At 34.0% G+C, this 72089-nt stretch overlaps 2 protein-coding genes and 1 non-coding gene across 3 annotated transcripts; 2 read left to right on the forward strand and 1 right to left on the reverse strand.

The window, feature by feature from the left end:
- Positions 1-695: 695 nt before the first annotated feature.
- On the forward strand, positions 696-802 carry LOC139856311 (small nucleolar RNA R71). The gene has a single exon (XR_011761801.1). It is a non-coding gene; the product is annotated as a small nucleolar RNA R71 (small nucleolar RNA).
- Positions 803-7838: 7036 nt separating this feature from the next.
- Positions 7839-14411, forward strand: LOC139851805 (nodulin homeobox-like). Its single transcript, XM_071840979.1, has 18 exons — positions 7839-8036; positions 8232-8289; positions 8966-9091; positions 9188-9346; positions 9482-9565; positions 9655-9771; positions 9855-10064; positions 10199-10318; positions 10441-10536; positions 10645-10800; positions 10919-11195; positions 11322-11444; positions 11526-11595; positions 12136-12217; positions 12766-13044; positions 13126-13278; positions 13356-13390; positions 13732-14411. The coding sequence occupies exons 2-18, from the start codon at positions 8248-8250 to the stop codon at positions 14204-14206; spliced, it is 2604 nt and encodes an 867-aa protein (XP_071697080.1). The 5' UTR covers positions 7839-8036; positions 8232-8247; the 3' UTR covers positions 14207-14411.
- Positions 14412-14755: 344 nt separating this feature from the next.
- On the reverse strand, positions 14756-20666 carry LOC139856123 (serine/threonine-protein phosphatase BSL1-like). The gene is made up of 21 exons (XM_071845359.1): positions 20459-20666; positions 20030-20090; positions 19863-19941; positions 19705-19784; positions 19533-19627; positions 19303-19402; positions 19118-19187; positions 18739-18840; positions 18528-18609; positions 18274-18441; positions 18019-18184; positions 17597-17765; positions 17335-17505; positions 16901-17139; positions 16597-16681; positions 16433-16531; positions 16157-16356; positions 15993-16068; positions 15529-15664; positions 15313-15449; positions 14756-14839 (listed from the first exon to the last, which is right to left on the reverse strand). The coding sequence occupies exons 1-21, from the start codon at positions 20664-20666 to the stop codon at positions 14756-14758; spliced, it is 2607 nt and encodes an 868-aa protein (XP_071701460.1).
- Positions 20667-72089: the final 51423 nt, after the last annotated feature.

Here is a 72089-nt window from a genome sequence, read left to right on the forward strand (position 1 = left end):
GAGTTCTTAATGATTGATCAAACCTCTCATTTGTTTGGGTTTGAGATGTAATAAATTGTGTTTGAGATTCCATTAGCTTTGCCATCATTTCTTCCGGATTTGGCTTTTTCTCTTTGGTTTATTGTGGTGGTTTATACAAGCCAGGTCTTTGTTGATTGAAAGTGTTGTTTTGAGTTGGTTGGTTATTCGGACCTTGTTGGTTGTATGAGTTATTGTTGGGTCCATTTGGATTGTAAAGAATGTTTTGATTTCGATTAAAGTTTGGCCTTGGCGGTTGATAATTATTTTGATAATTATTTCCCGGCCTTTGGTTCATGTAGGAAACATTCTCACGTTGTTCCATCGTTTGTTCAATGTGACAATCTTTTGCTAAGTGTGGTCCACCGCATTGCTCACAACTGATTCGTATTGTGTGAATATCTTTATTCATATTTTCCATTCGTCTCTCGAAAGCATCTATTTTTGCGAAAACGGAATCGAAGTCATGGCTAGAATCGGCTCTAGCCGCTTTAGGTGAACGAAATATATCTTTTTCTTGATGCCACTCATGTAAGTGGGAAGCTGTGTTATCAATAATCTTGTGAGCTTCAGTTGCGGTTTTCTTCATAATGGAACCACCAGCTGCTGTGTCGATGTCTTTTCGTGTAGCAACGTCGACACCTTGGTAGAATATTTGTACTATTTGATAAGTGTCTAAACCTTGTTGAGGACATCCTCTCAACAACTTTCCGAATCTTGTCCACGCCTCATATAATATTTCATTTGGCTTTTGCGCGAACGTAACAATTTCTCCTTGAAGTCTTACGGCTTTAGATACCGGAAAGAATCTTTTAAGAAATTTCTCAACTAAAACATCCCATGTGTCAATCGCCCCTTCAGGTAACGATTCTAACCAATCTTTGGCTTCTCCCTTTAAAGTCCAGGGAAATAATATGAGATAGATCTGTTCATCCTCAACTTCTCTAATTTTGAATAGAGTACAGATCCTATTAAATATTCGAAGATGTTCGTTTGGATCTTCTTTTGGCGTACCACTATATTGGCATTGATTAGTTACCATGTGTAGGATTTGTCCTTTGTTTTCATAATCTGGCGCATTAATGTCTGGCTTAATAATGGTGTGTCTTTGGCCAGTGCGTGTAGCTCTCATTCGATCTTCCATACTTAGAGGTTCTGTTATTTCCATATTTGAATTTGTTGAATACGAATCACTAGAGGATTCTGATTTAACAGTTTGTGGTTCAGGAGGAATGATTAGTGGTTCAGGATCTCTGAATTGTCCTTGAATACCCTTCGGGTTCTCAATTGTGAGGTCGGGTTCAAAAAATGGATTATCGAAAATTTGAATTGGAGTACTTGGTCGACTAGATGATGATTCTAAAGAAAAATCAACGGCGACAATATTAGCTAGATGTCTTGATCGAGTTACAGGTGGTGAACGTATGAAAGGTGGTGAACGTTTTGCTCAGTGCATTCACTGAATATCCTATTAGTTATAAAAATAAAAATAAAAATAATATAAGTTATTAAATTAATAGACTTTTCTGCTTTTGCCCAAGTTTCGAATAGCCAAAAGATGCAGCAGGTAGCCAGGACCCTTTAAATCGGAAGCCCACAACTCAGCCACTAACATATCCAACTATTAATACGAAGCAGAAAATTTTGGATGTCAATCAATTTAACCGCTTAAAATAATTTTTCCGACGAGATTTAAAGAAAATATAGAAAATTCTATGTCCTAAAAACTAGAGCGTCGAAATGAAAAAGAAAAAGCGCGTCGAAAAACAAGCGATCGAAAAATAAGCGTCGAAAAATAAAAGTCGAAAAAAATAATAAAAAGAAAGTGGAGCGTCGAAACTAAAAAGTCTAAAAACTAAATATAAAACTTGCGTCTAAAGGTATTAAAGATTAAAGGAATTCTATATCTAAAACGGCAATAACTTAAAAAGGCACTAAAATTTATAAACTGCGTCGCAAAATTCTAAAGCGCCTAAATCTTAATCTAAAGAAAAAGCATTTAAGGGATTTTACGGCAAAGCCTAAAAACTAGAAATACTAAAAGAACTATGGCAAAATACTAACTTAAACTAAATACGAACGACAATAAAAATTACGAATTAAACGATTAAAAGATAAAAATTATAAAAATATATAAACTAAAATGATAAAAATAAAATTTATATAAAAATATTATTTTTATATTATTATTATATAAAAATATTATTCTATATAATTAATAATAATATTTAGACAAAAAATACGAATTATATATTAAGAATAAAATTAAAAACTAATTATTAATTAAAATTCCTAATTAGGGTAAATAATAATAATAATTATTAATTAAACCCTAATTCTGTAATTAATGCGTACTGAGGTTTGACCTGTCAGAGAGGCTCCGCGAGTGCGGTTTGATGATGCCAGAAGTGCTCCGCGAGTGCGGAGTTACACAGATTCAGAATTCGTGCAGGCCAAAATTGCAGGTTCAGCGTAAAAAAAAAATTTTAATTTTTTTTCTTCTTTTTTTTCTTTTTTTTACAAAATAATATATATACAATTTATATAAAAATAAACTTATATTTTAAAGATTTAATAAAAATACTTTTTATAGATAAGTTCTTAAAAATATATATATATATTTTTCTTATTTTTTTAACACTTATTATAAACACAAAATATTTTTACGAAATTAAAAATTATATATTTTTACACAAATATACTTTACAAAAATATAGCGTTTTTTAACGATTCCCCGGTAGCGGCGCCAAAAACTTGATGTGTGCAGCGGTGGTGTATGAAATACTATTATTTTTACTACGAAATACGACGAAATATGATACAAGTTTTATTTAATTTACGGATGGATATACCTAAACCTTGCTACAATACTTATAGGCAGTGTACCTAATCGTAGAGTAGTGTAGTTTTTAGTAAGTCCGGTTCGTTCCACAGGGAGCTAGTAATTACGTACTATATTTTTAATAACTATATTTGTATAAATATATATCTATATATAGTAATAATAATATATAAAAGGGGGTTTTACCGTTTAATGACCGGTTTGTCGATTTTATATTTTAAGTGTAAAGATAAATGACGATAATATAAATTGCAGAATTTAAATTGCGATAAAGTAAATTGCAGTAATTAAAATGACAGTAAATAAAGGTACGATGAAATATGAAATAAAAGTATTATGCTTATTTAAACTTCCGTAATCATGATGTTTGACGTTTTGATTTTCATTTATTTATCTGGGTTAATTGTCATTTGTCCTGGATTTATTTGATACCTATCTGGTTTTTGTCCATAATAGTCCATCGGTCATAATTATAAAATGCTCTTCAAATTAACCTTATTTCCGAAGTCAAATATTCCAACTAATTAGGGATTCGAACTGTAACAAGGTTTTAATACTTTTAATGATTACACCAGGTTATCGACTGCGTATAATCCAAGGTTTTAATACTTTGTTAACAATTACACCAATTATCCTTGTATGTAATCCACCCCTGTTTTAATGAGATATGAATATTAATTTACCCACTTGATTAGAATGAATAATCAATTACCCAACCCGAATAATTAATTAAATGATCGTAAAAGATGTCGTATAAACGTCACTAAATAGGACATACATAATCATTTTAATAATTATTATATTAACTAATTTGGAGATTGGTTCGACAGGTTCCAATGAGTTGTCATTCAATTAGACAATACCCCCTACCTATTAATAGTCAATAGTCCAATGTCCACAAGTGTCGGTCTTTTGTCCAAACCCAAATTATGGTACAAAATCCAATAACCCCGTCGTAATATTTAGTCTAACATCATGATTACTTCGGCTCAAATAAGCATAATAATAACTTAGTTACAAGACATTAATTTAAAAAGGAAGAACATAGCTTACAGTGGTTATTAATCGCGTAGCGTTACACGGACAGAGTTTCGACTTTAAAACCCGTAAAACATTTCTTACAATAACCCAACTAAACCATAATTTATTATTAATCTTAAATTAAAATTAAAATTATAATATAAATATATTACATATAGAGATTGAGAGATTGGAAAAAGGGGTAATGGATTCGGCAGAAGCTTGTGCCTTTTATAGGCAGATTTTGAATTTGGCTGCTCCGCGAGTGCGGTACTTTTGTGCCTTACAGCTCCGCGAGTGGGGTGCCTTACAGCTCCGCGAGTGCGGAGCTTCGGATTCCAGCTCACCAAATTGAGTTAAACGTGGGCTGTTGAATATTATAATATATAATATAATAATATATAATTTTATATAATTATATATATATTATATTATATTCTTGTGCATAGTTGACTTGTAATTTTAGCTTCGTTGATTGTACGTTGATGCTCGGTTTATGTCTCAGTTTCGAATTTTCGAACGCTTTTTCGTATGCTTAGATATCTTGTACTTTGCGTTTCGCGGCTTGTACTTTTGTCATTTTTAGACATTATTCATCAATAAATTAAACCACTTGGATTGTATCTTGTACATTTGAGCTTTTTGGTCATTTGCGTCTTCAAATCGTCGTTTTCTTCTTTTGTCTTCGCACTTATTTATTTAAACGAATATTACATAAAAATAGAAAAATTGCAACTAAAAGCTTTACATATTGGAAGGATATTGCTATGAAATATATGTTCCTTTTTAGCATTATCACCCCCACCGAAAAGTTTTATAGTCGAAGGCTTTTTCTTTGACTTCGAAGGTAGTAACAAACTAGTATGGAGTAATAAGTTATCAAATCGCAAGAACACTACATACAATTAATATTCCAGGTACGGATTCTTGCTTCAATCTTATATTCTTTTGATTCGTATATAAAATGATTTTCTTATTAATTAATTAAGTCAAATGTAAATTAAATGAAGTCAACAACCTTATGGAATACCTGATGAGTATAACTCAGTGGTAGAAGAACCCAAGCTGATAAATTCTTGATCAGAAGACACATCAGAGGTTTCAAGATCTTCCGGCAGTTTCAGCGACGGAGGACGGTGACCGGCGGGAATCTTGAGAGGTGGAAGTGGTAGTTGAGTGATTGGAAGAATCACCTTAATTATACAGAGCTCTTCGTGCTGATAACGTGTTATAATTTAATACTTTATATGGCATATATCTTACTAATATGAAGGAAGATACTAATATGAAAGAAGAAAGAAGAGATTAAATTCTTATTCAGAAATGGTGTACATATCCTTATAATTGAGTGTGTATTTATAATACTAAAAGTTAACTGTACATTATTCATTTTCATTTTCAATTATAAAGTAGGTGAAGTAGTAATCAATAATTCATAATTTTACTGTGCAAGATTATCAATCATCTATATTCATCTGCATGCGTACAAAATGAGAATCCATCCATATCATAACAAAATAAAGTTAACAAATACACCAAAATTCATATTGATTCAGCATACATCATAATTCTCAAAAAAGTCAACAAATACTAAAAAAAAAGTCAACAAATACACCATTATTCATATAGTTTCAGCATACACCGTAATTCTTGCACACCAAAACATAAAACTTAAAAGCATATAAGAAGTAAATAGAACGTGTGTGGACAAAATTGCCCTCACGTGCTTGACTCGTGGACGTACTTAACGTTCAAAAACTAACGGAGTTTAATGGTTGGGTCATCCATGTCGAAAAGTGATACTTCAGGGCCATCTAGGTCGAAAAACAAAATAAATGATAACCGTGCAATATGATACAAACTTGATGGACCATCGGCCTAATTTTGTCTTACCATTAGAGAGGTCCCAGCAGTGACATATTTCCTCCCCAGGACTAGCTGTCACATCAGCGTCACATCAGCACTTCCATCTCAGCACTAACCCAAGACCAAACACTACCAATAAAGACATACTTCTTCAATATTTTTAATTTTTTATATTTATTTTATTTTGTTATAGAATCAAATAATTATAATTATTTAAATTAAAACTACTTATTCAAATAAACTAAACTTTCATTAAAAATAAAAAACATTACAATAATTAAAATTTAAAACATTACGATGATAATTAAAATTCGACATAAATTAAAATAAAATACTAGAAACTAAATAATCAAACTACTCGTCTTTGTCCGAGTCTTCCAATTAAAATAAAATACTAGAAACTAAATAATCAAACTAAAATCTAATTTATTTATTTGTTACCTGCTTTTACGTTACCGATTTGTTTTTGTTTCATTTGCTTTCGACATTGCTACATTGAGATGGTTTATTGATTTCTTATCAGGTTCGTCGCTCTTGCGGTGATATTCAAGTATTTCCCTTTAAGTTTGACTCTGTTACCATTTTTTATGTCAGCCGCATTATCGATTGTGCATGTTGGTTTTTTTGGTTGTCTTTTTTTTTTTGTTTGTTTTTTGGATTTCTATTGCATTATGTTGTAACTGATTTTTAAAAATTTGGATTTTAATTTTAGTCGATGGGTTTTAGTTTGGAAAAGGTTGCAGGTAGTGAATGGGGAAGAAAAGAGGTGATAAATGACAAATGAGGAGATAAAAGACGAATTTACCCTCACATGCAAGACACATGTTAATGGCTAACGGACTTTTTTTTTAACGAAATTTGGACGGAGAGACTCGGTATGCTTAAATCAGATAATGGAAGGATGTTGTTAGCGAAAAAAACCGGAGGAACGCTATTAAATTTTTGTTGTATAATGAAGGGACCAACGGTACAAAAAAGTCTTTGTTGCGTAGATTCGAGTAATTGTTGCAACATATCTCACTCGACACCGCTTCGATCTTGAACTTGTTCATTTATTTTAGATTATTTTTTTTTTTTTTTTTGAAATTCATTTTTTAATTGTAAAATGGATTGTGTTTTGGGTAATATGAAATATGGATATTGTGTGAATGGAATGTGTATTGTGTATGTGTATATATAGAGATTAGAAAAAAATAAAAAAATAATAAAAAAAGAAAAGAAAAGAAAAGAATCCATTGCAATTTAATTTTGTTATTATTTATTTATTTATTTTTTATTCTAACAGTCAAATTTGGACCATTTTCCCTATCTCCAAGCTGCCTAAAAAAGAATTGAATGTGAGCGATGAGCTGGACGGAGCCCTGGGCGGTGGCTTGGCGACTCGCTGTCATCGGCATTCACCTGGTCAACGAGCTAGGCAGCCCCAAGCACCCGTTGGGACCTTTCTTACTATTTTACTATTTTTTTTCACTATAATATATACCGAGTATATACCAATGAACGTTTGCTTCAACGGTATTAAGTCTCAGTGTGGAAGGGCCCGCGATTAATTGTCAAGCAACCCGAGTTCAATTTCTGGGGGCGGAAGGTTTTCTCTCCAATTTTCTGCGATTAGTTGCCAAGCAACCCAGGTCTCGCGATTAGTTGCCAAGCAACCCGGGTAAGTGTTTCCTCCTAGCGTGTGTGAGTGCAAATGATGAGGGTCGTTGAAATATCCGCTGATGCAAATTAGCGGTTCAAAAAAAATATATATACCGAGTATATATAATGAGAGGTTATTCTCAAACACCACATTTTGATTCAAGTACACTTTTGTTACATATAATCGCAATTATGTCTTTAAAAAGTAGAACTTATATTATTATTATTATATATATATATATATAATTAAAGTTAAAATAGATAATTTAGTATACATGAAACAAAAAGTAGCGTGTGATGATCATATCCCATATGTAATACGTAAATGTATATAATTAAGGTTAAAATAGATGAAAAAAAGTGGTATGTGAGGATATATATAATACATAAATGTGTATGTATATACCATATACGTATGATATATCCCCACAACACACCTTATAAATTCATCTCTCTACAATCATCTGCTAATCTTCTAAAAGATATACGCGATACATTTGCAAACTGCAAAGTCTCGTTGATATAATTTACAAAATATATGTAAATATATATAAATAAATCATCATATCTATCATACTACCCAGAATTCGTGAATTTGCTCAAATTTACTTCAGTTCTCATTCTAGCTGTGTAGTACTGTAGTTTGCAGGTATTTAGCTGTTTATTCATCTAAATTTAGCTTTAATTTGCTTGTTTGTTGTATTATTCGCAGCAATTTAGGTGTAATTTCACAGCTTTGGTTATAGACATTCACGGATAAAAAATCTAGGGCTTAATTACTTGTATCTATACACACACTCACGTTTTGTGAATTGTGATGTTTAATTTTTCTTATTTTTTTTAGTTGACGAAAGGCGAGAATGCAGCCTGAGAGGAATGATGAAGCATGCAGGATCTTAAAAGTAAGTAAAAAAGTTGAATTTATGAGTTCGATTTTGTTTTTGACTTACAATATTACTCCAAATTTAGTTAATCAGTTGTTATGCTGGTGGTTGTTGTGGTATTAGCACTCTTATAAGTTCATTTCAGGTCTAATTGTTGTAGCACATTTTATTTTTTTTGAATCAGTTTACGTGTAGTCTTACTCTTGTTTGTTTTCTTTATTAATGAATAATTGAATTAGGGTTCTGTGATCTTATTCTCTTGTTACTTGTTACTTAGGATATGGTAATTCAATGATTGAGTTGTACTTAGTAGATTATTACTGCGTTGGTAGGTAGTCTTACATGGATATCTAACTGCAATTGAATTTTTACCGGAGTTTTGGGAACTTCTAATTTTCATCCCTGCATATCGAAATCTTATATAAAATTTATGCAACTCAAGAATAAACGATTTACATCATTTGTTTAAACTTTGTTTATTCACTCCAATTGTGTGTTCTCCCTTCTCAAATTCTAACACTTCTTACCAGGAATCCCGCATTATATACTGTAAAGATATCTGTTACACACACACACACACACACACACACATCTATTTGTAATTGTATATCTACACACGCATAATCACTCAAACTATCCTAATAATTTTAATTCATGTTCAGTTCCTAATAGTTTCAACTGCTATTCTATGCAGCTGATCGATTTGGTTTCAGCTGTCAAGGAGTTGCACAGATTAGGTTCTCAGGAACTTAACAAGTTACTCAGGGATGCGGACGATGATGCTATTCAGTGGACTTCTAGTGATGGATCATCAAAACAGGTTGGTGGATTTTTGTTTGAATCATATCATATGCCATTAATTTTTACTTTTTTCCATTTGATACCTTCTTTCTGACTGTCAACCATGATTTTTCAGATTGATATAGAAACCCTAGCAAGATATTTGCCATTGAACTTAATTTCTAAGCTTCTGGAATCTGAAGGAGATGAAGAACTTTTCAGATACTTGTTAAGTGGGATTAAGCTGCTGCATACCTTGTGTGATCTTGCACCTCGGAATTCCAAACTTGATCAGGTTAATGAAAAACAAATTGAATCTGATTCATGTGATATTCTTCTTGTTAGGAGGATGAATCAGGCACAATAATTCGGAGGATATATAATGACCCTCTTAAGAAATTTTCATGTATATGCTAATTTCGTAATATAGGTTCTGCTTGAGGATATGACAGTATCTGAACAGATGTTTGATTTGATCTTCTTCATGATCATGGTTCTTTGTAAATTCAGACAGGTCAATATAGTTCTACTACTACCATTTACGTAGTTTTTAAACCTTTCTTTGCCTTCATTTTTTGTGCTGACACAGTTTTGGTTGACCAGGATAGTCAACTGTTTCTGCTGCATTCAGCACTGTTGGCCTGCAGTCTATATCTGTTAACAGCATTTGTTTCTTCACAATGGCATGAGCTTTCACAAGTTCTGCTTGCACATCCTATGGTGATGTGTTTTCCGTACCATCCATAATCTGTAAGTTATGTGTCAGCCATATGGTTCTCAAAATGTTTCCTTATGTATGACAGGTTGATAGACCTATGTTTGGAGCTTTTGTTGCTGTTCACAGAAACATTCAATTTGTTCAATTGAGGCTGTCAGCTCAATATACTGATATCAGCAAGCAGTCAAATCTTGCTGAAGTCAACCGTCTGTGCCAGCACTGTGAGGCTTCTCTACAGTTTCTTCAGTCACTTAGCCAACAAAAGCTCTTTCGTGAGCGGCTCATTAGGAACAAGGTTTTCCATCACTTAATTACGTGCATCTATATCTAACGTTATCGTAAAGATGCTACATGTTTAGCTTTTTAGAATTCTTTTATGTGGGAATATATATATATATATGATGCAGTTTGTAATTCTTGTTTCTTCAGGATCTATGTGAAGAAGGTGGGATTCTTATGTTGGCTCATGATATCATGAAATTGCCATTTTTTGAAGAGCCTTATCTTATGGCTGTGGTTTCAAGGCTGAAATCTAAAGTCTTATCTATTGTAAGATGTAGTTATAGACCATGTTTATTGTATACTTACTTGTGTGCATTATTTGATGTCAGCTTTAAAATTCTATGCTAATGGTTTCGTTAATAGATACTAAACTATTCCTATTTCTGCAGCTACTGCATCTCTGTGAAGTAGAAAGTGTATCTTTCTTAGATGTGGTTGCCAGCAATCCTAGGGTTTTGAATTTAGCCAAGTCTACAATATTTCAGGTTACTTTCATTGTATCTTAAGAATATTTAGCATGCGTTAGTACATTTTTATATTATCTATCTTATATCAAGGTTCCATGCATAATGTGGTCATTACAAAACTAACAGGTCCTTGAATTGCTGAAGACCATGTTTCATGGAGATGGGTTTGCCGCTTTCTCAGACAAAACCTATCCAAGGGGACTTCTGCAACTTAACGCTATGCAATTGACAGAAATTCTCTCCGATGACTCCAATTTTCGATCTTACATCACCCTCAACTTTGTAAGCTCTATACAAGTTCACCATATTACGATCTTATATTATTTATTTATTAATTTATTTGTTAATGACAATTTATAACATGTTACTGAATTAACAATGTCGTACCTTTTCTGTACAGACTGAAGTTTTGACCACAATATTTTTGCAACCAAATGCCGAGTTCTCGTCTAATTGGTGTTCATCTGAATCTTGGCCTTCTGAAGACGATGCTACTCTGGATTTTGACCCGTTAACAGCAGCTGGATGGGTTTTGGGTGTGTCTACATCATCAGATGTTCCAGAATCCACTTTTAATGCCTGCCGTGTTCCCAGGACATCATATGCATTTCAAAGAACGTCTTTACTGGTCAAAATAGTTGCAAATCTCACTTGTTTTGTTCCTGATATTTGTAAAGGTGAACACTTTAACCACTTTTGTTTCCTAAATTGAACATTAGCATAGTTAGCTTGTGTACATGTAGCTTGTTGTCTGTCTTCTTTGTCTATTATGTCTTTTTAACCCAACTACTTTTGTTTCGTAGAGGAAATGGGTCTGTTTCTTAATACATTCCTGCAGTGCTTGAGGAAGGAATTTTCTACTTTACCATTGGGAGTTTCAAATGATATCAGAGCTGAAAGAGTAGATATTATTACCCAAAACCTGCGTAATAATCATTCCAACAGCTTCTTTTGGTTATTACAAACATATGCTCTTGCTTACGTAACACGTTGCTTTGTGTATGCAGATGCCCTTTTGGGTCACGCAGAATCTTTAATTCCCGCTTTCCTTAATCAGGATGACGTGCAGTTGTTTAGGTAACTTTGAATGGTCTTTCTTAGCCTGGAGTTTCAATAATAGTGCACATTATTATGAATATAGCGCGTTGCGGCAGGGTCGTAAATCGTTGATTGAACTAAATATTACAATTATTTATATATTTATTGAATTATTTTTATTTTGTTTTCAGGTCAGATAATTTTGTAAATTAAGTGTCTACTTTTATATATTATTTCGTAGAAGTTAACATAAAAGATAACCAAACAATCATAAAAACATTTTTTTTCTTCTCAAAACTGAAAAAACATTTTAGCGGCTTTTATTTTGTCAAATACAGTACAATCACAAACTCATGATAAAACTTTTCGACCACAAAACAACATAACCTTTTTATTAAAGTTGCTTTCGCTGTAATGATATAATTTGATTTGATTTCTTTATATATCATCGTTTGACTATGTATCACTTCACATGTTCAAGATCGTTAGATCCTAATGATACAGTTGTAGGGTATGTCTGTATTTGGAAATATTAATGGTGACTCGCTATCTCCACTTTCATTCTCTTGATATATGTAGGTTGTTCACTGTACAGTTAGAGCCACTAATTAGTCAGGAAATCAATATCAACAATCAGGAAATCAATATCGACCAAGCTACAGTAAAATTTTCATCCCTTCCCTTTTTTCATTGTTGAGTTTTTACGCATTTATCGGTAGTTAATGTTAGTGGTAATTTTGACGTGTTTACTTATGAATGGGTTGATTCATGATATCTAATGGGTCAAATGGCTGATGTTGTTATTAATTGTTATACTCCCTCTGTCCCAAAAAAGCGTCCACCCTACTATTTCTATTTGTCAAAAAAAATTGTCCACTTGCAAAATATAACTGCTAAATATTATTGAACTCCCCAGTTTACCCTCACTTATTAATTATTTTTTATATAAACTTAGTCAAACTGTATTAGGGAAAAACTGACATTTATCAAGCCTATGTTAAATCGAACAGAAATTCTTACGGGATACTTATTTCGGGACAGTGGGAGTATTTTCCTTCTTGTAAGGATATGTAATACAAATGTCGCATAGAATAAGAAGAAACATGTTCCCGGTCAGCCTGACCCGTACCAACAATTACCATTTTGAATTGCTACGCAACCCACCCATTTCGGCACACCGTGAATATAGCATGTTGGATTTTTTGATAGGAGAATAATAATGAAGGTCAAGAATCTCAAGATGCACTTGTCATTGAAGGTAACCAGAATGAAGACAAGAACGAGGACAAAACTGATAATATACCTTTGGAAGACATGAACACATTAAATCTCAATACAAACGAGGGTCCATCCAATGAAACGCCGATGCAAGATCAGAGGACATCTATAGTGGAAGCTGTTCCTGCTACGGGTGTTCATGAAGGCGAGGGAGATGCTCTGAATATTGAAACTCATGGATTAGATTCAAATTCAACCATCACGCAACAGGTAAAGAATTCTAATTTCTTTGAAAAAAAGTATAGAACTTTGGATTTTTAATAACCAGTGACGGCATTGGACTTTGGAAAGGTGCAGAGTGATGAAAAACAGGTAAAGAAAAGGAAGCGAAACATAATGAATTACGTGCAAATAAGCATGATGGAACAGGCTTTACAAAATGAGCCCGAGATGCAGCGAAAAGCTGCGTTGGTACAATCATGGGCTGAAAAGATTAGTCTTCATGTATGTAAAAATTAGAATTTCGAACATTTTACTTTTTTCTGAAGTAATAGCTTAAGTTCTTAATTTTAATATTGCAGGGGTCAGAAATATCTTCCTCACAGCTAAAGAATTGGTAAGGAAGTGTGTCCTTTTCACAAAATTATTGGGATGGGTAGCAGGTCAAAACGGATATGTATCTGTTTTGTTAGTATTAAATATGATATGATTACAGAAATTATATCTAATTTCCACATTTCCGACCATTATTTATTTCTTCAAATAAAATGATTCAGTAGGTTTTATGTGTTCAAGATGCACTTTTGCAACTTCCTTTCTGTTTAATTTGTTTTATTATTATTAAATTTAAATAAAATTGTAAGCAGTTGACCCATTAGAGATTTAGATATAAACCCAAATTGAACCATTGGCAAGTAAATGGGATGGAGTTTCTCATATATTCTTTATTGGCCACAGGTTAAATAACCGAAAAGCCAAACTAGCCCGTGTAGCCGCTGCTAAGGACGTTTCTGCAACTTCTGGGGGAGACAATGCTTCGTTCACCGACAAACAAGGTGGTTCAGGAACCGAGCCCGAAAGCGCTGATGAATTTTTAGACCCAGGCTCATCTGCTGCCCAAACGGGTCAAAGTAAATCAGGTGGTTCATCCGTAAAGCACAAGCCAGGGCAGTTAGTTGTGCTTACTGATATACAAGGAGAAGAGATAGGCAAAGGGTGTGTGCATCAAGCACACGGGGTATGGTCTGGAACCAACCTCGATGAATCGAAGTTGTGTGTTGTCGATGTTACTTATTTGAAAGTGGACAAATGGACGAATCTTCCACACCCATGTGATGCCACTGGTGCCTCATTTGGTCACGCTGAACAGATTAATGGTGTGAAGCGTGTGCTGTGGGATTCAGCCAAACTTGTGCTGCAACGTCTAGCTTAGGTGACAGCTGAAGCTGTGTGCGATATTTTTCTTGTTGGTCGGTCAAACACACAAAACATAACTTAGTTTTCTGGTTCTAGATAGGGGTACTAGGTTTGAGTCAGCAAAGTTATTGTTTAGAGAAATATACACATAAAGACTTATGTTCTATGAAAGTTTTCAAAAGATGAGAAGCTTTGGTCCATTGTTTTATCTCAATGTTGTATAGGTTGAAACGTTTTATCTCAATGTTTTAATTTACTATTTTTAATTATATTTATATGTTTAAATATAAGAAATATACAAACGTTGGCAGGTTAACCCGATTTCTTAGAAAAAGAGTTACTTTCATAAAGAAACCAAACATTTTGACATAATTATGATTTGTGAAGACCTTGCTTCCATGCATGAAAACGAAACTGTATCACATAAAAATGATGTGTACAGTTTGTTTCTGTTGTAGTTTAATCTGCAAACAAATACATTTGTAGTCTGTTGTTTTGGTAGAAGATCAGTAGATCACTGCTAGGTGTTTGATGTAAGTTTGAAACATCAATGTGCGTATTCAGTTCAGATATATGCAAGTGAGCTCCTATCATGATCAGGCTGGGGCCGGCCCCGTGTAGGTGTTGGTGGTCTTTGATTATTGAGATCCTACAATGTCATATAAGGATCATATGAATCACAACTGCGCAGACTAATATAGTCTTTCATCAAGTAATAATAAAAAGTGGTATAAATGTAGTTGGCTCCTATAAGCTTTCAGAGAGCTCACGCTTTATTGAAAAACGTGAAGGTGGAAACTTCAACCCATTTATGTGTAAAATGGGTCAGTAATACTACGTGAGTCTCTGAAGGGTCATACAATAAAAACTAATAAGGTTTAGCTAAAACGAGCACGGGTCAAATGGGTTTACTGCCACCCAAAGTATATTTTAAAAACATGTATGACAACCAAATTATGTTGTTAGATATATCATTATTTTTATAAAAACACATAAAAAAGTGTTTGGGAATAAACCAATCCTGACTCGTTTTGGCCCATACCAACATACCCATTTTGACACCTCACCCAAACTCTGTTCCCATCTCAAGACAAGACAAAAAGCTGATAATATAAACATTACCTGCATCCAGTGGCGTTCTTGGACAGGTTCTGGAGATGTTTCTGGTTCAAGGGGTGGTGGCAATGGGTGAATCAGTTTCGGAACAACCACCAATCCTCTGCCGATTACTAGTAAAGCTCCAGCATTATTTGCAGTTCCTGAATGCAAACAGCACAATTACGCTAGTCATCTAACCCCAAAATAAGTGATATAAAGACCCAAAAAGCCAAATTTTACCACAATAGTTTGTTGCAGAAAAAAGTGTAATCAACTGTCCCTGAGCAAATCTCTCAAACCCATCCATCACGCATTCGTGTGCTCTTATAATCAGCTGAAGTTTATTTCTTTTACAGAAGTCTGTAACCCTGTCAGGCTGCAAGTAGTTGCAAGTGATTATGGTATATCAAAGGCGGGTTAGATATGCCAGGTAATGGGTCAAAATTGCTACTAAGTTGTGTATGACACAGTGGTGAAAAAGCATGTACGTAACGGAAATGGAGTTGCTGAATGGTTAAGAGAGTATTTAAACTCTGAATGATTCAACACAGATTACTGAACGGTTCAACATCATTTGTCATATAGATGTTACAAACAAACGTACTAAATGTTGAACGGTTTTGCATTCAGTGCTGAACCAAACAATTAAGAGACAAACAAATGCACTATAAACCAACTAAAAAGCTAAAAAAATGCATCCATACCCCGAATGTGACAAGCCCAGGTCCCCTTGCATTTGGTCTCAAACCTTCCACGCTGTCATTTTCTGTAGGGTCGGACCTATAATGAGAAGATGCATTAAATAGTGACGTTGTACAATGAGCGGAGCTTTAGAAGAATACAGAAACTTATACGAGAAGAAATTTACCATAGTAAATCCATCAAGACAACCGATCCGGCATCCATGTTTATGGGTCTCTCTATTTTCTCTATCTGTTCAATTAAATGAATCGATCTTCCTATGCCGCCATGCATACATATAATTTTTTGCTCGATAAGTGCTGCGAGTGGAAGATGGTTAAACATCTGATTGAACCGTTGCCATGCCCATATTCCGTCATTCTCTCCCTGTATCCATACAAAACCGTACGTAAGCACATTCAAGAAACCTTCACAACATGTATTACGACGTTTCATCACATACCATTCTTTCAATGCATTCAAGACGAAAGCCGAAAAGTGCGTTTATATCAGCAGCCTCATGATTCCCACGTATTAAGTGCACATTTTCAGGATAGTTAATCTGAACATAGTTAACATGTGAAAACATACTTTGGACTACAACTTTGTAAGGTAGTACAAGATTACCTTTAGAGCAAGAAGTAAAGTGATTGTTTCCAAGCTATGCTGTCCTCTATCAACATAATCACCGAGAAACAAATAATCGATGTATCTGAAAGGCGATAAGAATGTTATAAAGCTAATGTTATAATTACAAATCAAATTTCCATCAACTTTCGTTTTTTATCTACTTCGTATGTAATTTTTATATCTTGGGTGGCCAGGGAAAAAGGTTCAGAAACAGTCACAAGATAACCGGATAGGGCCGCATATATTTGAGTAAAAAATGTTGACTTTATGGTATACAATAGAAAAAAAAGAGGTTACGTACGTAATATCTCCAGCACTGGAAGGGAAACCGTATTCATCAAAAAGGCGCATCAGATCGATAAACTGTCCATGTAGATCACCAAAAACCTTGATTGGAACTTTCAAATCAAGAACGGTAGGCTCATTCATAAAGATCTGCTCAGCAGCATAACAAAGCTCTCCAACTTCATAAGCATCCAAGAAAAATTTCCTGTTAGCAGGAGGTTTCCAGTTTCTAGGCTGAAGCAAAGTAGAAATCACCTGAGACAAAAAAAAAATGTAGTCTTTTTTATACTAATAATCATGAAATAATCATAAGCTAATCATTTTCATTGAAGGAAATAATGTGTTGGCAGGGCAATTTGGGCTGACCCGTTTGACATGTTACTCGAATTACCCATTTTGCCACATTTAAAAGTCAAGAAAGAAGAAAACCAAACTACAACCAACACTTACCTTCTTATGCAAGCCTTGAGGTGATTTTTGCCTGATGTAACGTTTTGCAGGACATGATGACGTGTCACTTGGAAATGGCATCATACGTTTACTCTCGTAATCAAAATGATCCAACGATAACTGCCTTACCAAACCACCGAGGTTTCCTATAGCTTCTCTAGCTATCACAACCTGCAGATATATAAATAAAATAAAATACAAATTTTAATCCTGAATAATAATGAAAAACCACTACATAGTTCTTAACAATGTGTGCACATACAGCTCTCGGGTGAAGTTGCACATCTCGAGGTGAATCAATAGACTCTGACGTAATCATTGCATCATGTGAATCAACATCTGAAACCATCGTTTCTTTTGGAGTAGCGATTTGCATTTGTGCCGCTTGCCAGGCTGAATTAGCAGCATAAGCTTCTGCGCCTTTGTCATCACTGCAAATATAATTGTGTTAAACTATGCATGGTTCTTCACAGATTGTTGAATGGTATTGCATCATTTTGCATTCAGATGTCAAAAACAAACAAACACACTGAATGAATGCTGAACAGTTCAACATTCAGTGTTGAACATTCAGTGCTAACCATTAAGAGGCAAACAAACACACCCTTGATGCATGTTTGGATGTATTAAAATTGTGCAAGAGTTCAGTGATAATCTTGAATAGTTGGTTGAATAGGGCCTTACCTTGACTCGGTGGGTACGGGATTTTCGGGTGCGTCATCATGAGATATAGGATCAAACGGGCTCCATTTGTTTGTCCCGGGTGTCGTGATGTTTGAACCTCCAGGATTATTAGCATCCGAATGAAACGGAGAATTCTCAGCTACAAGAAAATCACCTAACAATACATCTGCAGCATACGAAACAAATATATCGAATCAGCCTCCGTTAACCGAGATGCATAGTCATTCAAAGTTTAAAGCAGAAGTCTTATCTTACCTCCCCTAAGACCACCATAAACATATATACGAGAATCAACAGATGAGGTGGCATGCCTACATCGACGCATGAGCTCTAGAGACGGATCTTCAGTTTGCTCATCAACATTGTGTGAAGCAGTCACTAAACCATGTCTATCTAGCCAAACTCCAGCAGCAGTGTCCAAAACTGTAAAATTATAACCACATTCCCAAAATTCTATTTTATCACATACAAATTTATTTTGAAAGCATTCAAATTAAACCAAAATTAACCTGCAACAGCTGCTTCACCATCTACCACACGCCCTCCTTTAAGAGCACCCCCTGTAACATGCAATCTAGTACCAACAAAAACCTGGTGAAACAAATTATAATCAGAGAGATATTCAAATCTGGACTACCAATTACCAAATATTCTGTTTGTCTCTGTCGAAAAATAAAATATTTTAATAAAAGATACAATTTTTGAAAAGCTGTTACTAACCGCAGCATGCTGATATCTTGATGATGGTGAAACTCCAGGTGCAAGAGTCCATTCCCATTGTCCATTTTTATGCATAAGCAGTCCATAAGCATCTGCCAATGGCTATAGAACACATACAATAATAACCATTATTAAGGGTGCGTTTGATAAATCTGAATGATTAAGCGTTGAATGGTTCATAATCTGAATGATTCTAAGGTTGTGACTGAACTTGGTTCTGACATGTCTTAGCACTAGAACTCAAAATTTACTCTGCATATGTACGCATGTGCACAATTTAGTCTGCATATATACGTGTGTATTAACATGTCTTAGCCTTACAACTCAAAAAACTGAAGCTTAATTATGCTAAATCATAGATGTTAACATTAGGTCGTACCGTGCCTGCGGTGTCTCTTCCACCACAAAGCAAAAACATACCATCTGAGCGTGCACTAGCCGTAGCATACCTAAGTACAAACAAATGAAAATGTGTATATTTTCCGTTTTATAACTACAAATTTTGAAACTATGAAAATATGTAACATCATCAAACCAATAACACAAACAAAAATATATACTTACATTCTAGCTGAAGGTTTATCTCCTTCTGGATTCAGCCTAAGCCACATATACGGTTTTTGAGCAGTATCCAAAGCCCAGGTATCTGAAAGAACTTTCTTTCCTACACAAAAACATATGCTATTATATTTTATGTTTATACAAAATATGATACTGATTGAAAATGACTAATAAGAACTTTTTATACAGTTTAAATTTTAAGAAAACTTGCTACAAATGTGATAAGTACTCACCATCGTTGCCGCTAAAAGTAACAAGGTATCGTTGGGAAACTAAGTCCATGACATGGCCATAGCGCGGACCAGGACCCTGTCCTTGAACAACAACTCTGCACTCAAATAAAATTAGGAACCATATCAACGTCTTAACGAAAAAAAGGTCTATACTTTCACTAGAAAAACTCACCGGTGCCATTTGTATTTGTCGTTTGTCATGTCGAGCACATAAAGATCGTCGGTTGAATGACCAGCTGGACCTATCCCACCCTTAAATACAAAAATAATAACAATTATAAAGCAATAATTCATTCCCATGCTTCTTTTTTTCTAATTTTATTTAATTACCTGAAATACAACCATGGTTCCAACAGCAGCTGCGGCATGAGCAGCCCTCGGTGAAGGGGCTTCCCCAGCCGGTCGCATTCTGCATGAAACTTCATAGATCAACATTTGATATGGAACCAAATTCACAAAGTAAAATGAAAAAAAAAATGATGTAGAATTGAATTAACCTGGTCCATTTCTTAGTATGAACATCATAAGAATGAACAGAATTTGTCACCCCAGCTAGACCTAAAATCCAATACATAAACAAAAAACTGTCATTTTTACAAGTATTAATAAATTAATAATTGAACTCATATTGTAAATGTGCATTTCTGAAATGGAGCAATCTGGTAAGAATTCTACACTACTTTAAAATATATTACAAAAAATTAATCATCACAAAATTTTGTTAATCTTTTTTGTAAGTATAGACTTTTTCATCTTAAGATTGATTGCTTTGCACAAAATCACTAAACTAATCCATTGCAGAAATGTACAATTAACATGCATGGCATGTCCCATTAAGTTATAAAAAGCACCACCAATTTAATACTTCTCCAAAAAATATTACATTCACATTGTGTAGGTTAAGAAAAAAAGGGGGTAATGATTACGAATGCCAGGGTTGGCAGATGAGGCGCCACCCTCGATGGCAGTGGCGCCACCGAATAAGATCAAACGAGGACCGTTAGATTTGGTTTGGGCAACGGAAGTAAGCGTATGACCACATCGAGGGCCAGGGGCGTCATCATCTGTGTCCCAATGTGTCTCCTCTAATGGGATATAAGTTGGAGCCGGATGTAGCCACGGTTTCGAATCCATCAAGATCCAAAACCAAAACAAAATAGAAACCAGTAATGATATTATTGATCACACCAGATATCACTCATGATAAATGTATAACATGCACACGAATGATATGAAGGATGTGACTAGTGAAAATTGAAATCAGATCACAAATCACCAACGTAGGGTTTGGTACTATAATCAGAATTCAGAATGTATGTACATGCTTGTATGGTAAGGGAGATGCAATATAGAAACAAATTATATTGTTACAAATGTTATACTTATTACATATTACATATGTAAATATAGTATTATAAATTATACTCAATGTTTACTTTTTTTATCCATCTAATACTACACTAAGTGGCGGATTCAAAAATTTATTAGGACGGAGGTAAATATATTTATTTAAAAGGTTCGAATTAAAAAAAGAGCATACAACCAAAGAGCCAATAACTTGGCGATATCGAGGTCACCATTACAACTTGGAAGTTGAGGGTTCGAGTCATGTTTAGGACAATTCGTGGTGTATATATTATTAGATGGCTGTGTAGATTTGCCTTTTAAAAAAAAGCATACAAAATTGTCAAAAAGTTAATAATAAAAATTATCAATACACATCGATAAACATCATACTAGTTTTTTTTTTTTTTTTTTTTTTTTTAATGGCAAGATTTGCATCATTGTATCATTTATTTCAACGACACTCATCATTTGCACACACACACGTGTTTGGGAGGAAACCCGAACCGCATTACAGGAATTCGATCCTTTAACCATCCCGAGAGGCAGGCGGACCGGGTTTGAATCCTGAATGGATCCGGGAGAAAACCCCTGAAGTATATGTGGTGTAGGGACTAAAGAATACAATTTGTGAAAAAGTATATGTGGTCCCTATCTCCAACCTCAGATCTTTTCTCATTTCACTACCTCATCTAAGTCGTCTTCCACATCTCACATATGGTCGACAAGGATGGGCAATGGGCAGGAAAAATACCCGTGACTTGCAAGTATTCGTGTTCGTGACAGGTGGATAAATGCAAAATCCATTACCCGTGGGTACGGTTTGAGATAAAGTTTTGCCTGTTGATGGGTCGCAGGCGGGTTACGTATATATAATGCTCGTCACGAGTAAAATTCGACTCGTGAATCCGTGATACTTGTTTGACAAATCTGCGGATACACCCATTTACCTGAATATATATACTTAATTACATATTTATATACTTATAATTTAAATGTAAATTCAAAATTATTCACGAATTACCCGTGGATAAACCCGTGTGTAGTAATCCACCCGGGGGGGGGTCCACTTGTCTAATCCACTCTTATGCTTGGATTGCCCCTTTTTATCCCAATTGTTATCAAATTCGTTGTTGAACTATTAAACGTTTAATATCACTATTAAACCTTAACCGAGTTAAACTTTTCAAACTCACGTAAACATCAAATTAACAAGATCAAGTTGAATCATGAGAAAGCCATTGAAATTATGTTTGGATTAAAATAACTTAAAATCCTTTAGTACAAATTGAATCTCATTTGAAATCACATAGAAATGATCAACAACTCATATAATCAAAATTAAGTCCAAAACAACACTAGCAATGGTCATTAGCTAACTCAACAACAATTACTCCATTATTTCATTCAAATAACATTTATTCAATAGATTTGGGGCAAATCCATACACTAGAGTTTCATAAAAAAAAGTAAACACAAAGATTCTAGCCAATCATGGCTAGATAAACACTAATCGGAGATAAACTAGCATAATCAAACATCATATTGTAAATCACAAGTAAAGTAAGTGAAATAATGAAGAACAAGGTGGGATTTACAACTCAAAGTGAATATCTAACACTAGACTTGCACTCACTTGAGCTTGATCCTTCAAATCTTCCTTAATCTTCTACTAGATGATGAAATTGGGGTGTTTAGGGTTAATATCGAGGATAAAACTGTTACTAGAATGATCTATATCTCCCAAAACCCTATTTTCTTCTATTTATATTCGGGTACTAAAAATTTCAATCTGCAGGTAGGAACGTCGTTCCATATAACTTGGACCAGGCACGCCGTTGTTGGTCAGAGAACGTTGTTCTTGATAACGTGAAGCAGGTACGCCTTTTCATGCTATGTGTTGAAAGTGTATATAGAATGTCCAAAATCTGGAGCAAAATCTATAACCTTTTTCATGGAATGAATCCATATATTTATAATGGGTCATAATGTGCAATGATGTGTTGCATCCTTTCAAAATTGGTTATGATCAAGAGCCACAACCCTTGGCTATGGACTTGTTTGAAAGGGTGCTTGATAGTCCTCTAAATGAACATATATTTAGTATCAATATCCTTCCAATATGTAAAGCTTTTAGTTACTATTGTTCTATTTTTATGTAATAATCGTTTAAATAAATAAGTGCGAAGTCAAAAGAAGAAAACAACTATTTGAAGACGCAAATGACCAAAAAGCTCAAATGTATAAGTTACAATCCAAGTGGTTCCATTTATTGATGAGAAACGTCTAAAAATTACAAGAGTATAAGTCGCGGAACGCAAAGTACAAGATATCTAAGCGTATGAAAAGGCGTTCGAAAATCCGAAACCGGGACATAAATCGAGCATCAATGCGCGAGTCAACGGAGCGAAAATTACAAGTCAACTATGCACAAGAATATAATATAATATATATATATATATATATATATATATATATATATATATATATATATATATATATATATATATATATATATATATATAAATTATATATATTATATTATATATTAAATTAATCACAGCAGCCCACGTTTTAAACACAATCTGAGCTGGACAGCCTTTCCATGCGAGTGCATGGGAAATAGGCATAAAACTCATGCGAGTGCATGAGCCCATGCAAGTGCATGGGAAATACACTGAAATCTCATGCGAGTGCATGAGCTACAGGATTCAGAAAAGTACTATAAAAGGCCACGAATTTTGCTCGACTGATTACACCTTTTCTCTTCTTTCTTTCCTTATGTAAGATATATATATGTATATATATATATATATATATATATATATATATATATATATATATATATATATATATTTATAATTATAATTTTAATTTAAGTTAATAATAATAAGGTTATTGTAAGAATGTTTTACGGGTTTTAAGTCAGAACTCTGCCCGTGTAACGCTACGCGATAAATAATCACTGTAAGCTATGTTCTTCCTTTTTAAATTAATGTCTTGTAACTAAGTTATTATTATGCTTATTTAAAGCCGAAGTAATCGTGATGTTGGACTAAAAATTAAGATTGGGTTATTGAATTTTGTACCATAATTAAGGTTTGGACAAAAGACCGACACTTGTGGACATTGGACTATTGACTATTAATAGATAGGGGGTATTGTCTAATCGAATGGCAACTCATTAGAATATGTCGAACCTATCTTCAAATTTAATCTAATAATTATTAAAATGATTATGTATGTTCTATTTGGTGACATTTATACGACATCTTTTACGATCATTTAATTAATTATTCGGGTTGGGTAATTGATTATTCATTCTGATCAAGTGGGTAAATTAATATTCATATCTCATTAAAACTGGGGTGGATAACATACAAGGATAATTGGTGTAATTGTTAACAAAGTATTAAAACCTTGGATTACACGCAGTCGATAACCTGGTGTAATCATTAAACAAAGTATTAAAACCTTGTTACAGTTCGAATCCCTAAATAGTTGAAATATTTGACTTCGGGAATAAGGTTAATTTGACGAGCATTTTCTAATTATGACCGATGGACTATTATGGACAAAAATCAGATAGGTATCAAATAAATCCAGGACAAAGGACAATTAACCCAGATAAATAAATTAAAATCAAAACGTCAAACATCATGATTACGGAAGTTTAAATAAGCATAATACTTTTATTTCATATTTCATCGTACCTTTATTTACTGTCATTTTAATTACTGCAATTTACTTTATCGCAATTTAAATTCTGTCGTTTATATTATCGTCATTTATCTTTACGCTTAAAATATAAAATCGACAAACCGGTCATTAAACGGTAAACCCCCCTTTTATAATAATATTACTAGTTATATATATATATATATATATATATATATATATATATATATATATATATATATATATATATATATATATACAAATATAGTTGTTAAAAATATAGTACGTAATCGCTAGCTCCCTGTGGAATGAACCGGACTTATTAAAAACTACACTACTCTACGATTAGGTACACTGCCTATAAGTGTTGTAGCAAGGTTTAGGTATATCCCATCTATATAAATAAATAAAACTTGTGTAAATTGTATCGTATTTCGTAGTAAAAATATAATTATTTCGTATACACCTCGCATAACATCAAGTTTTTGGCACCGCTGCCGGCGACTCGGTGAAAAACGCTATATTTTATTAAAACTATATTTTTTAAAAAAAATTATATTATTTCTTGTTTCGTAAAAAAATATTTTATATTTATAATAAGTGTTAAAAATATTATAAAAAGAAAAAAAATATATTTTTAAGATTTTATATATAAAATTAACAAGTATTTTTATTTTTTAGATTTTAAATTATAAGTTTATTTTAATAAATAATTTCTAATATTTTGTAAATTAAAATTCAGAAAAAAAATATAGAAACTGGGCCGAATCAGTCGAAGCCCAAACCTGATTTGCAATCCAGGCCCATGCGATCGCATGAACCTGACGCTCTAAACCCATGCGACCGCATGGTATCTTCTGACACGTCTGATCCTAGTACCGTACGATTAGGGTTACGTATTATTAATTATTATTATTAATTAATTATTTAATTAGGGTTTTAGTTTAATATTAATTAGTTTTAGTTTATTTAAGTTTGTATTTTAAGTTTTAATTAGTTTTATAATTATAAAATTAATACTTTTATAAAATAATAATATAAAAATATTTTTTTTACTTTTTATATCTTTTTTATAAATTGTATATTTTAATCGTTTAATTTGTAATTTGTATTTTTATCGTTCGTAATTAGTTTTAAGATTAGTTTTTGCCGTAGTTATTTTTATTTCTAGATTTTTAGGCTTTGCCATAAAATCCCTTAAGTGCTTTTTCTTTGGACTAAGATTTAGGTGCTTTAGAATTTTGCGACGCCGTTTTAAGATTTTAGTACTTTTTAAGTTATTGCCGTTTTGGATATAGAATTCCTTTTAAGCTTTAATACCTTTAGACGCAACTTTTAATATTTAGTTTTTAGACTTTTGAGTTTCGACGCTTTACTTTCTTATTATTATTTTTCTACCTTTTATTTTTCGACGTGGTAACTAATCAATGCCAATATAGTGGTACGCCAAAAGAAGATCCAAACGAACATCTTCAAACCTTTAATAGGATTTGTACTCTATTCAAAATCAGAGAAGTTGAGGATGAACAGATTTATCTCATGTTGTTTCCCTGGACTTTAAAGGGAGAAGCCAAAGATTAGTTAGAATCGTTACCTGAAGGAGCGATTGACACATGGGATGTTTTAGTTGAGAAATTTCGTAAACAATTCCGGCATCTAAAGCCGTGAGACTTCAAGGAGAAATTGTTACGTTCACGCAAAAGCCAAATGAATCTCTATATGAGGCATGAACAAGATTTGGAAAGTTGTTGAGAGGATGTCCTCAACATGGTTTAGACACTTATCAAATAGTACAAATATTCTACCAAGGATGCGATATTACTACACGAAAAGACATCGATATGACAGCCGGTGGTTCCATTATGAAGAAAACCACTACCGAAGCTTACAAAATTATTGATAATACAGCCTCCCACTCACATGAGTGGCACCAAGAAAAAGACATCGTTAGATCATCTAAAGCGGCTAGAGCCGATTCTAGCCATGACTTTGATTATGTTTTCGCAAAAATAGATGCTTTCGAGAGACGAATGGAAAAGATGACTAAAGATATTCACGCAATACGAATCAGTTGTGAGCAATGCGGTGGACCACACTTAACAAAAGATTGTCACATTGAACAAACGATGGAACAACGTGAGAATATTTCCTGCATGAACCAAAGGCCGGGAAATAATTATCAAAATAATTATCAACCGCCAAGGCCAAACTTCAATCGAAATCAAAACATTCTTTACAATCCAAATGGACCCAACAATAACTCATACAACCAACATGGTCCGAATAACCATTCAACTCAAAACAACACTTTCAATCAACAAAGACCTGGCTTATATAAACCACCACAACAAACTGAAGAGAAAAAGTCAAATTTGAAAGAAATGATGGCAAAGCTAATGGAATCTCAAACACAATTTATAACATCTCAAACCCAAACAAATGAGAGGTTTGACCAGTCACTAAGAACTCAACAAGCTTCCATTTTGAATCTAGAAAAACACGTAGGTACTCTTGCTAGCATGATGAGTGAGAGGGAACAAGGAAAGCTACCGAGTAATACTAAAGTAAATCCTCGGAATGAGAATGTTAATATGGTGTCAAAAAATTCTGAAAAACCAGCTCCAGAAGATGGGAAGGTTTTCGATGTGAGTAACAATGAAGAAGTTACACCATCACCACCACCCGAGTATGTAAAGCCAGTGGTGGCACCATACAAACCACCCATCCCGTTTCCAAGAAAAGGAGTTGAGTATGAGCAAGTGATAGGTAATAAAGTTTGTGATACCTCTGGAAAGAAGAAGAAGAATAAGAAAGTGCAAGAAACAAAAATCGTAAAAATAAACCCGGTGAAGATAGTTCCACCAAAAGTTCCACCCAGGTTGGGTGATCTGGGTGAATTTATTGTTCCTTGTCTACTTAGTGATTGTGTCATGTATGATGCACTAGCAGATTTAGGTGCGAGTGTGAGTGTTATGCCTCTTTCATTATATAAGAGATTAGGAGTATGTGAGTTAAGTCCAACGGAAATGAGTGTTCGACTCTTTGATCAAACCATTAGGCACCCAGTTGGAATTGCTGACAACCTACCCGTTCAAGTAGGTAATTTAACCTTTCTAGTCGAATTTATTGTCATTGACATAGAAGAGAACCCAAACATTCCTCTAATTTTAGTTTGACCATTCTTAGCGTCCACCGGGGCGTTATTTGATGTAAGAAAAGGTAGAATGACACTTAGTAATGATGAAAAATCAATCACCTTTGTGAGTCGAAAGGCTAAATCTCCACCAACCAAAACCGTTGAACCAACAAAAATGATTGGTAAGAACCATATTGTTTTACCAACTCCAACGATAGTGCTTAACAATAATAAAGCGCCTAAGTGTGGGGAAGATGAAGTAACACATAATGATGACTTGATAACAAAGAACCCTGTTGTTGATACGAAATTAAATGACCCCGTTATTAATAGTTCAATGAAGAAACTTATTAAACGGATTCGCGATGCTAGAACCAAGGGGAACTTTAAGTTATGTAACCGGTTAGTATCCAATCTATCGCCTAAATAAAAGGCGAAACTAGTTGAATTTGTGGATATTACACAGGAATCCGACCAATGGCTTAAAGCAAAAGTCACAGATATGCAAGTTGATTATGGTCCAAGAGAAATTGACGATGAGGTTAATCACAATTTCGACACCACAGCTACCTAAGTGTGAGGAGATTCAAATGTTCTAAAAAGAAAACGCTGTCTAGAGTTAGTTGTTATGTTCTCGTGTAGTTGCGAGAATGGAATCCGATTGGTCTTTTCCACTAGTAGACACTAAAGAACTAGTTTTCTCCCCCTATTCTGAATTTTTGTTTTGTAGGTTTTGTATGAAATTAATATGCATTTTTAAATTTAAGTTTTGTGTGAATTTAAAAACAAAAATTACTTTATTTCATTAAGTTTAAAAAATGATTTCTAAAATTCATCGTAAGTTGAAGACTAGGTCATAGAACCGAAATTGCTTTACCCGGGGGCGGGGCGAAAAATTTTGTTATCATTATTTTTAATTTTATTAATCTAAAGTATACCAAAAAAATTAAAAAACCCAAAAAAATCTTTGCTTTTAAAACAATCGCTTTAAAAACGACAAATTTTATATTTTGTCGAGGGACGGACTACGTAAACATACCGAAACTACTTAAAGTAAAAGGAAACAAAATTTTAAAAAATTATTCATTTAAATTGTTTTAATAAATAAAGGTTTTATAAATATATATATATATATATATATATATATATATATATATATATATATATATATATATATATATATATATATATATATATATATATATATATATATATATATATATATATATGTTTGTAGTTTATCTTATGTACAAAACAGGGTAAAACAGCGCACTTTCAAAGACTGGCATTAAGTTCAGCAAAAACTACTAATTTTGACGATAAGACGCAAAACATATGTGAAATTACAATAAAAGGAATGAAGGATGAGGCACGCCATCTATCATTCGACGAGCTTAGTAATTACAAACTGAGTATTTTTAATCACTTTTCTACACTAATCACCCTCAAGAATTTATAATTATAGTCTGATTTCATGCAAATGAGGGCATTGAATGATCTCAAGTGTGTGGAAGGGTTATAAATTCTCTCGGGTTTACACTTAGTTTATTTGCCAAATTTTGTGAAAATTTGAAAATTTTTCAATAAAATGAATTTAAAATCATGTTTATAAATATTTATGAACGATAAAACTAGGTGTTAATGCTGAAATTATTGTTACCTCGGAGAGAACATAAATGGAGAAACAACCCAAAACGCTTGAATTCATTTAAAATGGAATAGAAGAGAATAAAAAGGCAAAGAAAAGAATAAATAAAAGCTAAGTGTGTGAAGAATTTACCAATTTCTTTAAAACACATATCACATATTTGGTACAGATTATTGCAGGTACTTTTGCTTTAGACTAAACTAATCAGTTTTACCCAATTTATTGTAATACCTTTGAATGAAAAGATGGATCTACACGATGAATCAATTCCATCATTAAAAGGAAGTAAAGTCTTTCAAAAAAGATACGCGCTTCTTGATTTAGGTCAGGAAGTTTTCGTCCAGACCAGCTGTAGGTTGACGAAAAATCTAGAAAAGTCATCTCTAAAATCAGCAGGAAATCCACGGACCTCAGCATCAAACAGGGTCGCCAAGTGGTCAGACTTATCCTAACCATGATAGGATCTGTCTCGTAAAATGGGGAGGGTGTCGTGCAAATTAGCTTGATAAGACTAATGAATCAGACCCCCAGAAAGGATAATATCCTTAAAGATTAAAAATCAGGTTTTAAGCCTGATATTACTCAATCCTTGAGATTTACTTTAAAGATTGAGAATTACAAACTCATGGGATTCAATGATATCTAAACTCGAGCTTGAACGAGAAAATATTTTGATCAAATTAAAACCGATTTGTTTTCTGAAAATCCATTTTCAATGCGTTCATTACCATTGAACGTAAAATCCTAAGATTTCATCGAAATTCATTAGGTCACCTGATCTAATTCGGGTGTCAACCGTAAGAACGGTGGTTGCGTAGCATGGTCGAAGACAGGACCTTGTGCCAGACCAAAAAATTATAGGGTGATCTTTACTATTTCTCCTACAAAGGATAGTAATTGCATCCGACACGTTGTGGACCATGAACATCTGCATGTCATTAGACATTGCCTTAACAGTTGCTTATTCAATGCTTTCCTTTACAACCGGACGGTAGTTTACCGAAAGGTAATATACGGAACAAGTATACTGGAGGTGTTGCTTTCCTAATACAAGGTTAGCAAGTGGGTGACACAAAACCGCAAGTTTTGAGCTAAAATTTTCAAATCTGAAACCCACAAAACCCACAAAAACATTTTGCAAACACCGGTGAAGGGTTATTCTGGAAAACTTATCTAGGGTAAAAGCTAGAATGAATTTTCAAAAGATAAAATGTTTTCATAAAGATCCAATTTCCTTAAAGGATCTAAATTTTTATAGTCATGTGGGACTGTAAACCACATCATTACTATCATTGTGTATACCGCTGTATCAAAATCACTGATGTATAAAGTGTGAGAATAAAAAAAGTGATTCGAGTGAAGTGTGATTTTATTTCAAGTTCTGTATTGCTTGAGGACAAGCAACATTCAAGTGTGGGGATATTTGATAGTGCTCTAAATGAACATATATTTAGTATCAATATCCTTCCAATATGTAAAGCTTTTAGTTACTATTGTTCTATTTTTATGTAATAATCGTTTAAATAAATAAGTGCTAAGTCAAAAGAAGAAAACAACGATTTGAAGATGCAAATGACCAAAAAGCTCAAATGTACAAGTTACAATCCAAGTGGTTCCATTTATTGATGAGAAACGTCTAAAAATTACAAGAGTACAAGTCGCGGAACGCAAAGTACAAGATATCTAAGCGTACGAAAAGGCGTTCGAAAATCCGGAACCGGGACATAAACCGAGCATCAACGCGCGAGTCAACGGAGAAAAAATTACAAGTCAACTATGCACAAGAATATAATATAATATAATATAATATATATATATATATATATATATATATATATATATATAATTAATATAAATTATATATAATATATTATATATTAAATTAATCACAGCAGCCCACGTTTTAAACACAATCTGAGCTGGACAGCCTGTCCATGCGAGTGCATGGGAAATAGGCATAAAACCTATGCGAGTGCATGAGCCCATGCGAGTGCATGGGAAATATACTGAAATCTCATACGAGTGCATGAGCTACAGGATTCAGAAAAGTACTATAAAAGGCCACGAATTTTGCTCGACTGATTACACCTTTTCTCTTCTTTCTTTCCTTATGTAAGATATATATATTTATAATTATAATTTTAATTTTAATTTAAGTTAATAATAATAAGGTTATTGTAAGAATGTTTTACGGGTTTTAAGTCGGAACTCTGCGCGTGTAACGCTACGCGATAAATAATCACTGTAAGCTATGTTCTTCCTTTTTAAATTAATGTCTTGTAACTAAGTTATTATTATGCTTATTTAAAATCGAAGTAATCATGATGTTGGACTAAAAATTAAGATTGGGTTATTGAATTTTGTACCATAATTAAGGTTTGGACAAAAGACCGACACTTGTGGACATTGGACTATTGACTATTAATAGATAGGGGGTATTGTTTAATCGAATGGTAACTCATTAGAATCTGTCGAACCTATCTTCAAATTAGTTAATCTAATAATTATTAAAATAATTATGTATGTTCTATTTAGTGACGTTTATACGACATCTTTTACGATCATTTAATTAATTATTCGGGTTGGGTAATTGATTATTCATTCTGATCAAGTGGGTAAATTAATATTCATATCTCATTAAAACTGGGGTGGATTACATACAAGGATAATTAGTGTAATTGTTAACAAAGTATTAAAACCTTGGATTACACGTAGTCGATAACCTGGTGTAATTATTAACAAAGTATTAAAACCTTGTTACAGTTTGAATCCCTAATTAGTTGGAATATTTGACTTCGAGAATAAGGTTAATTTGACGAACATTTTATAATTATGACCGATGGACTATTATGGACAAAAACAAGATAGGTATCAAATAAACCAGGACAAAGGACAATTAACCCGGGTAACAATTAATTAAAATCAAAACGTCAAACATCATGATTACGAAAGTTTAAATAAGCATAATACTTTTATTTCATATTTCATCGTACCTTTATTTACTGTCATTTTAATTACTGCAATTTACTTTATCGCAATTTAAATTCTGTCATTTATATTATCGTCATTTATCTTTACGCTTAAAATATAAAATTGACAAACCGGTCATTAAACAGTAAACCCCCCTTTTATAATAATATTACTACTTATATATATATATATATATATATATATATATATATATATATATATATATATATATATATATATATATATATATATATATATATATATATATATATATATATATATATATATATAGTTGTTAAAAATATAGTACGTAATCGCTAGCTCCCTGTGGAACGAACCGGACTTACTAAAAACTATACTACTCTACGATTAGTTACACTGCCTATAAGTGTTGTAGCAAGGTTTAGGTATATCCCATCTATATAAATAAATAAAACTTGTGTAAATTGTATCGTATTTCGTAGTAAAAATATAACTATTTCGTATACACCTCGCATAACATCAGTGCTTTAGAACATTAATAAACCCCTTAAACATGTCCCAAAATGTACATGTACAATAACTAACCCTTTTGATAAACGTTGCAAAATGTTTGGGTAAAAGTTGTACATTTTCTATACAGACAACACTGTGTTGCGGCACACCATATAAGAGGTGTGGCGCACCACTCCTCGTGTTAGTCATATGGTGTGTCCACACTTGGTAACGATTGCGGAGCACCTTAACACACCAAAACTTACTGACTTCGAGTGGTCATTTTCATGTTATATGGTGCGGCGCACCACAATGATCGTACGACGCACCGTAAGCCTGGACATCTAGATCATAGTTTTGTTTAACTCAAACTTTACCCAACTCAAGTTAACTCTTTGACGAACGTGTATTCCACAATCTCCAAATCCATTCTAGAGCATTAGAGATTGCTTCACTTTTAACCGGGTAAATCTAATCCACTAAAATGTATTGTCTGATTTCACTAAAATCACCAACATTATGAACTTGTGACTAAAACATCACCAATTAAGCTAATCTAGAATCTACATAACCTAATAACTGACCATTACATTTTTAGTTGCCGATTAAAACTTGTTCCCAATTCAAAAAATGTCTACTGCCCGAAAGAGTACCCGAAAGATTCTCTAAGTTCAATCGGACTTCACTAACATGCTGTTGAAAACATCAAATGAAACCACTATTCAAACATTAATTTGCACTCCCTTATAGCTAATACCTAGTCATTTTTGTACCTAGTGAGATATTTCAAAGTTTCCACTTGCAAAGGATGAAAATGAAAGATAAAAATGGATTAAGAAAATGAAGTTGAATTTGGATTGTGAAATGGTTTTTATGAACATGTAATGATGATAACAAGCATGGTGGTTTGCGTTTCACCGAGAATAAAATTGGGCGAGGCCTAAAAGTGGACAAAAGAAAGTTGGAGGAGTAAGTAAATAACGGAGGGTTTAAAATGAAAAAGAGGTGAGGATAAAAACGGACAACGGAAACTAAAATGGACTAAAAATAAATTTACGATTTAAAATTCAAAATTGATGAATAGTAAACCCGAGCCTACGTATCCAACCCAAGCATGACACGTGACACCCGAGCTTAGGCTCGGGCCTCAACCCACTTTCACATATTATTTATATATACAATATGTCAAGACAAAGAGGTGAAAAAGAGAACATCATTCAAGAATGACCATTGCATCGACATAATGCCTAGCTTTTGAGGGAATTTGACAGTATTTTCAACGTTCGTTTGTCAATTGGACCCCATTAGCGCTTTTGAACATTCCATATGACCCTACCCAATTTTATCTAAATAATAGTACGTATAAAGAGGTGATATTTTCACTTATTTTTTTTATAGAACCACCATTATTTCATACAATAATCCAAAAATATTAAAAAAGAATTCTATTAAATTTTTTAGACAAAATTCCTAAATTCGTCCCTCTGTTTGTTCCGTTTCTTTTTTTAGTCCTTCTCAATGAAACTCGTTTTTAATAGTCCCTAAATGCCATTTTCAATCCCAATTTAGTCCCTGTTGTTACTTGGTTGAAACGTCCGTTAAGTAAAGGTCACATGACTGATTATCTCCTATATCTGCATCGTATACAATTGCACCCCCAAATTGAACGTTTGAAACTAAAATTGTAAACCCTAATCTAGACGACCCTAAATCCATCAATGCAATTCTTCGAGCCAATGAAGTTGTATTGTGTTTGTGGGAGTGATTCGCAAGTCTTCAACAACAAAGAACCGTGGTCAAAGATTCTATTGTTGTGCAAGAAAGGTAGGTTTCTTTTTACATTAATTCGATTATTTGTGTCCCTGTGTATATACATAATTATGACTTGCAATAATGATTTGATACAGGTGGGACAAAATTGTGGCTTCATTCGATGGGTGGATGATATCGGCTAATAAGTCACGTTTTTACCCCGGTATTAAGGACCAAAAACAAGAAAGATTCTAACTTTATCGGCAAAATACCCACTTCATTGGTAGGAATTGAAGAACAAGTAATTACGAACCCCGATTCAGAGTACACTATCTGTGTCACCCCTTGGTAAGAGAAGTCTATCGGATATAACGTAAGATCGACTGTGGCACACCGGTTGTAGTAAGTCTATCAAGCTTTGGATTCCGACTGAGGACTCTTTCATAGTGAAACATCTGACTAGACCCTTAGTACATTGTCGGTCCCAGACCATGCTGTAGTGACCCGAACTTTTTCATGTTTATATATATATTAAATGAAATTGTTATTTTGCATGATTAAGTATTTCCAACATGTTAATCAATCAAACTTGTTAAGACTTGATTAATTGAAATAGGTTTCATATAGACAATTGACCACCCAAGTTGACCGGTGATTCACGAACGTTAAAACTTGTAAAAACTATATGATGACATATATATGGTTATATATATAGTTAACATGATATTATGATAAGTAAACATATCATTAAGTATATTAACAATGAACTACATATGTAAAAACAAGACTACTAACTTAATGATTTTGAAACGAGACATATATGTAACGATTATCGTTGTAACAACATTTAATGTATATATATCATATTAAGAGATATTCGTACATCATAATATCATGATAATAAAATAATTTAAAATCTATTTTGATATTATAAACATTGGGTTAACAACATTTAACAAGATCGTTAACCTAAAGGTTTCAAAACAACACTTACATGTAACGACTAACGATGACTTAACGACTCAGTTAAAATGTATATACATGTAGTGTTTTAATATGTATTCATACACTTTTGAAAGAATTCAAGACACTTATCAAAATACTTCTACTTAACAAAAATACTTACAATTACATCCTCGTTCAGTTTCATCAACAATTCTACTCGTATGCACCCGTATTTGTACTCGTACAATACACAGCTTTTAGATGTATGTACTATTGGTATATACACTCTAATGATCAGCTCTTAGCAGCCCATGTGAGTCACCTAACATATGTGGGAACCATTATTTGGCAACTAGCATGAAATATCTCATAAAATTACAAAAATATGAGTAATCATTCATGACTTATTTACATGAAAACAAAATTACATATCCTTTATATCTAATCCATACACCAACGACCAAAAATACCTACAAACACTTTCATTCTTAAATTTTCTTCATCTAATTGATCTCTCTCAAGTTCTATCTTCAAGTTCTAAGTATTCTTCATAAATTCCAAAAGTTCTAGTTTCATAAAATCAAGAATACTTCCAAGATTGCAAGTTTACTTCCAAGTTTTCTAAATCCATTCCAAGTAATCATCCAAGATCAAGAAACCTTTGTTACTTACAGTAGGTTATCTTTCTAATACAAAGTAATAATCATATTAAAACTTTAATTCAATTTCTATAACTATAACAATCTTATTTTGAGTGGAAATCTTACTTGAAATTGTTTTCGTGTCATGATTCTGCTTCAAGAACTTTCAAGCCATCCAAGGATCCTTTGAAGCTAGATCCATTTTTCTAATTTCCAGTAGGTTTATCCAAGGAACTTGAGGTAGTAATGATGTTCATAACATCATTCGATTCATACATAAAAAGCTGTCTTATTCAACGTTATAAACTTGTAATCACTAGAACATAGTTTAGTTAATTCTAAACTTGTTCAAAAATAAAGTTAATCCTTCTAAATAGACTTTTAAAATCAACTAAACACATGTTCTATATCTATATGATATGCTAACTTAATGATTTAAAACCCGGAAGCACGATAAACACCATAAAACTGGATATACGCCGTCGTAATAAAACCGGGGGCTGTTTTGGTTGGGATAATTAAAAGCTAAGAAGAACTTTGATTTAAAAGCTATACTTATGGAAAAAATGATTTTTCTTATGAACATGAAACTATATCCAAAAATCATGGTTAAACTCAAAGTGAAAGTATGTTTTTCAAAATGGTCATCAAGATGTCGTTCTTTCGACGGAAATGACTACCTCTTTCAAAAACGACTTGTAACTTGTATTTCTGACTATAAACTTATACTTTTTCTGTTTAGATTCATAAAGTTAAGTTCAATACGAAACCGTGGCCACTGGAATCACTCAAAACGGATTAGAAACGAAGAAATGGCGAGTAAAACAAGATTGATAAAAACTACTCATTTTACCTACGTGAAACTTAGTAATAAATCTATTCCAACCATAACCTAATCAACTTATATTGTATATTATGTAATCTTGAGATACCATAGACACGTATACAATGTTTCGACCTATCATGTCGACCCATCTATATATATATATTGCGGAACAACCATAGACACTCTATATGTGAATGTTGGAGTTAGCTATGCAGGGTTGAGGTTGATTCCAAAATATATATAGTTTGAGTTGTGATCAATACTGAGATACGTATACACTGGGTCATGGATTGATTCAAGATAATATATATTGATTTATTTCTGTACATCTAACTGTGGACAACTAGTTGTAGGTTACTAACGAGGACAGCTGACTTAATAAACTTAAAACATCAAAATGTATTAAAAGTGTTGTAAATATATTTTGAACATACTTTGATATATATGTACATATTTGTTATAGGTTTGTGAATCGACCAGTGGCCAAGTCTTACTTTCCGACGAAGTAAAAATCTGTGAAAGTGAGTTATAGTCCCACTATTATAATCTAATATTTTTGGGATGAGAATACATGCAGGTTTTATAAATGATTTACAAAATAGACACAAGTACGTGAAACTACATTCTATGGTTGAATTATCGAAATCGAATATGCCCCTTTTTATTAAGTCTGGTAATCTAAGAATTAGGGAACAGACACCCTAATTGACGCGAATCCTAAAGATAGATCTATTGGGCCTAACAAACCCCATCTAAAGTACCGGATGCTTTAGTACTTCGAAATTTATATCATATCCGAAGGGTGTCCCGGAATGATGGGGATATTCTCATATATGCATCTTGTTAATATTGGTTACCAGGTGTTCACCATATGAATGATTTTTATCTCTATGTATGGGATGTGTATTGAAATATGAAATCTTGTGGTCTATTATTATGATTTGATAATATATAGGTTAAACCTATAACTCACCAACATTTTTGTTGACGTTTTAAGCATGTTTATTCTCAGGTGATTATTAAGAGCTTCCGCTGTCGCATACTTAAATAAGGACGAGATTTGGAGTCCATGCTTGTATGATATTGTGTAAAAACTGCATTCAAAAAACTTATTTCGTTGTAACATATTTGTATTGTAAACCATTATGTAATGGTCGTGTGTAAACAGGATATTTTAGATTATCATTATTTGATAATCTACGTAAAGCTTTTTAAACCTTTATTGATGAAATAAAGGTTATGGTTTGTTTTAAAATGAATGCAGTCTTTGAAAAATGTCTCATATAGAGGTCAAAACCTCGCAACGAAATCAATTAATATGGAACGTTTTTAATCAATAAGAACGGGACATTTCAGTTGGTATCCGAGCGTTGGTCTTAGAGAACCAGAATTTTGCATTAGTGTGTCTTATCGAGTTTGTTAGGATGCATTAGTGAGTCTGGACTTCGACCGTGTTTACTTGAAAAATGATTGCTTAAACAAATTTTGCTGGAAACTATATATTTTTAACATATGAATATTATGTGATATATTAATCTCTTAACGTGTTTGATATTATGTGATAGATGTCTACCTCTAGAAAAAGTCCCATTGACTCACCTAATAATAATGAAGAGTCAAATGTAAATTGGAATAATTCGTGGACGGATTCACAAGTTCCCGAAGAGGAACCGGAAGAAGAGTCGGAACCGGAAGAAGAATCGGAACCGGAAGAAGAATCGGAACCGGAAGAAGAAATAGAACCAGTGAGGGAAATAATAAAACGGTTAAGTAGAAGAAAATCCTCAACCAACCGACCAAAGTTAATTATGGTCAGCGGTGTTTCCGCCAAGGAAGCAAAATATTGGGAGGATTACCAATTCTTCGATGAATCGGATCCCGACGAGGATTCCGATGATGTTATAGAAATTACCCCAAGTGAATTTAAAAAGGAAAAAGTGAACAATAAGGGAAAGGGCATAAAAATAGAGAAATCTGATTCTAACCCCGATGAACTTTATATGTATCGTCAACACCCGTATTTCTTAAGTTGTAACAATAACCCGGGAACCTCTAAACCACCAGGTTTTTCTAGACCAATGTGGAAAACGACGGCTCGTATTAGGGGAACATCATATATCCCTAAAAACTTAGCAAAAAGAACCAAGTTCGAAAAAGAAAAAACGAGTGAGTCGGAATAAGATAGTTGTATTTGTGCGGTGTAATATATTTAATATAGTGTGCTTATGCTTTACGATATATGTAAAAATTTCTTGTATTAATAAGTATCTTTTATGAATCTAACTCTTGTTTATTTCACGGTATAAAAACACAAAATGGATAGACAACCCAATATTTTAGAAGACTTACCCGGAGACATGATTGATGAAATCTTGTCTAGAGTCGGTCAGAATTCCTCGGCACAACTATTTAAGGCGAGATCAGTTTGTAAGACATTCGAAGAATGTTCCAAGAATTCCTTGGTTTATAAAAGGCTTTCGTTCGAAAGATGGGGGATATCACATTGGGAAATCCATAAGTTACGATGTGTTTACTTTGACGCATATATTGCGGGGAACCCAAATGCTATTTTACGCAACGGGTTAGGAAATTATTTTGACTCAATATATCCGAATATAGGACTTCGTGATTTAGAAAAAGCGGCTAACATGCAACATAAAGAAGCATGTTATGCTTACGGCTTAGTAATGTTCGCTTCTCACCAAAGTGAGAACAAGAACATCGGGCTACAACTATTAAACAAAACGTTCCCACAAGTGACGGAGTCGGTAATTGGGGTAAGAAATGAGGTTTTTAGATTGTTAAGGGACTGTTGGATATTACGTAACCCTCGTCCCTTTGACGACGTTACAACACGCTGTCTTATCAACGGCCATAACAGTTATGTTCCACAAGACCAAGGATGGGAAGTAGTCCTAGTAAAACCAGAATGCATGACTTGTTTCTGGACGTATGAATTACGTGTCTTTATTGCCTTTGCTGAACGACTTGTGTACTAGCTAGAATTATCTTCACAACCATCTTGTATCAAATTTATTGTGTGCTATATTTCATGCTATATGTAAAATAAGCGGTATTGTAAGTTTGTAAAATATTGTGTAAAAGTTTGAACGCGAAATATTATTATAATCAGTTTTTCATATAGAATTGTAGTAGTTGAATTGTATATTAGCTACTAAGTATGAACTTAACGGGTAGGTACTACCCGAATTTAAACTTATAAAACGCTAATATGAAGAAAAAACTTTTATAAATGAGTTCATATTATGCTACGAGATACTATTGACTACTCTTAATATTCTGTATGATTAACTTGTTTCATTTGACTATTTGAAGGAAATGGCACCGACTACTCGACAACCTTGAATATGAGCGAAGAGGAATTTCGTGCCTTTCTTGCTTCAAACATTGCCGCAGTACAGGCTGCGCTACATACCAATAATAACCTTGGATCTAGCAGTACAGGAAATCGTGTAGGATGCACCTACAAAGAATTCACTGCCTGCGAACCTTTGGAATTTGATGGAACTGAAGGACCAATCGGATTAAAACGGTGGACCGAGAAGGTCGAATCGGTGTTTGCCATAAGTAAGTGTATTGAAGAGGACAAAGTGAAGTACGCTTTGCATACCTTCACAGGTTCTGCGTTAACATGGTGGAATACCTTTCTAGAGCAAGTGGGACAAGATGATGCTTACGCACTACCGTGGTCAGCATTCAAGCACTTGATGAACGAGAAGTACCGTCCCAGAACCGAGGTCAATAAGCTCAAGACAGAACTTAGAGGGTTACGAACCCAAGGATTTGATATTACCACGTACGAAAGACGATTCACAGAATTGTGCCTATTGTGTCCGGGAGCGTTCGAAGATGAGGAAGAGAAGATCGACGCGTTTGTGAAAGGATTACCGGAAAGAATCCAAGAAGATATAAGTTCACACGAGCCCGCCTCCATACAACAGGCATGTAGAATGGCTCACAAACTAGTGAACCAGATTGAAGAAAGAATTAAAGAACAGACTGCTGAAGAGGTGATGTGTGCAGCGGGGTGTACGAAATAGTATTAATTTAAATACGAAATACGACAAAATATTACACAAGTTTTAATTATTTATTTACAAAATGGATATACCTAAACCTTGCTACAACACTATAGGCAGTGTACCAAATCGTAGAGTAGTATAGTTTTTAGTAAGTCCGGTTCATTCCACAGGGAGCGGGCTTATTGCACACTATATTTTTAAACAATTATATTTGTACAAAATATATTATATTGATAATATATAAAAGGGGGTTTACCGTTTAATGACTGGTTTGTCGATTTTAAAACTTTAGTTGCAGTTAAAACCTAATGTAAAATATTAAATAAATAAAAGACTTAATTTAAAGCGTAAAGTAAATAACGATAATGAAATTGCGATAAATAAAAGTGCGATAAAATAAAATTACGATAATTAAAGAGTACGAAAATTAAAAGTGCAATTAAATACAAAGACAATAAATAAAAGTGCAATTAAATACAATAACAATAAATAAAAGTGCAATAATTAGAAGTGCAATTAAATATGAAAATAAAGGAATTATGCTTATTTAAACTTCCGTAATCATGATGTTTGACGTGTTGATTTTAGTTTATTCCCATGGGTTAATTGTTCTTTGTCCTGGATTATTTAATATGTCCATACGGATTTGTCCATAATAGTCCATCAGTCATAAATATAAAGAGCGAAAGCCTTCGTCAAATTATTCTTATTCCCGAAGTCAAATATTCCAACTAATTGGGGATTCGAATTGTAACAAGGTTTTAATACTTTGTTTAATGAATACACCAGGTTATCGACTGCGTGTAAACCAAGGTTTTACTACTTTGTTAACAATTACACCAATTACCCTTGAATGTAATTCACCCCTGTTTCAACAAGTCTATTAACTATTAATCCAGTTCCGTGTCCGGTAAAATGAATAATTATTGGTATTTATAGATATCCCGCCCACCGTACCCAGTCAAGCGTATGTGGTTATATATAAATACGTCAAATTATAAGTTTGTATATTAAATTAACAAGGTATTGTTTAGTTAATATAAAACCCATTAATAGCCCATAGTCTAATTTCCACAAGTGTCGTTCTTTTATCCAAACCCAATTATGGTACAAAGACCAATTACCCAATTTTAATATTTTTAGCCCAACATCATGATTACTTCGGTATTAAATAAGTATAATAATAATTTAGCTACGAGACATTAATTTAAAAAGGAGAACATAGCTTACATTGATTATTTATCGCGTAGTGTTACACGGACAGAGCTCCGACTTTAAAACCCGTAAAATAACCTTTACATAACCCGAACTAATCTAATATAAAACTACCCTATACTATATATATTATATATATATATATTTATTTATTTATTACAGAGTATTATTATTATTATTTTTTATTTATATATTAAAATCGAATGAATGCATGGCCTTTTATAGGCGTTTTGATTTCTGACAGATCCGCGAGTCGTGGAGTTTTAAGCCTGCAAACTCCGCGAGTCGTGGAGTTTGAAAATCCAGCTCACACAATTTTGGAACCTTGCTTGTCGACATAATTTATATATAAATATAAAATATAAATAATTAATATAATTATTTATATATTATATTATATTCTTGTGCATAGTAGACTTGTAATTTTCACTCCGTTGCGTCGCGCGTTGATAGTTGACTCATGTCCCGGTTCCGGATTTTCGAACGTCCTTTCGTATAATTTAATATCTTGTACTTTGTGTTCCGCAACTTGTACTTTTGTCATTTTTAGACGTTTATCATCAATAAATTGAACCTTTTGAATTGTATCTTGTACATTTGAGCTTTTTGGACGTTTGTGTCTTCAAATCTTCGTTTTCGCCTTTTGTCTTCGCACTTATTTATTTAAACAATTACAATGAAAATATAATACAATTACAAATGAAAACCTATTATTTAGGAGGGATATTGCTATGAAATATATGTTTCTTTTTAGCCTTATCAAGAGGCCAATGTGAAGCAAGTCAAAAGAAAGTGGGAGGAAAACGGTGATAAGAATCACCAATATAACAACAACAGTAATTACAACAATAATCGCAACAACTATCCCAACAATCGCAACATCAATTGCAACTACAACAAACGGCCCAACAACAACAACAACAACAACAACAATAACAACAACAACAGCAGCAACTACAACAATCATCCTAACAACAATAATAACCGCAACAACAACAACAATCAGAAGCAGCTATGCCAAAGGTGTGAAAAGTATCACTCGGGGTTCTGCACCAAATTTTGCAACAAGTGTAAAAGAAATGGTCATAGCGCGGCGAAGTGTGAGGTCTACGGACCAGGGGTTAACAGAACGAAAGGAACAAATGGTGTCGGAACGAGTAATGGCGGAGCAAGTAGTGTCGAAGCAAGTTATGCCAATGTAGTTTGTTATAAATGTGGAAAACCGGGCCACATTATTAGAAATTGCCCGAACCAGGAGAACACGAATGGACAAGGCCATGGAAGAGTTTTCAATATTAATGCGGTAGAGGCACAGGAAGACCCAGAGCTTGTTACGGGTACGTTTCTTATTGACAATAAATCTGCTTACGTTTTATTTGATTCGGGTGCGGATAGAAGCTATATGAGTAGAGATTTTTGTGCTAAATTAAGTTGCCCATTGACGCCTTTGGATAGTAAATTTTTACTCGAATTAGCAAATGGTAAATTAATTTCAGCAGATAATATATGTCGGAATCGAGAAATTAAACTGGTTAGTGAAACATTTAAGAATGACTTGATACCAGTAGAGTTAGGGAGTTTTGAGGTGATAACCGGTATGGACTGGTTGAAAGAAGTGAAAGCAGAGATCGTTTGTTACAAAAATGCAATTCGCATTATACGAGAAAAAGGAAAACCCTTAATGGTGTACGGAGAAAAGGGCAACACGAAGCTACATCTTATTAGTAATTTGAAGGCACAAAAACTAATAAGAAAATGTTGCTATGCTATTCTAGCACACGTCGAGAAAGTACAAACTGAAGAAAAGAGCATCAATGATGTTCCCGTCGCAAAAGAATTTCCCGATGTATTTCCGAAAGAATTACCGGGATTACCCCCACATCGATCCGTTGAATTTCAAATAGATCTTGTACCAGGAGCTGCACCAATAGCTCGTGCTCCTTACAGACTCGCACCCAGCAAGATGAAAGAACTACAAAGTCAATTACAAGAACTTTTAGAACGTGGTTTCATTCGACCAAGCACATCACCGTGGGGAGCTCCTGTTTTGTTTGTCAAGAAGAAAGATGGTACATTCATGTTGTGTATCGACTACCGAGAGTTAAATAAACTTACCATTAAGAACCGCTACCCACTTCCGAGAATCGACGACTTATTTGATCAACTACAAGGCTCTTCTGTTTATTCAAAGATTGACTTACATTCCGGGTATCATCAAATGCGGGTGAAAGAAGATGATATTCCAAAGACTGCTTTTAGGACGCGTTGTGGTCATTACGAGTTTATAGTTATGCCGTTTGGATTGACTAACGCACCAGCTGTGTTCATGGACCTTATGAACTGAGTGTGTGGACCATACCTTGACAAGTTTGTCATTGTTTTCATTGATGACATACTTATTTACTCAAAGAATGACCAAGAACACGGTGAACATTTGAGAAAGGTGTTAGAAGTATTGAGGAAGGAAGAATTGTACGCTAAGTTTTCAAAGTGTGCATTTTGGTTGGAAGAAGTTCAATTCCTCGGTCACATAGTGAACAAAGAAGGTATTAAGGTGGATCCGGCAAAGATAGAAACTGTTGAAAAGTGGGAAACCCCAAAAACTCCGAAACACATACGCCAGTTTTTAGGACTAGCTGGTTACTACAGAAGGTTTATCCAAGACTTTTCCAGAATAGCAAAACCCTTGACTGCATTAACGCATAAAGGGAAGAAATTTGAATGGAAGGATGAACAAGAGAAAGCCTTCCAGTTATTGAAGAAAAAGCTAACTACGGCACCTATATTGTCATTGCCTGAAGGGAATGATGATTTTGTGATTTATTGTGACGCATCAAAGCAAGGTCTCGGTTGTGTATTAATGCAACGAACAAAGGTGATTGCTTATGCGTCTAGACAATTGAAGATTCACGAACAAAATTATACGACGCATGATTTGGAATTAGGCGCGGTTGTTTTTGCATTAAAGACTTGGAGGCACTACTTATATGGGGTCAAAAGTATTATATATACCGACCACAAAAGTCTTCAACACATATTTAATCAGAAACAACTGAATATGAGGCAGCGTAGGTGGATTGAATTGTTGAATGATTATGACTTTGAGATTCATTACCACCCGGGGAAGGCAAATGTGGTAGCCGACGACTTGAGCAGGAAGGACAGAGAACCCATTCGAGTAAAATCTATGAATATAATGATTCACAATAACCTTACTACTCAAATAAAGGAGGCGCAACAAGGAGTTTTAAAATAAGGAAATTTAAAGGATGAAATACCCAAAGGATCGGAGAAGCATCTTAATATTCAGGAAGACGGAACCCGGTATAGGGCTGAAAGGATTTGGGTACCAAAATTTGGAGATATGAGAGAAATGGTACTTAGAGAAGCTCATAAAACCAGATACTCAATACATCCTGGAACGGGGAAGATGTATAAGGATCTCAAGAAACATTTTTGGTGGCCGGGTATGAAAGCCGATGTTGCTAAATACGTAGGAGAATGTTTGACGTGTTCTAAGGTCAAAGCTGAGCATTAGAAACCATTAGGTCTACTTCAACAACCCGAAATCCCGGAATGGAAATGGGAAAACATTACCATGGATTTCATCACTAAATTGCCAAGGACTGCAAGTGGTTTTGATACTATTTGGGTAATAGTTGATCGTCTCACCAAATCAGCACACTTCCTGCCAATAAGAGAAGATGACAAGATGGAGAAGTTAGCATGACTGTATTTGAAGGAAGTCGTCTCCAGACATGGAATACCAATCTCTATTATCTCTGATAGGGATGACAGATTTATTTCAAGATTCTGGCAGACATTACAGCAAGCATTAGGAACTCGTCTAGACATGAGTACTGCCTATCATCCACAAACTGATGGGCAGAGTGAAAGGACGATACAAACGCTTAAAGACATGCTACGAGCATGTGTTATTGATTTCGAAAACAGTTGGGATCGACATCTACCTTTAGCAGAATTTTCCTACAACAACAGCTGCCATTCAAGCATTGAGATGGCGCTGTTTGAAGCACTTTATGGTAGAAAGTTGAAATGTCCCGTTCTTATTGATTAAAAACGTTCCATATTAATTGATTTCGTTGCGAGGTTTTGACCTCTATATGAGACGTTTTTCAAAGACTGCATTCATTTTTAAAGCAAACCATAACCTTTATTTCATAAATAAAGGTTTAAAAAGCTTTACGTAGATTATCAAATAATGATAATCTAAAATATCCTGTTTACACACGACCATTACATAATGGTTTACAATAAAAATATGTTACATCGAAATAAGTTTCTTGAATGCAGTTTTTACACAATATCATACAAACATGGACTCCAAATCTTGTCCTTATTTTTGTATGCAACAGCGGAAGCTCTTAGTAATCACCTGAGAATAAACATGCTTTAAACGTCAACAAAAATGTTGGTGAGTTATTGGTTTAACCTATATATATCAAATCGTAACAATAGACCACAAGATTTCATATTTCAATACACATCCCATACATAGAGATAAAAATCATTCATATGGTGAACACCTGGTAACCGACAATAACAAGATGCATATATAAGAATATCCCCATCATTCCGGGATACCCTTCGGATATGATATAAATTTCGAAGTACTAAAGCATCCGGTACTTTGGATGGGGTTTGTTAGGCCCAATAGATCTATCTTTAGGATTCGCGTCAATTAGGGTGTCTGTTCCCTAATTCTTAGATTACCAGACTTAATAAAAAGGGGCATATTCGATTTCGATAATTCAACCATAGAATGTAGTTTCACGTACTTGTGTCTATTTTGTAAATCATTTATAAAACCTGCATGTATTCTCATCCCAAAAATATTAGATTTTAAAAGTGGGACTATAACTCACTTTCACAGATTTTTACTTCGTCGGGAAGTAAGACTTGGCCACTGGTTGATTCACGAACCTATAACAATATATACATATATATCAAAGTATGTTCAAAATATATTTACAACACTTTTAATATATTTTGATGTTTTAAGTTTATTAAGTCAGCTGTCCTCGTTAGTAACCTACAACTAGTTGTCCACAGTTAGATGTACAGAAATAAATCGATAAATATTATCTTGAATCAATCCACGACCCAGTGTATACGTATCTCAGTATTGATCACAACTCAAACTATATATATTTTGGAATCAACCTCAACCCTGTATAGCTAACTCCAACATTCACATATAGAGTGTCTATGGTTGTTCCGAAATATATATAGATGTGTCGACATGATAGGTCGAAACATTGTATACGTGTCTATGGTATCTCTAGATTACATAATATACAATACAAGTTGATTAAGTTATGGTTGGAATAGATTTGTTACCAATTTTCACGTAGCTAAAATGAGAAAAATTATCCAATCTTGTTTTACCCATAACTTCTTCATTTTAAATCCGTTTTGAGTGAATCAAATTGCTATGGTTTCATAATGAACTCTATTTTATGAATCTAAACAGAAAAAGTATAGGTTTATGGTCGGAAAAATAAGTTACAAGTCGTTTTTGTAAAGGTAGTCATTTCAGTCGAAAGAACGACGTCTAGATGACCATTTTAGAAAACATACTTCCACTTTGAGTTTAACCATAATTTTTGGATATAGTTTCATGTTCATAATAAAAATCATTTTCTCAGAATAACAACTTTTAAATCAAAGTTTATCATAGTTTTTAATTAACTAACCCAAAACAGCCCGCGGTGTTACTACGACGGCGTAAATCCGGTTTTACGGTGTTTTTCGTGTTTCCAGGTTTTAAATCATTAAGTTAGCATATCATATAGATATAGAACATGTGTTTAGTTGATTTTAAAAGTCAAGTTAGAAGGATTAACTTATGTTTGCGAACAAGTTTAGAATTAACTAAACTATGTTCTAGTGATTACAAGTTTAAACCTTCGAATAAGATAGCTTTATATGTATGAATCGAATGATGTTATGAATATCATTACTACCTTAATTTCCTTGGATAAACCTACTGGAAAAGTGAAAAATGGATCTAGCTTCAATGGATTCTTGGATGGCTCGAAGTTCTTGAAGCAGAATCATGACACGAAAACAAGTTCAAGTAAGATCATCACTTGAAATAAGATTGTTATAGTTATAGAAATTGAACCAAAGTTTGAATATGATTATTACCTTTTATTAGAATGATAACCTACTGTAAGAAACAAAGATTTCTTGAGGTTGGATGATCACCTTACAGGATTGAAAGTGAGCTAGCAAACTTGAAAGTATTCTTGATTTTATGAAACTAGAACTTTTGGAATTTATGAAGAACACTTAGAACTTGAAGATAGAACTTGAGAGAGATCAATTAGATGAAGAAAATTGAAGAATGAAAGTGTTTGTAGGTGTTTTTGGTCGTTGGTGTATGGATTAGATATAAAGGATATGTAATTTTGTTTTCATGTAAATAAGTCATGAATGATTACTCATATTTTTGTAATTTTATGAGATATTTCATGCTAGTTGCCAAATGATGGTTCCCACATGTGTTAGGTGACTCACATGGGCTGCTAAGAGCTGATCATTGGAGTGTATATACCAATAGTACATACATCTAAAAGCTGTGTATTGTACGAGTACGAATACGGGTGCATACGAGTAGAATTGTTGATGAAACTGAACGAGGATGTAATTGTAAGCATTTTTGTTAAGTAGAAGTATTTTGATAAGTGTATTGAAGTCTTTCAAAATTGTATAAATACATATTAAAACACTACATGTATATACATTTTAACTGAGTCGTTAAGTCATCGTTAGTCGTTACATGTAAATGTTGTTTTGAAACCTTTAGGTTAACGATCTTGTTAAATGTTGTTAACCCAATGTTTATTATATCAAAAGAGATTTTAAATTATTATATTATCATGATATTATGATGTACAAATATCTCTTAATATGATATATATACATTAAATGTCGTTACAACGATAATCGTTACATATATGTCTCGTTTCAAAATCATTAAGTTAGTAGTCTTGTTTTTACATATGTAGTTCATTGTTAATATACTTAATGATATGTTTAATTATCATAATATAATGTTAAATATATATATAACCATATATATGTCATCATATAGTTTTTACAAGTTTTAACGTTCGTGAATCACCGGTCAACTTGGGTGGTCAATTGTCTATATGAAACCTATTTCAATTAATCAAGTCTTAACAAGTTTGATTACTTAACATGTTGGAAACATTTAATCATGTAAATATCAATCTCAATTAATATATATATAAACATGGAAAAGTTCGGGTCACTACAGTACCTACCCGTTAAATAAATTTCGTCCCGAAATTTTAAGCTGTTGAAGGTGTTGACGAATCTTCTGGAAATAGATGCGGGTATTTCTTCTTCATCTGATCTTCACGCTCCCAGGTGAACTCGGGTCCTCTACGAGCATTCCATCGAACCTTAACAATTGGTATCTTGTTTTGCTTAAGTCTTTTAACCTCACGATCCATTATTTCGACGGGTTCTTCGATGAATTGGAGTTTTTCGTTGATTTGGATTTCATCTAACGGAATAGTGAGATCTTCTTTAGCAAAACATTTCTTCAAATTCGAGACATGAAAAGTGTTATGTACAGCCGCGAGTTGTTGAGGTAACTCAAGTCGGTAAGCTACTGGTCCGACATGATCAATAATCTTGAATGGTCCAATATACCTTGGATTTAATTTCCCTCGTTTACCAAATCGAACAACGCCTTTCCAAGGTGCAACTTTAAGCATGACCATCTCTCCAATTTCAAATTCTATATCTTTTCTTTTAATGTCATCGTAGCTCTTTTGTCGACTTTGAGCGGTTTTCAACCGTTGTTGAATTTGGATGATCTTCTCGGTAGTTTCTTGTATAATCTCCGGACCCGTAATCTGTCTATCCCCCACTTCACTCCAACAAATCAGAGACCTGCACTTTCTACCATAAAGTGCTTCAAATGGCGCCATCTCAATGCTTGAATGGTAGCTATTGTTGTAGGAAAATTCTGCTAATGGTAGATGTCGATTCCAACTGTTTCCAAAATCAATAACACATGCTCGTAGCATGTATTCAAGCGTTTGTATCGTCCTTTCACTCTGCCCATCAGTTTGTGGATGATAGGCAGTACTCATGTCTAGACGAGTTCCTAATGCTTGCTGTAATGTCTGCCAGAATCTTGAAATAAATCTGCCATCCCTATCAGAGATAATAGAGATTGGTATTCCATGTCTGGAGACGACTTCCTTCAAATACAGTCGTGCTAACTTCTCCATCTTGTCATCTTCTCTTATTGGTAGGAAGTGTGCTGATTTGGTGAGACGATCAACTATTACCCAAATAGTATCAAAACCACTTGCAGTCCTTGGCAATTTAGTGATGAAATCCATGGTAATGTTTTCCCATTTCCATTTCGGGATTTCGGGTTGTTGAAGTAGACCTGATGGTTTCTGATGCTCAGCTTTGACCTTAGAACATGTCAAACATTCTCCCACGTATTTAGCAACATTGGCTTTCATACCCGGCCACCAAAAATGTTTCTTGAGATCCTTGTACATCTTCCCTGTTCCAGGATGTATTGAGTATCTGGTTTTATGAGCTTCTCTAAGTACCATTTCTCTCATATCTCCAAATTTTGGTTCCCAAATCCTTTCAGCCCTATACCGGGTTCCGTCTTCCCGAATATTAAGATGCTTCTCCGATCCTTTGGGTATTTCATCCTTTAAATTTCCCTCTTTTAAAACTCCTTGTTGCGCCTCCTTTATTTGAGTAGTAAGATTATTATGAATCATTATATTCATAGATTTTACTCGAATGGGTTCTCTGTCCTTCCTGCTTAAGGCATCGGCTACCACATTTGCCTTCCCCGGGTGGTAACGAATCTTAAAGTCGTAATCATTCAATAATTCAATCCACCTACGCTGCCTCATATTCAGTTGTTTCTGATTAAATATGTGTTGAAGACTTTTGTGGTCGGTATATATAATACTTTTGACCCCATATAAGTAGTGCCTCCAAGTCTTTAATGCAAAAACAACCGCGCCTAATTCCAAATCATGCGTCGTATAATTTTGTTCGTGAATCTTCAATTGTCTAGACGCATAAGCAATCACCTTCGTTCGTTGCATTAATACACAACCGAGACCTTGCTTTGATGCGTCACAATAAATCACAAAATCATCATTCCCTTCAGGCAATGACAATATTGGTGCCGTAGTTAGCTTTTTCTTCAATAACTGAAACGCTTTCTCTTGTTCATCATTCCATTCAAATTTCTTCCCTTTATGCGTTAATGCAGTCAAGGGTTTTGCTATTCTGGAAAAGTCTTGGATGAACCTTCTGTAGTAACCAGCTAGTCCTAAAAACTGGCGTATGTGTTTCGGAGTTTTCGGGGTTTCCCACTTTTCAACAGTTTCTATCTTTGCCGGATCCACTTTAATACCTTCTTTGTTCACTATGTGACCGAGGAATTGAACTTCTTCCAACCAAAATGCACACTTTGAAAACTTAGCGTACAATTCTTCCTTCCTCAATACTTCTAACACCTTTCTCAAATGTTCACCGTGTTCTTGGTCATTCTTTGAGTAAATAAGTATGTCATCAATGAAAACAATGACAAACTTGTCAAGGTATGGTCCACACACTCGGTTCATAAGGTCCATGAACGCAGCTGGTGCATTAGTTAAACCAAACGGCATTACCATAAACTCGTAATGACCGTAACGTGTTCTAAAAGCAGTCTTTAGAATATCATCTTCTTTCACCCGCATTTGATGATGCCCGGAACGTAAGTCAATCTTTGAATAAATAGATGAGCCTTGCAGTTGATCAAATAAGTCGTCAATTCTCGGTAGTGGGTAGCGGTTCTTGATGGTAAGTTTGTTCAACTCTCGGTAGTCGATACACAACCTGAATGTACCATCTTTCTTCTTGACAAACAAAACAGGAGCTCCCCACGGTGATGTGCTTGGTCGAATGAAACCACGCTCTAAAATTTCTTGTAATTGGCTTTGCAGTTCTTTCATCTCGCTGGGTGCGAGTCTGTAAGGAGCACGAGCTATTGGTGCAGCTCCTGGTACAAGATCTATTTGAAATTCAACGGATCGATGTGGGGGTAATCCCGGTAATTCTTTCAGAAATACATCGGGAAATTCTTTTGCAATGGGAACATCATTGATGCTCTTTTCTTCAGTTTGTACTTTCTCAATGTGTGCTAGAACAGCATAGCAACCTTTTCTTATTAGTTTTTGTGCCTTCAAATTACTAATAAGATGTAGCTTCGTGTTGCCCTTTTCTCCGTACACCATTAAGGGTTTTCCTTTTTCTCGTATAATGCGAATTGCATTTTTGTAACAAACGATCTCTGCTTTCACCTCTTTCAACCAGTCCATACCGATTATCACATCAAAACTCCCTAACTCTACTGGTATCAAATCAATCTTAAATGTTTCGCTAACCAGTTTAATTTCTCGATTCCGACATATATTATCTGCTGAAATTAATTTACCATTTGCTAATTCGAGTAAAAATTTACTATCCAAAGGCGTCAATGGACAACTTAATTTAGCACAAAAATCTCTACTCATATAGCTTCTATCCGCACCCGAATCAAATAAAACGTAAGCAGATTTATTGTCAATAAGAAACATACCCGTAACAAGCTCTGGGTCTTCCTGTGCCTCTGCCACATTAATATTGAAAACTCTTCCGCGGCCTTGTCCATTCGTGTTCTCCTGGTTCGGGTAATTTCTAATAATGTGGCCCGGTTTTCCACATTTATAACAAACTACATTGGCATAACTTGCTCCGACACTACTTGCTCCGCCATTACTCGTTCCGACACCATTTGTTCCTTTCGTTCTATTAACCCCTGGTCCGTAGACCTCACACTTCGCCGCGCTATGACCATTTCTTTTACACTTGTTGCAAAATTTGGTGCAGAACCCCGAGTGATACTTTTCACACCTTTGGCATAGCTGCTTCTAATTGTTGTTGTTGTTGCGGTTATTATTGTTGTTGGGATGATTGTTGTAGTTGCTGTTGTTGTTGTTGTTGTTGTTGTTGTTGTTGTTGTTGTTGTTGGGCCATTTGTTATAGTTGCGATTGATGTTGCGATTGTTGGGATAATTGTTGCGATTATTGTTGTAATTGCTGTTGTTGTTGTATTGGTGATTCTTATCACCGTTTTCCTCCCACTTTCTTTTGACTTGCTTCACATTGGCCTCTTCAGCAGTCTGTTCTTTAATTCTTTCTTCAATCTGGTTCACTAGTTTGTGAGCCATTCTACATGCCTGTTGTATAGAGGCGGGCTCGTGTGAACTTATATCTTCTTGGATTCTTTCCAGTAATCCTTTCACAAACGCGTCGATCTTCTCTTCCTCATCTTCGAATGCTCCCGGACACAATAGGCACAATTCTGTGAATCGTCTTTCGTACGTGGTAATATCAAATCCTTGGGTTCGTAACCCTCTAAGTTCTGTCTTGAGCTTATTGACCACGGTTCTGGGACGGTACTTCTCGTTCATCAAGTGCTTGAATCCTGACCACGGTAGTGCGTACGCATCGTCTTGTCCCACTTGCTCTAGATAGGTATTCCACCATGTTAACGCAGAACCTGTGAAGGTATGCGTAGCGTACTTCACTTTGTCCTCTTCAGTACACTTACTTATGGCAAACACCAATTCGACCTTCTCGGTCCACCGTTTCAATCCGATCGGTCCTTCGGTTCCATCAAATTCCAAAGGTTTGCAGGCAGTGAATTCTTTGTAGGTGCATCCTACACGATTTCCTGTACTGCTAGATCCAAGGTTATTGTTGGTATGTAGCGCAGCCTGTACTGCGGCTATGTTTGAAGCTAGAAAAGTACGGAATTCCTCTTCATTCATATTCACGGTGTGTCGAGTAGTCGGTGCCATTTCCTTCAAAATAATCAAATGTAACAAGTTAATCATACAGAATATTAAGAGTAGTTAATAGTATTTCGTAGCATAATATGAACTCATTTATAAAAGCTTTTTCTTCATATTAGCATTTTATAAGTTTAAATTCGGGTAGTACCTACCCGTTAAGTTCATACTTAGTAGCTAATATACAATTCAACTACTACAATTCTATATGAAAAACTGATTATAATAATATTTCGCGTTCAAACTTTTATACAATATTTTACAAACTTACAATACCGCTTATTTTACATAAAGCATGAAATATAGCACACAATAACTTTGATACAAGTTAGTTGTGAAGATAATTCTAGCTAGTACACAAGTCGTTCAGCAAAGGCAATAAAGACACGTAATTCATACGTCCAGAAACAAGTCATGCATTCTGGTTTTACTAGGATTACTTCCCATCCTTGGTCTTGTGGAACATAACCGTTATGGCCGTTGATAAGACAGCGTGTTGTAACGTCGTCAAAGGGACGAGGGTTACGTAATGACCAACAGTCTCGTAATAACCTAAAAACCTCATTTCTTATCCCAATTACCGACTCCGTTACTTGTGGGAACGTTTTGTTTAATAGTTGTAGCCCGATGTTCTTGTTCTCACTTTGGTGAGAAGCGAACATTACTAACCCGTAAGCATAACATGCTTCTTTATGTTGCATGTTAGCCGCTTTTTCTAAATCACGAAGTCCTATATTCGGATATACTGAGTCAAAATAATTTCTTAACCCGTTGCGTAAAATAGCATTTGGGTTCCCCGCAATATATGCGTCAAAGTAAACACATCGTAACTTATGGATTTCCCAATGTGATATCCCCCATCTTCTGAACGAAAGCCTTTTATAAACCAAGGCATTCTTGGAACGTTCTTCGAATGTCTTACAAACTGATCTCGCCTTAAATAGTTGTGCCGAGGAATTCTGACCGACTCTAGACAAGATTTCTTCAATCATGTCTCCGGGTAGGTCTCTTAAAATATTGGGTTGTCTATCCATTTTGTGTTTTATACTGTAAAATAGACAAGAGTTAGATTCATAAAAAAAATACTTATTAATACAAGCAATTTTTACATATATCATAAAGCATAAGCACACTATATTACATATATTACACCACACGAATATAACTATCTTATTCTGACTCGCTCGTTTCTTCTTGTTCGGTTTTGGTTCGTTTTGCCAAGTTTCTAGGGATATATGATGTTCCCCTAATACGAGCCGTCGTTGTCCACATTGGTTTAGAAAAACCTGGTGGTTTAGAGGTTCCCGGGTCATTGTTACAACTTAAGGACTTCGGGGGTTGACGATACATATAAAGTTCATCGGGGTTGGAATTAGATTTCTCTATTTTTATGCCCTTTCCCTTATTATTTTCTTTTGCCTTTTTAAATTCAGTTGGGGTAATTTCTATAACATCATCGGAATTCTCGTCGGAATCCGATTCATCGGAGAATTGGTAATCCTCCCAATATTTTGCTTCCTTGGTGGAAACACCATTGACCATAATTAACCTTGGTCGGTTGGTTGAGGATTCTCTTTTACTTAACCGTTTTATTATTTCCCCCACCGGTTCTATTTCTTCTTCCGGTTCCGATTCTTCTTCCGGTTTTAATTCTTCTTCCGGTTCCGACTCTTCTTCCGGTTCCTCTTCGGGAACTTGTGAATCAGTCCACGAATCATTCCAATTTACATTTGACTCTTCATTATTATTAGGTGAGTCAATGGGACTTGTTCTAGAGGTAGACATCTATCACATAATATCAAACACGTTAAGAGATTAATATATCACATAATATTCATATGTTAAAAATATATAGTTTCCAACAAAAATGTTAAGCAATCATTTTTAAAGAAAACACGGTCGAAGTCCAGACTCACTAATGCATCCTAACAAACTCGATAAGACACACTAATGCAAATTTTCTGGTTCTCTAAGACCAACGCTCGGATACCAACTGAAATGTCCCGTTCTTATTGATTAAAAACGTTCCATATTAATTGATTTCGTTGCGAGGTTTTGACCTCTATATGAGACGTTTTTCAAAGACTGCATTCATTTTTAAAACAAACCATACAAACATGGACTCCAAATCTTGTCCTTATTTTTGTATGCAACAGCGGAAGCTCTTAGTAATCACCTTAGAATAAACATGCTTTAAACGTCAACAAAAATGTTGGTGAGTTATAGGTTTAACCTATATATATCAAATCGTAACAATAGACCACAGGATTTCATATTTCAATACACATCCCATACATAGAGATAAAAATCATTCATATGGTGAACACCTGGTAACCGACAATAACAAGATGCATATATAAGAATATCCCCATCATTCCGGGACACCCTTAGGATATGATATAGATTTCGAAGTACTAAAGCATCCGGTACTTTGGATGGGGTTTGTTAGGCCCAATAGATCTATCTTTAGGATTCGCGTCAATTAGGGTGTCTGTTCCCTAATTCTTAGATTACCAGACTTAATAAAAAGGGGCATATTCGATTTTGATAATTCAACCATAGAATGTAGTTTCACGTACTTGTGTCTATTTTGTAAATCATTTATAAAACCTGCATGTATTCTCATCCCAAAAATATTAGATTTTAAAAGTGGGACTATAACTCACTTTCACAGATTTTTACTTCGTCGGGAAGTAAGACTTGGCCACTGGTTGATTCACGAACCTATAACAATATATACATATATATCAAAGTATGTTCAAAATATATTTACAACACTTTTAATATATTTTGATGTTTTAAGTTTATTAAGTCAGCTGTCCTCGTTAGTAACCTACAACTAGTTGTCCACAGTTAGATGTACAGAAATAAATCGATAAATATTATCTTGAATCAATCCACGACCTAGTGTATACGTATCTCAGTATTGATCACAACTCAAACTATATATATTTTGGAATCAACCTCAACCCTGTATAGCTAACTCCAACATTCACATATAGAGTGTCTATGGTTGTTCCGAAATATATATAGATGTGTCGACATGATAGGTCGAAACATTGTATACGTGTCTATGGTATCTCTAGATTACATAATATACAATACAAGTTGATTAAGTTATGGTTGGAATAGATTTGTTACCAATTTTCACGTAGCTAAAATGAGAAAAATTATCCAATCTTGTTTTACCCATAACTTCTTCATTTTAAATCCGTTTTGAGTGAATCAAATTGCTATGGTTTCATATTGAACTCTATTTTATGAATCTAAACAGAAAAAGTATAGGTTTATGGTCGGAAAAATAAGTTACAAGTCGTTTTTGTAAAGGTAGTCATTTCAGTCGAAAGAACGACGTCTAGATGACCATTTTAGAAAACATACTTCCACTTTGAGTTTAACCATAATTTTTGGATATAGTTTCATGTTCATAATAAAAATCATTTTCTCAGAATAACAACTTTTAAATCAAAGTTTATCATAGTTTTTAATTAACTAACCCAAAACAGCCCGCGGTGTTACTATGACGGCGTAAATCCGGTTTTACGGTGTTTTTCGTGTTTCCAGGTTTTAAATCATTAAGTTAGCATATCATATAGATATAGAACATGTGTTTAGTTGATTTTAAAAGTCAAGTTAGAAGGATTAACTTTTGTTTGCGAACAAGTTTAGAATTAACTAAACTATGTTCTAGTGATTACAAGTTTAAACCTTCGAATAAGATAGCTTTATATGTATGAATCGAATGATGTTATGAACATCATTACTACCTTAATTTCCTTGGATAAACCTACTGGAAAAGTGAAAAATGGATCTAGCTTCAATGGATCCTTGGATGGCTCGAAGTTCTTGAAGCAGAATCATGACACGAAAACAAGTTCAAGTAAGATCATCACTTGAAATAAGATTGTTATAGTTATAGAAATTGAACCAAAGTTTGAATATGATTATTACCTTGTATTAGAATGATAACCTACTGTAAGAAATAAAGATTTCTTGAGGTTGGATGATCACCTTACAAGATTGGAAGTGAGCTAGCAAACTTGAAAGTATTCTTGATTTTATGAAACTAGAACTTTTGGAATTTATGAAGAACACTTAGAACTTGAAGATAGAACTTGAGAGAGATCAATTAGATGAAGAAAATTGAAGAATTAAAGTGTTTGTAGGTGTTTTTGGTCGTTGGTGTATGGATTAGATATAAAGGATATGTAATTTTGTTTTCATGTAAATAAGTCATGAATGATTACTCATATTTTTGTAATTTTATGAGATATTTCATGCTAGTTTCCAAATGATGGTTCCCACATGTGTTAGGTGACTCACATGGGCTGCTAAGAGCTGATCATTAGAGTGTATATACCAATAGTACATACATCTAAAAGCTGTGTATTGTACGAGTACGAATACGGGTGCATACGAGTAGAATTGTTGATGAAACTGAACGAGGATGTAATTGTAAGCATTTTTGTTAAGTAGAAGTATTTTGATAAGTGTATTGAAGTCTTTAAAAAGTGTATAAATACATATTAAAACACTACATGTATATACATTTTAACTGAGTCGTTAAGTCATCATTAGTCGTTACATGTAAATGTTGTTTTGAAACCTTTAGGTTAACGATCTTGTTAAATGTTGTTAACCCAATGTTTATAATATCAAAAGAGATTTTAAATTATTATATTATCATGATATTATGATGTACGAATATCTCTTAATATGATATATATACATTAAATGTCGTTACAACGATAATCGTTACATATATGTCTCGTTTCAAAATCATTAAGTTAGTAGTCTTGTTTTTACATATGTAGTTCATTGTTAATATACTTAATGATATGTTTAATTATCATAATATAATGTTAACTATATATATAACCATATATATGTCATCATATAGTTTTTACAAGTTTTAACGTTCGTGAATCACCGGTCAACTTGGGTGGTCAATTGTCTATATGAAACCTATTTCAATTAATCAAGTCTTAACAAGTTTGATTGCTTAACATGTTGGAAACATTTAATCATGTAAATATCAATCTCAATTAATATATATAAACATGGAAAAGTTCGGGTCACTACAAAAGTGCAGGTCTCCGATTTGTTGGAGTGAAGTGGGGGATAGACAGATTACGGGTTCGGAGATAATACAAGAAACTACCGAGAAGATCATCCAAATTCAACAACGGTTGAAAACCGCCCAAAGTCGACAAAAGAGCTACGCTGACATTAAAAAAAAAGATATAGAATTTGAAATTGGAGAGATGGTCATGCTTAAAGTTGCACCTTGGAAAGGCGTTGTTCGATTTGGTAAACGAGGGAAATTAAATCCAAGGTATATTGGATCATTCAAGATTATTGATCGTGTCAGACCAGTAGCTTACCGACTTGAGTTACCTCAACAACTCGCGGCTGTACATTTCACTTTCCACGTCTCGAATTTGAAGAAATGTTTTGCTAAAGAAGATCTCACTATTCCGTTAGACGAAATCCAAATCAACGAAAAACTTCAATTCATCGAAGAACCCGTCAAAATAATGGATCGTGAGGTTAAAAGACTTAAACAAAACAAGATACCAATTGTTAAGGTTCGATGGAATGCTCGTAGAGGACCCGAGTTCACCTGGGAACGAGAAGATCAGATGAAGAAGAAATACCCGCATTTATTTCCAGAAGATACGTCAACACCTCCAACTGCTTAAAATTTCGGGACGAAATTTATTTAACGGGTAGGTACTGTAGTGACCCGAACTTTTTCATGTTTATATATATATATATATATATATATATATATATATATATATATATATATATATATATATATATATATATATATATATATATATATATATATATTAAATGAAATTGTTATTTTACAAGATTAAGTGTTTCCAACATGTTAAGCAATCAAACTTGTTAAGACTTGATTAATTGAAATAGGTTTCATATAGACAATTGACCACCCAAGTTGACCGGTGATTCACGAACGTTAAAACTTGTAAAAACTATATGATGACATATATATGGTTATATATATAGTTAACATGATATTATGATAAGTAAACATATCATTAAGTATATTAACAATGGACTACATATGTAAAAATAAGACTACTAACTTAATGATTTTGAAACGAGACATATATGTAACGATTATCGCTGTAACGACATTTAATGTATATATATCATATTAAGAGATATTCATACATCATAATATCATGATAATAAAATAATTTAAAATCTCTTTTGATATTATACACATTGGGTTAACAACATTTAACAAGATCGTTAACCTAAAGGTTTCAAAACAACACTTACATGTAACGACTAACGATGACTTAACGACTCAGTTAAAATGTATATACATGTAGTATTTTAATATGTATTCATACACTTTTGAAAGACTTCAAGACACTTATCAAAATACTTCTACTTAACAAAAATACTTACAATTACATCCTCGTTCAGTTTCATCAACAATTCTACTCGTATGCACCCGTATTTGTACTCGTACAATACACAGCTTTTAGATGTATGTACTATTGGTATATACACTCCAATGATCAGCTCTTAGCAGCCCATGTGAGTCACCTAACATATGTGGGAACCATCATTTGGAAACTAGCATGAAATATCTCATAAAATTACAAAAATATGAGTAATCATTCATGACTTATTTACATGAAAACAAAATTACATATCCTTTATATCTAATCCATACACCAACGACCAAAAACACCTAAAATCACTTTCATTCTTCAATTTTATTCATCTAATTGATCTCTCTCAAGTTCTATTTTCAAGTTCTAAGTGTTCTTCATAAATTCCAAAAGTTCTAGTTTCATAAAATCAAGAATACTTCCAAGATTGCAAGTTTACTTCCAAGTTTTCTAAATCCATTCCAAGTAATCATCCAAGATCAAGAAACATTTGTTACTTACAGTAGGTTATCTTTCTAATACAAGGTAATAATCATATTCAAACTTTAATTCAATTTCTGTAACTATAACAATCTTATTTCGAGTGGAAATCTTACTTGAAATTGTTTTCGTGTCATGATTCTGCTTCAAGAACTTTCAAGCCATCCAAGGATCCTTTGAAGCTAGATCTATTTTTCTCATTTTCAGTAGGTTTATCCAAGGAACTTGAGGTAGTAATGATGTTCATAACATCATTCGATTCATACATAAAAAGCTGTCTTATTCAACGTTATAAACTTGTAATCACTAGAACATAGTTTAGTTAATTCTAAACTTGTTCGCAAATAAAATTAATCCTTCTAACTATACTTTTAAAATCAACTAAACACATGTTATATATCTATATGATATGCTAACTTAATGATTTAAAACCCGGAAACACGATAAACACCATAAAACTGGATATACGCCGTCGTAGTAAAACCGGGGGCTGTTTTGGTTGGGATAATTAAAAGCTAAGAAGAACTTTGATTTAAAAGCTATACTTCTGGAAAAATGATTTTTCTTATGAACATGAAACTATATCCAAAAATCATGGTTAAACTCAAAGTGAAAGTATGTTTTTCAAAATGGTCATCAAGATGTCGTTCTTTCGACGGAAATGACTACCTCTTTCAAAAATGACTTGTAACTTGTATTTCCAACTATAAACTTATACTTTTTTTGTTTAGATTCATAAAGTTAAGTTCAATACGAAACCGTAGCCACTGGAATAAATGAAGAAATGGCGAGTAAAACAAGATTGATAAAAACTACTCATTTTACCTACGTGAAAGTTAGTAATAAATCTATTCCAACCATAACCTAATCAACTTATATTGTATATTATGTAATCTTGAGATACCATAGACACGTATACAATGTTTCGACCTATCATGTCGACCCATCTATATATATATTGCGAAACAACCATAGACACTCTATATGTGAATGTTGGAGTTAGCTATACAGGGTTGAGATTGATTCCAAAATATATATATAGTTTGAGTTGTGATCAATACTGAGATACGTATACACTGGGTCGTGGATCGATTCAAGATAATATATATCGATTTATTTCTGTACATCTAACTGTGGACAACTAGTTGTAGGTTACTAACGAGGACAGCTGACTTAATAAACTTAAAACATCAAAATGTATTAAAAGTGTTGTAAATATATTTTGAACATACTTTGATATATATGTACATATTTGTTATAGGTTCGTGAATCGACCAGTGGCCAAGTCTTACTTCCCGACGAAGTAAAAATCTGTGAAAGTGAGTTATAGTCCCACTTTTATAATCTAATATTTTTGGGATGAGAATACATGCAGGTTTTATAAATGATTTACAAAATAGACACAAGTACGTGAAACTACATTTTATGGTTGAATTATCGAAATCGAATATGCCCCTTTTTATTAAGTCTGGTAATCTAAGAATTAGGGAACAGACACCCTAATTGACGCGAATCCTAAAGATAGATCTATTGGGCCTAACAAACCCCATCTAAAGTACCGGATGCTTTAGTACTTCGAAATTTATATCATATCCGAAGGGTGTCCCGGAATGATGGGGATATTCTTATATATGCATCTTGTTAATGTCGGTTAATAGGTGTTCACCATATGAATGTTTTTTATCTCTATGTATGGGATATGTATTGAAATATGAAATCTTGTGGTCTATTATTATGATTTGATAATATATAGGTTAAACCTATAACTCACCAACATTTTTTGTTGACATTTTAAGCATGTTTATTCTCAGGTGATTATTAAGAGCTTCCGCTGTCGCATACTTAAATAAGGACGAGATTTGGAGTCCATGCTTGTATGATATTGTGTAAAAACTGCATTCAAGAAACTTATTTCGTTGTAACATATTTGTATTGTAAACCATTATGTAATGGTCGTGTGTAAACAGGATATTTTAGATTATCATCATTTGATAATCTACGTAAAGCTTTTTAAACCTTTATTAATGAAATAAAGGTTATGGTTTGTTTTAAAATGAATGCAGTCTTTAAAAAACGTCTCATATAGAGGTCAAAACCTCGTAACGAAATCAATTAATATGGAACATTTTTAATCAATAAGAACGGGAAATTTCACATGCTAGTGTAGTCACCAAGCATATAAACTTCGTACGTGCATGCTGAAGCACAACGATTGTTGTAAGCTGTACCTCTGCTAAGTAAGGCCAGGGAACACGGCCAATGTTGATTAGTACACTGCCATAATGCAGTCTCAAGCATTGTACCCCGCTAGAGGAATTCTTAGTTAATAAAGGAACTGTTTGTTTAAACACAAAAAGTATTGGACCGTTAAGATAACCGAGCGTGTTTATGGAAGTCAACCTGACTTGGCCATGGTGTTCTTTATGGTTGAACACTTTTTAAGGGCCTAACTATCTTTTAAAAACCAGTCATTAATGAAAGCATTGAAACACATCACGTCTCTAGGATATGGTAAACCCTGTATTCTATTATGATTAAGAAAGTTTAGACCTTTGTGGAATGTTAATACGTCACCCAACCGAGTCGCTCAATTGGATGAGCCGTCTGAACGTGTATGCCTGTAGTCAGACTGCAAGGGCTTCGGGGGTAAGGAACGTTGCTGTCTATTCAGAAACTTTAAGCCTATCACATTACCCAGTGACATGTCTTACGACAGGGACGTTTAGGACCAGTGTAATGAATACAAGGCCTCTGCCTATTCATGAGACAGCATTCCATAATCTCGGCATAATAACTGATGAAATCATAGTATACACTTGTTTTAACCTTATCTGAATTACGAATTTTATCGCATTTACTTTATCTATCTTATAAATTAGAAAAGCCCAAAATTAGGTAACCACTACTCCTTCATAACTATCTTAAGCTTTAATATAGGTTCGATTCTACTGATATCTTAAAAATACGACTCTAGGTCATACTTCCCTTACTCATAATATGGAGTAGTACGATTTAGGCCCCGCTAAATATAAATTTAAAACAGTACCCCCCTCTTGGTGGTTGATTCTGACATGTTGCGACCTAATGACACCGCACAAATAAAACCGTCTGTTTTGGCCATATCAAGAGGGAAGCTAGTTTTTGATGCTGCTGTCGGGGAACTGGTATCAGATAATACTGCTCTCTATCAAACTTATTCACAAGCATTTATTGGTGTCTAAGAAAGACAATTATACACTGACTTGGTTGTTGGATTTTCCAAACAGCCTCCAATTATATTGGGACCAAAAAGATCCTGCCTCTCCGTAGTCGGCCTGGCCACTTGGTTTTTTGAATAGTTCGTGCGAAGCTTTGTTATCGAAATACCAGGGAATCAGTAGCCAGAACCAAAAACATATTCAACCTTAGGATAGTTAGTTTATCTTAGACTAAATTAGATTACTTTAGACTACCTTAGATTTAGATTACCTTAGATTACAATTACCTTAGATTACCTTAGAAGTTTAGTTTATCTACTTCAAATTAAAATGGCATACCCAGTGTATACCCAAACCCGATCTAGACCAGGGCTGTTGTTATTCGTACCTGATCCAGACACAATAATCTCTAAAGCACGCAAGGAAGCATGAATCAGAAATCAAATGGCGTTACGCATTACTTTAGTAGAAAATACCAAACCATCGATTGAAGGTCGAGGAGGACCAATCAGATTTCCAAAGATTCAAGGACACTCGTGGGAGTTAAAACATCCCATCATCCAGCTCATCCAATATAGCTGTCAGTTTCATGGATTACCGAATGACGATCCTAATTCTTACCTTGATAAATTCATATCTCTTTCGAACTCCTACAAACAGCCAGGGATAGGACATGATATAGTCCGGCTATACTTTTTTCCCTATTCTCTCACTCATCATGCTCAAACATGGTTCGAAGGACTGGAAAAAGATTCCATTACGTCATGGACAGAGATGGCTACTAAATTCCTAACCAAATATTTCCCTCCTTCTAAATAAACCAAACTAAAGAATGACATCATTAACTTCAAACAAAGTTATGATGAATCTCTTTACACTACATGGGAGCGATTCAAAACCCTGCTGAAGAAGTGCCCTAATCACCAACTAGAACGATCAGCTCAAATATGTACCTTCTACAATGGTCTTACGGTAAATCATAGGACGACGATCGATGCAGCAGCTTAAGGAAATCTGATGAACCAAACCGCAGACGAAGCATGGGAATTGCTCGAGAATATGACAATGTATCATCATGGCTGGAACAGTGGTGAAACAACTTCATCATATGCCTCACTCTCTGCACTTAACAATCAAACGGAGGCCATCAAATTCCTCACGGATAAGATGGAATCTCTCGCTAAATAACTTAGATAATTGAAGACGCAGCCGCAGCATTTCAACCAAGCTCAGGCTTGTGTTAATTATACCAACCCGCAACCCACTGAAGAATATCAAGTTAAGTATGAAAAACTTGACGGTTCAGTCTGTTACATTCAATACCCAGCTCATCCATCAAATCCCAGATTCAATCAACAACTTAGGGTTAATCAATTTTAACGAAGCAACCAGTCTTTTCGCTATCGCTACCCACCTTACCCAGCCCAACAATCTCAATTGTCCTACGATCAACCACTTCCACTCACTAGTCTACCAGTCAAGGAAAATTCCCCTACCACCCAGATTACAAAAGTAACTAACCCCACTCTCGTAGCTGATGATCAGTTGACTCAGTTCATTCAAGGAAAACAACAGCTAAATCAGAGAACTACAACCAGACAAGATCAGACGGAGATACTAATGAGAAATCAATTGGCTCTGCTCAAAATTCTGGAGACGCAGCTCGGACAGTTATCACAACGCCTTGAAACCCGACCACAGCGAAGGTTACCCAGTAATACTATCCAAAATCCCCACATAGAGGAAGTCAAACAAATGGATTCCGTAATCCCAGAGGAAGGACCACGGAGAAGGTCAGCTAGGCTCAAGAACAAATTGACATATACTCAGAAGCTGACCCCTACAACTCCAGTTCGTGTACCTCATCCTGGAAGGCTACAGGAGGAACCATCTGTAGTGACCCGAACTTTTCCATGTTTATATATATTAATTGAGATTGATATTTATATGACTAAATGTTTCCAATATGTTAAGCAATCAAACTTGTTAAGACTTGATTAATTGAAATATGTTTCATATAGACAATTGACCACCCAAGTTGACCGGTGATTCACGAACGTTAAAACTTGTAAAAACTATATGATGACATATATATGGATATATATATAGTTAACATGATACTATAATAAGTAAACATATCATTAAGTATATTAACAATGAACTACATATGTAAAAACAAGACTACTAACTTAATGATTTTTAAACGAGACATATATGTAACGATTATCGTTGTAAAGACATTTAATGTATATATATCATATTAAGAGATATTCATACATGATAATATCATGATAATATAATAATTTAAAATCTCATTTGATATTATAAACATTGGGTTAACAACATTTAACAAGATCGTTAACCTAAAGGTTTCAAAACAACACTTACATGTAACGACTAACGATGACTTAACGACTCAGTTAAAATGTATATACATGTAGTGTTTTAATATGTATTCATACACTTTTTAAAGACTTCAATACACTTATCAAAATACTTCTACTTAACAAAAATGCTTACAATTACATCCTCGTTCAGTTTCATCAACAATTCTACTCGTATGCACCCGTATTCGTACTCGTACAATACACAGCTTTTAGATGTATGTACTATTGGTATATACACTCCAATGATCAGCTCTTAGCAGCCCATGTGAGTCACCTAACACATGTGGGAACCATCATTTGGCAACTAGCATGAAATATCTCATAAGATTACAAAAATATGAGTAATCATTCATGACTTATTTACATGAAAACAAAATTACATATCCTTTATATCTAATCCATACACCAACGACCAAAAACACCTACAAACACTTTCATTCTTTAATTTTCTTCATCTAATTGATCTCTCTCAAGTTCTATCTTCAAGTTCTAAGTGTTCTTCATAAATTCTACAAGTTCTAGTTACATAAAATCAAGAATACTTTCAAGTTTGCTAGCTCACTTCCAATCTTGTAAGGTGATCATCCAACCTCAAGAAATCTTTGTTTCTTACAGTAGGTTATCATTCTAATACAAGGTAATAATCATATTCAAACTTTGGTTCAATTTCTATAACTATAACAATCTTATTTCAAGTGATGATCTTACTTGAACTTGTTTTCGTGTCATGATTCTGCTTCAAGAACTTCGAGCCATCCAAGGATCCGTTGAAGCTAGATCCATTTTTATCTTTTCCAGTAGGTTTATCCAAGGAACTTAAGGTAGTAATGATGTTCATAACATCATTCGATTCATACATATAAAGTTATCTTATTCGAAGGTTTAAACTTGTAATCACTAGAACATAGTTTAGTTAATTCTAAACTTGTTCGCAAACAAAAGTTAATCCTTCTAACTTGACTTTTAAAATCAACTAAACACATGTTCTATATCTATATGATATGCTAACTTAATGATTTAAAACCTGGAAACACGAAAAACACCGTAAAACCGGATTTACGCCGTCGTAGTAACACCGCGGGCTGTTTTGGGTTAGTTAATTAAAAACTATGATAAACTTTGATTTAAAAGTTGATATTCTGAGAAAATGATTTTTATTATGAACATGAAACTATATCCAAAAATTATGGTTAAACTCAAAGTGGAAGTATGTTTTCTAAAATGGTCATCTAGACGTCGTTCTTTCGACTGAAATGACTACCTTTACAAAAACGACTTGTAACTTATTTTTCCGACTATAAACCTATACTTTTTCTGTTTAGATTCATAAAATAGAGTTCAATATGAAACCATAGCAATTTGATTCACTCAAAACGGATTTAAAATGAAGAAGTTATGTGTAAAACAAGATTGGATAATTTTTCTCATTTTAGCTACGTAAAAATTGGTAACAAATCTATTCCAACCAAAACTTAATCAACTTGTATTGTATATTATGTAATATTGAGATTCCATAGACACGTATACAATGTTTCGACCTGTCATGTCGACACATCTATATATATTTCGGAACAACCATAGACACTCTATATGTGAATGTTGGAGTTAGCTATACAGGGTTGAGGTTGATTCCAAAATATATATAGTTTGAGTTGTGATCAATACTGAGATACGTATACACTGGGTCGTGGATTGATTCAAGATAATATTTATCGATTTATTTCTGTACATCTAACTGTGGACAACTAGTTGTAGGTTACTAACGAGGACAGCTGACTTAATAAACTTAAAACATCAAAATATATTAAAAGTGTTGTAAATATATTTTGAACATACTTTGATATATATGTATATATTGTTATAGGTTCGTGAATCAACCAGTGGCCAAGTCTTACTTCCCGACGAAGTAAAAATCTGTGAAAGTGAGTTATAGTCCCACTTTTAAAATCTAATATTTTTGGGATGAGAATACATGCAGGTTTTATAAATGATTTACAAAATAGACACAAGTACGTGAAACTACATTCTATGGTTGAATTATCGAAATCGAATATGCCCCTTTTTATTAAGTCTGGTAATCTAAGAATTAGGGAACAGACACCCTAATTGACGCGAATCCTAAAGATAGATCTATCGGGCCCAATAAGCCCCATCCAAAGTACCGGATGCTTTAGTACTTCGAAATTTATATCATATCCGAAGGGTGTCCCGGAATGATGGGGATATTCTTATATATGCATCTTGTTAATGTCGGTTACCAGGTGTTCACCATATGAATGATTTTTATCTCTATGTATGGGATGTGTATTGAAATATGAAATCTTGTGGTCTATTATTATGATTTGATATATATAGGTTAAACCTATAACTCACCAACATTTTTTTTGACGTTTTAAGCATGTTTATTCTCAGGTGATTATTAAGAGCTTTCGCTGTTGCATACTTAAATAAGGACGAGATTTGGAGTCCATGCTTGTATGATATTGTGTAAAAACTGCATTCAAGAAACTTATTTTGTTGTAACATATTTGTATTGTAAACCATTATGTAATGGTCGTGTGTAAACAGGATATTTTAGATTATCATTATTCGATAATCTACGTAAAGATTTTTAAACCTTTATTGATGAAATAAAGGTTATGGTTTGTTTTAAAATGAATGCAGTCTTTGAAAAACGTCTCATATAGAGGTCAAAACCTCGCAACGAAATCAATTAATATGGAACGTTTTTAATCAATAAGAACGGGACATTTCAGTTGGTATCCGAGCGTTGGTCTTAGAGAACCAGGATTTTGCATTAGTGTGTCTTATCGAGTTTGTTAGGATGCATTAGTGAGTCTGGACTTCGACCGTGTTTACTTGAAAAATGATTGCTTAACAAATTTTGTTGGAAACTATATATTTTTAACATATGAATATTATGTGATATATTAATCTCTTAACGCGTTTGATATTATGTGATAGATGTCTACCTCTAGAACAAGTCCCATTGACTCACCTAATAATAATGAAGAGTTAAATGTAAATTGGAATGATTCGTGGACTGATTCACAAGTTCCCGAAGAGGAACCAGAAGAAGAGTCGGAACCGGAAGAAGAATCGGAACCGGAAGAAGAATTGGAACCGGATGAAGAAATAGAACCGGTGGGGGAAATAATAAAACGGTTAAGTAAAAGAAAATCCTCAACCGACCGACCAAGGTTAATTATGGTCAATGGTGTTTCCGTTAAGGAAGCAAAATATTGGGAGGATTACCAATTCTCCGATGAATCGGATTCCGACGAGAATTCCGATGATGTTATAGAAATTACCCCAACTGAATTTAAAAAGGCAAAAGAAAATAATAAGGGAAAGGGCATAAAAATAGAGAAATCTAATTCCAACCCCGATGAACTTTATATGTATCGTCAACCCCCGAAGTCCTTAAGTTGTAACAATGACCCGGGAACCTCTAAACCACCAGGTTTTTCTAAACCAATGTGGATAACGACGGCTCGTATTAGGGGAACATCATATATCCCTAGAAACTTGGCAAAACGAACCAAAACCGAAGAAGAAGAAACAAGCAAGTCGGAATAAGATAGTTGTATTCGTGTGGTGTAATATATGTAATATAGTGTGCTTATGCTTTATGATATATGTAAAAATTGCTTGTATTAATAAGTATTTTTTTTTTATGAATCTAACTCTTGTCTATTTTACAGTATAAAAACACAAAATGGATAGACAACCCAATATTTTAAGAGACCTACCCGGAGACATGATTGATGAAATCTTGTCTAAAGTCGGTCAGAATTCTTTGGCACAACTATTTAAGGCGAGATCAGTTTGTAAGACATTCGAAGAACGTTCCAAGAATGTCTTGGTTTATAAGAGACTTTCATTTGAAAGATGGGGGATATCACATTGGGAAACCCATAAGTTACGATGTGTTTACTTTGACGCATATATTGCGGGGAACCCAAATGCTATTTTACGCAACGGGTTAAGAAATTATTTTGACTCAATATATCCTAATATTGGACTTCGTGATTTAGAAAAAGCGGCTAACATGCAACATAAAGAAGCATGTTATGCTTACGGATTAGTAATGTTCGCTTCTCACCAAAGTGAGAACAAGAACATCGGGCTACAACTATTAAACAAAACGTTTCCACAAGTGACGGAGTCGGTAATTGGGGTAAGAAATGAGGTTTTTAGATTGTTACGGGACTGTTGGACATTACGTAACCCTCGTCCCTTTGACAACGTTACAACACGCTGTCTTATCAACGGCCATAACGGTTATGTTCCACAAGACCAAGGATGGGAAGTAGTCCTAGTAAAACCAGAATGCATGACTTGTTTCTGGACGTATGAATTACGTGTCTTTATTGCCTTTGCTGAACTACTTGTGTACTAGCTAGAATTATCTTCACAACTATCTTGTATCAAAGTTATTGTGTGCTATATTTCATGCTTTATGTAAAATAAGCGGTATTGTAAGTTTGTAAAATATTGTATAAAAGTTTGAACGTGAAATATTATTATAATCAGTTTTTCATATAGAATTGTAGTAGTTGAATTGTATATTAGCTACTAAGTATGAACTTAACGGGTAGGTACTACCCGAATTTAAACTTATAAAACGCTAATATGAAGAAAAAGCTTTTATAAATGAGTTCATATTATGCTACGAAATACTATTAACTACTCTTAATATTCTGTATGATTAACTTGTTCCATTTGACTATTTTGAAGGAAATGGCACCGACTACTCGACACACTGTGAATATGAATGAAGAGGAATTCCGTACTTTTCTAGCTTCAAACATAGCCGCAGTACAGGCTACGCTACATACCAACAATAACCTTGGATCTAGCAGTACAGGAAATCGTGTAGGATGCACCTACAAAGAATTCACTGCCTGCAAACCTTTGGAATTTGATGGAACCGAAGGACCGATCGGATTGAAACGGTGGACCGAGAAGGTCGAATCGGAGTTTGCCATAAGTAAGTGTACTGAAGAGGATAAAGTGAAGTACGCTACGCATACCTTCACAGGTTCTGCGTTAACATGGTGGAATACCTATCTAGAGCAAGTGGGACAAGACGATGCATACGCACTACCGTGGTCAGCATTCAAGCACTTGATGAACGAGAAGTACCGTCCCAGAACCGAGGTCAATAAGCTCAAGACAGAACTTAGAGGGTTACAAACCCAAGGATTTGATATTACCACGTACGAAAGACGATTCACAGAATTGTGCCTATTGTGTCCGGGAGCATTCGAAGATGAGGAAGAGAAGATCAACGCGTTTGTGAAAGGATTACCGGAAAGAATCCAAGAAGATATAAGTTCACACGAGCCCGCCTCCATACAACAGGCATGTAGAATGGCTCACAAACTAGTGAACCAGATTGAAGAATGAATTAAAGAACAGACTGCTGAAGAGGCCAATATGAAGCAAGTCAAA

The sequence above is a fragment of the Rutidosis leptorrhynchoides genome, chromosome 6 (assembly GCF_046630445.1).
Source record: "Rutidosis leptorrhynchoides isolate AG116_Rl617_1_P2 chromosome 6, CSIRO_AGI_Rlap_v1, whole genome shotgun sequence".
Taxonomy (NCBI): domain Eukaryota; kingdom Viridiplantae; phylum Streptophyta; class Magnoliopsida; order Asterales; family Asteraceae; genus Rutidosis; species Rutidosis leptorrhynchoides.

What these genes read in the sequence shown, in the direction of transcription:
- LOC139851805 (XM_071840979.1), top strand. Translation starts at nt 8,248, where the DNA reads ATGCAGCCTGAGAGGAATGATGAAGCATGCAGGATCTTAAAA. An exon ending in AGCGGCTCATTAGGAACAAG is followed by an intron (nt 10,065 to 10,198) that starts GTTTTCCATCAC and finishes TTGTTTCTTCAG; the next exon opens with GATCTATGTGAAGAAGGTGG. An exon ending in ATTCAACCATCACGCAACAG is followed by an intron (nt 13,045 to 13,125) that starts GTAAAGAATTCT and finishes GACTTTGGAAAG; the next exon opens with GTGCAGAGTGATGAAAAACA.
- LOC139856123 (XM_071845359.1), bottom strand. Translation starts at nt 20,666, where the DNA reads ATGGATTCGAAACCGTGGCTACATCCGGCTCCAACTTATATCCCATTA. An exon ending in CTCAAGGCTTGCATAAGAAG is followed by an intron (nt 17,140 to 17,334) that starts GTAAGTGTTGGT and finishes TTTTTGTCTCAG; the next exon opens with GTGATTTCTACTTTGCTTCA. An exon ending in AAGAACGCCACTGGATGCAG is followed by an intron (nt 14,840 to 15,312) that starts GTAATGTTTATA and finishes ATGACATTGTAG; the next exon opens with GATCTCAATAATCAAAGACC.